General features: G+C 41.3%; 3 protein-coding genes across 7 annotated transcripts in view; 1 reads left to right on the top strand and 2 right to left on the bottom strand.

Annotated features, from left to right (window-relative positions):
- Nucleotides 1–1450: 1450 nt before the first annotated feature.
- On the bottom strand, nt 1451–33328 carry stk11ip (serine/threonine kinase 11 interacting protein). 4 transcript variants are annotated; one of them, XM_032557061.1, is made up of 26 exons: nt 33142–33328; nt 32811–32878; nt 31845–32047; nt 31030–31104; nt 29861–29956; nt 29566–29673; nt 29408–29479; nt 29197–29326; nt 28898–29001; nt 28736–28825; nt 28618–28659; nt 27955–28125; nt 27799–27880; nt 27277–27720; nt 26854–27065; nt 26120–26230; nt 25699–25933; nt 24069–24229; nt 23766–24000; nt 16221–16330; nt 15558–15655; nt 12717–12916; nt 5952–6036; nt 4862–4944; nt 2098–2318; nt 1451–1856 (listed from the first exon to the last, which is right to left on the bottom strand). In XM_032557061.1, the coding sequence occupies exons 2-26, from the start codon at nt 32875–32877 to the stop codon at nt 1716–1718; spliced, it is 3576 nt and encodes a 1191-aa protein (XP_032412952.1). In that variant the 5' UTR covers nt 32878; nt 33142–33328; the 3' UTR covers nt 1451–1715. The 4 variants fall into 4 exon arrangements, with proteins under 4 accessions (XP_032412952.1, XP_032412954.1, XP_032412955.1 ...); XM_032557063.1 differs by having other exon boundaries at nt 12717–12898; XM_032557064.1 differs by having other exon boundaries at nt 12717–12895.
- Nucleotides 33329–39420: 6092 nt separating this feature from the next.
- On the top strand, nt 39421–53442 carry igfbp2a (insulin-like growth factor binding protein 2a). Of its 2 annotated transcripts, none has more exons than XM_032557069.1 (4): nt 39421–39948; nt 49549–49706; nt 51325–51465; nt 52842–53442. In XM_032557069.1, the coding sequence occupies exons 1-4, from the start codon at nt 39582–39584 to the stop codon at nt 52992–52994; spliced, it is 819 nt and encodes a 272-aa protein (XP_032412960.1). In that variant the 5' UTR covers nt 39421–39581; the 3' UTR covers nt 52995–53442. The 2 variants fall into 2 exon arrangements, with proteins under 2 accessions (XP_032412960.1, XP_032412959.1); XM_032557068.1 differs by having other exon boundaries at nt 39425–39948; nt 49549–49730.
- A 738-nt stretch (nt 53443–54180) lies between these two features.
- igfbp5a (insulin-like growth factor binding protein 5a) overlaps nt 54181–60948 on the bottom strand; it is a 7506-nt gene continuing 738 nt past the window's right edge. The window contains exons 1-4 of the mRNA XM_032557070.1: nt 60791–60948; nt 56742–56905; nt 56416–56526; nt 54181–56325 (exon numbers count right to left, since the gene is read on the bottom strand). The exon at nt 60791–60948 is cut by the window's right edge and continues 738 nt beyond it. Coding sequence (XP_032412961.1) covers nt 56188–56325; nt 56416–56526; nt 56742–56905; nt 60791–60948 — 571 coding nt within the window. The 3' untranslated portion in view covers nt 54181–56187. The remainder of the gene's footprint in view (nt 56326–56415; nt 56527–56741; nt 56906–60790) is intronic.

The following is a 60948-nucleotide window of genomic DNA, read 5'->3' as shown; positions in this document are numbered from 1 at the left end:
CTAGCGTCACATGCAAACTCGCTACATTCACACAGAAGACAAATGCAATCGAAATCCAATTCATTTTTTGCCTGAAGTCGCCCGTATCAGACATTTTCATTACGATGTTTTCACCCAAAAACAATCCGATTTCTGCCACTTCCACATTTACCAAATAAAATACGCATCAGTTTCCTTTCACAGCAGTCATGTCGCTTTTGTCCCGAGTTTTACATCATTGACGTGCGATATGCGCTATAATTCTGATAATTGTGAAGAAAGTACGTCACTGAAGCGCAGTCTCACCACTTCTGGTTCAGACTACACACCCAAAGGGTCCAGTCAGTGTTCCGCAAAGTACCACTGCTGTTAGCTGCACTTTCATTTTTCCTAAACTTCCTTCGCCTTATGATCACATGGCGACACTGTCAAACTTTTAAAATCGATCCATAGACGACGGCATCTATTATCACTTGTTCTTCACCTCTGGGGTCACTCAGGGGTCATAAATCGTTCACATCGAGACCTGCCGTCTTAGCAACGTAGTCTTCCTACCCCCAATTTGTCCCAAACCTTGGCGGAAACGCAACAACTGAAGGCTGAATCAAATATGAGGAAAATGGCTAAACAAAAGTCCTTGTCTGCGTCTCTCTTCAATGTTTTAGTATCATCAACCAGGCAAAAGTAGCTCCACCTTTACAAGTTGCATCAGGCGAAGACAAGGATTCCAGTTTGGAATTTGGCTTCCTTAATATTTTGAGACGCCGCAGCAAGCAGGAGCAGGCATGCAAATAACGAAGAGTAAACCTATTAGAATGTAAAACGTGTGATGATTTATCTGCGGTTGAAGGAGGATAAAAGGAACTTAATTTTGGAGAAATTTTGGCTTCGGGTATCTTTTTTTTTTCTTCCTTTTTTCCAATCTCGCCATCATCAGCAGGATCCATCAATGAATAAAACGCGTCCGTTTTGTAAATTTGCAACAGGAACTCGGCAGAATTGTTCAAGGCCACGCGACGACAGAAACAAAGACGACTTTTTCTTCTTTTTTTTTTATATCCAAGTAAACACATTGATGATACATTTATACAAAAATAAAAGTGGGCATTCTGCATCGACAACATAAATTAAGTTAGATTCTTCCTGACGATCTATTTTATATAAACTCTTAATTCACACCTGTGGATTACATTTTAAACAGTACACAAGAACATTTATGCTTAGACCAACTATAAGACCCCAACTGGGGTCAAAGGTTTCCCTTGATGAGAGCCTCAGCCGTTCCTCGTGTTGAGCGCGTGACGGCTGGGCACATTTAAAGCCTTGCTGCCATTCCCCCCAGTCGGAGGAAACCTGCCCTACATTGGCGAAGCGCTTCCAGGCGATCCAGAAAACACGACGTGCATTTAGGTGCATCGCCGAACGAGGACGTCTCATCTTCACAAAGAAACAAGGCACACTTCATTTCAGCTGTAGAAAAATCCACTGGGGATGTTGTTTGTTTGTTTGTTTTTTCCTGGAGGAAAAAGGATGCAAGCAGAGCTTTTTTTTTTTTACAGGCTTGTGTACCACATGAATGAGTGCAATCGTTTCCCAGCTCTTGGCTTGAAGCAACAAGCATAAAGGGAGCAAAAACTTGAGTGCAGAGAAAACAAAAGATGCAGACTCGCTCGATAACCCGGCACAGGACTAAAGCCTAAAACTCCGGCTTTTGTCGTTTTGTTTGCTTGGACCCATTACGACGGCTCGTCTCGCAGACTGGTGTGCAGCTTGACTCCGAACATGGCCTCCCACTGCGCCCTGACCCAGGACAGCAGACCCTGGAGGAGCTCGGCGCTCTCCGTGCGCACGCACCACGTCTTCTCCTGTTTCACGGTCTGCAGAAAAACACGTGAGAACACAACACAGACTTTTGAGCTTTCAGAACATCCAGAACTCAAGAAAATTACCAACCGAATCGGAAAGATGACCCAAAAAAAAAAAAAAAAAGAGAGAAAGAATAGAGAGTTAAAGCGAGGATGCTCCTGCGACCTCGGCCGACCTTGCTCTTCATCGTTTCTCTCCGCTGAAGCGGAAGAGTCCGAGCGGCCGGCCGTCGTCTTCTCAGGACGGACTAACCTCGTCGTAAAGCTCGAAGTCCATCCTGAGCGGGTCCGAGGCCCACAGCAGAACCGAGCTCACGCAGCTGATCGGAAGCGTTTCCAGGACGGCGATGCTCCCGCTGCGCGCCCGGCTGTCCTCGGGCGCCACCGAGACGCTTTTCCTCCATTGGTGATCTTCGTCCAGCAGGTAGAGGGTTTCTCTGGTGGCCAGCACAGTCTGAGGCAGCCACAGCTCCCCTACGGAAAACAGTTTTAAACAGAGTAGGAGTGACGCTTTAATGTAATTGTACATTTATGGTGGTACCCAGCATGCTACTATGGGAATGTTTGGTTTTTTTTGTCAAGTCTGAATAGCGTTAAGCAAAGATTTTCCATTCCTGTACCTTTTGTTCAGTTGTTTTAACTGATTATTAAAAATAGATAAAAAAAAAGACTTATTTTACCATCAGTCTTCATGTGAAATAGAAAAAAATGTGCTTACAGAATTTTGCACTAGATGCTACAAAACATATCAAGGTCAAATAAGGTTGTGAAGCGATTTCTATTTTTAGATTTTTGACGTCTGAATAAAGTCAAGAATACAAAAAAAATAGACATATTCTATTACCTAAAAATTAACTAAAGAATTCTTTTTTTATTTTCTGAATATCAATTAAACAACTGAACAAAAGTTCACAGACCTTCCAGATTCAATATTTCATCGGTACGTCACGAAGCATTCATGTAGTCAGGTTTTATTACGTTTTAAATCCAGCAGAAAGTTAAAAGGCTTTCAAACAGATATTCCAAACAATCAGATTTTTATTCAACCTTAAAGTGCATTAAAGTCCATGGATGAACTTACAGATCTATGTTAGTGTGAGATTTAGCATTTGCTGCATTTAAAAGAGAAAGGAAATTAGATTTTTCAGTATTTGAGCTGGAGGAAAGGGAAAATTGCGAATCTTTATAGCTAATAAATAATGTGTAAAATTGACTATTGAGGGTTTCTTTCTAATCAAAATGGCCAAATACCAATGGAAAAATATGAGAATTTACAATTTTCAATTCTAATAAATTGTGTTTTACTCTTAAGTAGGAATTAGAGCATCTAACTGTGCATATTTATTAAAGTAAATATGTAAATCTATAATTTTTTTCCTTCGGTTTGAGTTATTAATCTTACTGTAAAACCCAACTACCCTTCTGCTTGCTGTCATATTTTGAGCGTCAAGACGCAAAAGAAATTGTAAGTTTGAATACCTGAACCTCTTAGAAGTAACAGTTACGGGTCAAATGACGTTAAGAGCTTCCTCTCGTAGCTTTAGCGTTGCATGTCAGAGCTGGGAAGAGGTGGGGGTAAGAGGCAGGTCGGGATGTGTTCAGGAGCCAGCTGAAATTCCTTGGACAGGCAGAGTGCGCCGGGCTGCCGTGCACCCTGCAGCCCCGACACATTTGGTCCCTAACCACATGCATGCAAATACAGTCATCTGTCAAGCCGCTGAGTCTAAACAGTATATTTCTGCCTCATTTATTGGCAAAGGTCAGCGGGGCTCGCTGACAGGCGGCTCACGTCAGCGGCTGGCCACAAATCACCTCCTGTTTTCCATATTTTTTGGCTCCGTCTGCAATAAGTTGGAGGGAAATAAAATAATGTACCCTTTCTTTGTTCGTGAGCCTCTTTATTGAGTCAATTTCAGGATTACGAAGGATCACCGCAGCGTCCATCCAGCTGGTCTTTTTTCCTCCGTGTTCCTTTGGGTTCCCACACATTTTTCATGACAACGTTCCACACGTTTCCACTCCCAGGTTTCCAGAGTTCTAATGAGTTTTGAGGCCGAGTTCAAAACGTGAAATAGAAAAGTTCACTCTGAGTTTATGGTAGGGATTTCTGCAGTGGGCAGGATTCAAATATGGAACCTGGGAAAACTGGAGACTGGAAGGAGGGAGAGAAGGAATGATGGAGGGATGAGAGGGGTGTGTTGGTGGGCAGCTGGATGGTTGGATGGATCCATCACACCCACACATTATCCATCCAACCATCCAACAAAACCATTCATCTATTATTCTACCAACCAACCATCCATTCATCCATCCTCCATCCAACAAATCTTCCATCCATTCCAACCAACCATCCATCCATCCTGCATCTAACAAATCTTCCATCCATTCATTCATCCTGCGACCGACCGACCGACCCACCGACCGACCCACCCAACCCAACCTTTTCAGTTTTTATACTTTATGTCATTTGAAGTTCTGTGAAGTTCTAGTACTATTTAAATGGATGCTAAATATAAAAGTATTAAAAAACACACAAGCTTTCACATGTCGTCATGGTTTGTGACTTCACTGTAAGCCTGTACATTAAATTTTGCCTCCATTGGAGGAAATCAGCAATAAATGTCACAGTTTTATGTCATATAATTGTTGCAACGTGGAAAAAGAACAGTTCAAATAAATCACTAAGAGCCCAAAATGCATATATGTATGCCTGTGATGGTTGAGGGTAAACCTACTGGCCAGAACTGTGCACTCGTCTGCAGTTAATTCAACGGGGTTTACCCAGAGGCAAACCTTGCATGTCGATGCACTTGACGTGCGTCCTGAAATCTCGCTGTTCCCATAACAAACCAACATCTTGCAAATGGGCCTCAGAAACAGAAAAAGTAAAAAAAAAAAAAAGCCACTGATGAAAGCAGATTTCTCTGAGTGATAACAGAGGAGATATCTGGCAGAGCCAGAGCGCTTTGTCTGAAGATCGTTAAAGGTTTGAGGGGGAAGGAGGGGAGAGAAGTCACCTCGGCGGACAAAAGCCAGGATGTAGAAGAACTGCAGCTGTCCGTCCTCCACATCTGCCTGGATGTCTTCGCACACAAGCGGCCTGACAGATCAAAAGAAGTGCATCATAAATATTCAGACACATCCCACAGATTCCTGTTCTAAGATGAGGAGCTGGCAGGTGCTGCTACGTCAGAAAGATGTCGGCACCAAAGCGGTGCGGCACGAATTCCGCATTAACTGCAGAACAGAGGGGATAATTGACATAATAACGGCTGACGGGACGTGTGTTGCGCAAACACTGGGAAGTGTGTTTTCAGACTGTGCTTTGCTGCCCGGGTACACATGAAGGAGCCGCTTGGGTTGGGCTTATTTTTTATTTTTGTTTTTTCGCCTTTTGACGATTGAGCCGAGGAGCTAAAACCAGATGAGACGCTGAAAAAATGTCCGGCATCCGTTGTGTGTTTGTACGCAGACGCTCCAACGGGCTCCTCGGGACGCGGGGCTGGAATTCATCTGTCAGAAACTCTAGAGAGGTCAGGGGGGTGTTCAAATCAAATGAAATACCTTTCCGTCAAGCCTGCTTTGTGAGTATACGCAATCTGTCAGCAGGAATAAAACCTTCGATTGTCACGAGATGTTGAACTTTTCTTCCCTGAAATCATACTTTTATGATTAAAAATCCTTTCCCCCCATCTCGGAAAAACAGGAACGGCAAAAAAAAGCTACAGAGGGAAAAAACAAACCCACAATTAAAAGGTGTAAAAAAAATTATTGGTGGCGATTACAAACTACTCAGAGGGGGGGGGGGGGGGGGGGGGGGGGAAGCAAATGCTGCACAATTTGCTAGGGGAGGCACATGTTACCAATTAAGATGTGGTTTACCAGCTAATTTAGTGAGCCTGTTTTACCAAACGAAGTCTGAGAAAAGCTGATTGTAATCAAGTAAAGATGTGTCAGAAATGCGCAGCTTTGGAACTTCTCCCCTTAACCTTCATGGCTTGACCGCATACAAATGTGCGCAACACTGTTCACACCACATCTTTCAGCGTTGACACAAATAAGAGTCGAGAGACGGCGGCGGGGCAGGCGGCGCTGGCAAACGCATACCAGAGGTGGTGCTGGGCGGACAGCCTGGTGGTGGAGATGGACTGCAGCCTGCTCTCAGATTTGTGGGCCATCTCACGGACCATTCCTGGAGGAAAGAACGAGAGAAAGTTGTTATGGTCCTGAAAAAAATCCAGACTTTTCTTCAGACCTTAACTATTTTAACCAGTTCATGGAACGTTGAAGACGTTCCTCCTGGTCCTGTCTTGGGACGTCTTCTTGTCCCATTGAAGAAAAGCATCAGGACAGTGACTTGGCTTATGGAAAACCACGAGCCAGACTTCATATTTCACTTGTTGCGACAACGGGTTTCTTCAGAGGACAGATTTATGGAGTGTTAGACTACTGGTGTCTTGACAGGACCAGTAGCTGTCAAGAAGTTCTCTGTCCAGACTAGCCGCCATTTCCTGTTGGACTATGGGAAGATATGGGAGTACCCAGAGAGAACGACAACATGCAAGTCCACGTAAGGGTTAGAGTTAGAACCTTGGTCTGACCCCACACCAAGATTCATATTCAGGACTTTCTCCCACAGAGCAACTTATGAACTTGTATCTGCAACACCTCCTGTTTAGATACACTTAAATTAATCTTAATTTAAGTGCCAATGCCTACACAGACCACCCATTCATCCCAACCAACCAACCTTCTCTATTAATCATAATTATGTTTTTTAGGCTGTCTATTCCTTTACTATTTGCATATTGTGCTTCAAGAACAACACGGCTTTGGTTCTGAGGATTTGACGTTTTGAGAAAAACAAAGCGACAGTCATACACTCGAACATACAGTACGTCTCGTTATCGTGACATAACAAAGTTCTGTCTCAGAGATGTGCAGACATGTATATTTGCATTTCTGTGACATCGTTTTCTGTCCAGAATTCCAAAGAAATCCCAGATTTTCCTTTCCAACTCATTCGGCTGCCTGAACTCAGATGTCCGGATTTGGTAGCCTTCTGAAGCCAATCGGGTTTGTTGTTGTGCGATCAGCCACTATCTGGATATCATTTCATTTTCCATCCTCTGTAATGAACTGCAGCCCTAAATCAAACTTACATTCTTTTCTAAATATTGTGGAAAAGCGGAGTGTGTGCTTTTGTGTCTTCAATGGAGCATTCATCACTCAACCAAATATTCCAAAACAATTCCAAAACCAAAGAATGGAAGGCCTGAAGTATGAGATCTCCGAGGACGCATCTAGAAACCAAAAGATTTATTAAATAACCACAGGACATTTAAAGAAAATGCCCCACATTCCTTTTGGAAAACATCTAAAGGTTCATGGATTTGCCAGAAAAGTGAGCAGCTCAAACAAGAGATGTCACACACACCCGTCTACTAACTTTCACGAGACATTCGGGTTAAGGTGAGACATTTCAGCGCTGTTTACATTCACCAACCCGGCAAAAGGGAACAAGCCAAGAAAACGAAACCAGAGTGTGAAAGCAGATCAAGGAACATCATACCCCATCATTCAGGGGGCGGGGGGAGCCGGCAGACAGAAGCGGCACTCCCGACTGACAGACCTTCTGCTATTGTAACTCCAACAAGAAAGCCAACTCCAGTTGCAGGTGTAGGGTTTCAGCTCCATTGAGTCCGTGGGTGGGGAAAAAAATGCGGCGGTGAATAGGATCCGCTGGGTGACGCCGAGCAGGCGTCAAATGTTGGTGTGAGATTAAGGGTGACAACAATACAGGGTGGAGGAGATATCAATGGACATGAAGGAGGAGCGACGGGGAGTGGGACGGTGGCAAAGTTTGGTCTGCTTTAATCTTCTGACGACGATCTGAAGGAAAGAATCATTTTTGTAGTAGAAAAGGACATTTAAAAAAAAAATATATATATATATATGTTTGTATACTCATAATGTGGTTAAGAAAGGCAGAGTTCATTCCCAGGACATTGACTCTTTTATTGGCTTGGATCTTTAAATTAAGGCTACAAGTGATTCTGGTAATGCTTGGTTTACCAAAAGGAAGGAACATGCAAACAAGTGTTTGAGTAATAATGAACATGTGTGAACTGTTTCAAAAATTGTTCTCAGTGTAAGCATCTCAAGCTAGAAACAGCTGTTTTTTATTTAAAAAAAAAAGTTAACATGTAGTTTTAAAAAAAGGCCAAAGACTGAACCAAATGAATAAAATCCTAATGAAGTTTTGATCTTTTTTTTTTTAACTGAACAGTACACTACAGCATTTGTACTGTGAAATACGGATAACAGTACAATAAATGTTACTGCACTAGAAGAGAACCAATAGGACTGTACTGTCATTTGTTCTGTGCTGCAACAAATGCAGAAAGAAGAACCACCAGAATTGTGGTTTTAAAGTCCAGGAAGGAGATTAGATATACAAGTCATAAGAATATTCATCAGAATGTCAAAGATGGGAATTATTCATACATTCAAATAAATATGCTTTCCTTGCTGAATAAGCTATTTTGGGTTTCTGCAAAATGCTATTTTAGTTAAGGCTTTCCTTATGAAGGCACCTATTCGAATTCCAAATAGGGGCCTTTCTTCAAAATATGTTTCTATTTTTTAATATTACTGTTTCATATTGTAAAACAGTAATATAATACTGTTTTGTCAAACCATAACATTTTGTATAGTATTTAATTATGTCATGTGTACCATACAGTATCACTTTGCATCATATTGTTTGGAATAATATTGTATAACATTGCAACATACTGTACTATACAACATTATACTAAACAGTATATTGATCATGCTGTCATAATGTATCATACAACATGATACTGTATTATACTGTACAACACATATCAACTTTATTATACTGAAAAGTATTGTAGTATACATATACTGAATCACAGAATCGTGTTACTTTTGTATATTAGTATAATTTATCTTACTGTATTGTATTGTACCACAATAATATGTTGCATAATTATGTTGTGTAATACTATATCATACTGTACTATTATATCATATTATATTTTAGCAAAATGTAGCATAGATGCTATATGTTCTATTTTGTATCACATATTTACCTGTGTTTTTGTGGTCTATTATAGTGTATAGTGTATGTACTCTTACATTTTTATGATTGTAAAAATGAAAAAAAGGACAGAAGAAAGGAGAGCTGATGCAAACGAGGCAGCTGAAAATGTAAATTCAATATTTGGAAGCGTAGCAAACAGGGACTTCACTTCCTCCACAGCCTTTGCTAAAACTAAGGCGACTACAATTCTAAAACAGTGCAGAAAATCAACGTCACCATTCACAACTTCTCTTTCTGTTCAGTGATTGGCCAGGTCAAAATTAATGGGAGACAATCCGAGTCAATGGGAGAAAGACCAGACTGTGCTGGAAGAGATAACTTTTTTTCAAGAGGCATCTCACAGGGAAGGCAGTGGACAGGCTAAATATAATCATTTGTGGGGTTTTTTAAAAAAAAAATAGAAACCAACCAGAAAAGGTCACTGAGGCTGATTACTCTCAGTCCCCTACCTCACGACATTATCTGGTAGCTGGTTTTACAGACGCAGTAATAAATCTGTCATCTAAGAATGAACCTCCCCCCAAAAAACTCATCTAGTAAGATGTTTAACCCTACATCAAAGACTAGGACAGTGATTCCCAAAGATTGTTTTCTGGGCCACTGGACTAGGACATGCAGCTAAAGAGTGCGTAGAAAGTATTCCAGGTTCAGTAATTAGTTCTCTGACATGTATGAGTGGTTAATAACTCCAGCGACACTTTAGTTATAAACGAACCCCCTGTGATGGGCCCTAGAAACAGATGCTCCATAGTAAGTTTTCACCCTGAACCAGCTATGGTAGCTTGGTAGGTTAGCTAAATAAAAAAAATAAAACACAAACTATATCAATAAAGCAAAGTTTTTTACCAAAACAATTCCAACTTGAAGAGTCTCCCACACTGCTGACATGACGCAGCGAGACATGATGGACTGACGAGAAGATTAAATAACATGTTCACGCAGACAGTTAGCGAGGTGCCATCCAAGACTGGGATCACGCATAAGCAAAGGCGACAGGCGGACAAAGTGTTTAGAAGCAAGCTGGCAACAACTGGAGTCTGGATGGGAGTCTGGCGAGCGTCACGCTGCAGACTCCCTCGCTGCCTCCAGCATCAACACCAACACCCCTGATGGGTTTTCACACGAAAGCAAACACCACATCGCCACTCTGTACGTCAGCTGGCCTCCGAAAGCCCGTTGCTGATGGGACGAATCCATCAAATCTGGGAAGACAAACTCGACTGAAAAGCAATAAACTGTCCCAAATGAGAGAAAAATAAACGGTAATGAGCCGCTCTCTGGGCAGCAGCTCCCATGTGCCACGTGTTATCGCTCAGGTTTCAGCTGAAGCTGCGTCAGAGCTGCCAGCTCCAGAAAGACGGCCTGGTTGCGACCACATCCTTTCCGTCCTCTCTAGCCAGCGAGTCCACCGTCATTCCAGTTGTGGTTTCAAACTTTTGCCCGCTGATTTAGGCGACGGGACAGGGGGCTTGTTTTGGTTAAGCGTTGCTGTGCTTCCTCTGGCGAAATCTTTCACCAGCTGTATTTCGGGTCCGTTTGGCTGACAGAACAGAGAGTCGTCGCCGTAACGACAACTCGGCTATCTCAGAAACCAACATATAGCTGACGCTTGAACCGGAAACATCTGATTTTTTTTGTCAATCTCTTAGGGATTTTTTTTTTTTTTTAAACCAAGAATTCAACAAGAGCCTCTGCGGTCTTGTTGAAGGCAATCTGGAAGCATTTTCAGCCACAATGAAATACAAGAAACTAAATGAGCTGTTTATGGATTTAGACTCTCACAGCAGAGAGGGAGCTTACACAAAGAGGGAGGGGAAGAAAAGAAAAGTTAGTTTTGTTGGAAGTGGGAAGCAAAACTGGATAGGCTTGCAGACTTAATGTTACCTTCATTTAGGCCACGCTCTACCTTCTCAGTGACACTCATCACGTTCAGCCTGATAGTAATCAGCCTCAGTGACAGAGACTTCTGGTCTCTGCTGGGGCAGAGAGGCAGCATATTAAAAAGTTTTCAAACAGACAGACAGACAGACAGACCCCTGCACAGAAAACAATGTTTTAAAGGCCAGAAACTGATAGCATCAGCTGGTTTTAAAAAGCTACAGTCGGTGCTATTTCGGAGTTATAGGCTGATATAGAATCGAGCGAAAAATACAAACAATATTAATGTGAGCGGTGGGAGCCGCAAACTGAAAAGTTGCACTTATCCAAAAGTACTAATCATAAACATTAGTTGTGCAAACACTAAACCGCGATACCAACACGGTATTTAGTAGAAGGTAATGCTAAAGTGGAAAATACAACCATGTCGATGCCCACCATGTGTCAGTGATTCATCGTGGCTACAATATAGTATATTGCCTTCAACAGGGTCAAGTTTGTTATTGCGCTTCAGGAAGTGATCCTTTAGAGAAAACTGAACTGCTGTGTAAATCGTCTTCACTCATTTCAAAATAAGAGCCGGAACACAAACGACTAACTACTCGAAGAATTCATTAGTTCAAAGCTACAATACAGATGTCGAACTTCATTCAACTAAAAGATTATAAAACAGTCAAGTGCGCTAAACATTTACACAGCTAAAGTGCTAAGTGAAAAATTAGCGCAAAATAACAGATTAGCTGATTAGGAGAAGTATGTCCAACATTGATTAATAATAGAAATGAACAATAAAAATTAAGACGTTTTACAATGTTCCTCTAACTATTTAATTTCTGGGGAGGAATATATTTCAACACCCTCATATTTATCAATACTTAAAACGGCTTAAAGAGCCTAATAAAGTGACTGTTTGATGTTTACCTGGAATTCAATCATTTTTCAGGGTATTTATATAAAAAGATTAACATTCAGTTTTTTGAACAGTGTTTCATTAAAAATGTTTAATTTAAATACATTTTTCATCTGGATGTAAAATAAGGTTGCCAAAAAATGTTGATTTTTAAAAATTTAATTAACTGGTTTTCTCCATTTTTTGCATCTTTGGTATATTAAGTTTCAGAGTAATGTAATCATAATTATTAAAGAGTTGTTTTTTTTTGTCCCCCAAATGCATTTTACATTTTTTAGAAAGAATGTGTAAAATATATTTTGCAACGTTTTGTACTCTATACAGCAACTTATCAAGGAAAGCAATCAAGTTGGTAAAAATACTGTATAATATTGCATCAATATTATACAGGACATTATAATTTTCAGGTCATTTTCAGGTTGACCTGAAAGTGACCTCTAACCTGTGCACCTCAACTTAAGTTTACTGACTCCTATTTAACACAAGTTTTACATTTGGTGACAACTTTCTTCTTAGAAATGTTTTCCATTCTTGGACGGAATTTTATTTTATTTTACATTTAAGGTGAAAAAAAGTTCTATAGTGAGCAAAGAACACTTTTGAAAACCACAGTATATTTGTGTTTTCCATGTTTGCTTCGTTCAGAAACAATCAGATGACTTTTCCATACAGTCCAGAGATTTCCTGTTTTGTTCCCAACCTTCACATTAATTTTCCATATTTCCACAGGCATTCCAAGTCCGAGCCCTTCCCCCCTACTGTCTAATAAAACGTTTTCCTCCCTCTCCAGACAATCCAGTCTGGGCAGGATGTGCTCAGTCTGAGTGATGCCACTGCTGCAGTCTGCCGTCGGAGCAGGTTGGGTTCCTGCAGCGGGAACAAGCTGTTCTAACCGCTGACGGCAGCATTCCCTCCTAACCAGAACACAGGTTCTGGAATTAGCGTTTGGTTTTACCTGTTAGGAGGCCAAAGAAACGCTTGCAGCGCACGCTGTCCCTGACGAGGAGAGTATAGGCCACGCCTCCATCTGCAAACTCCATGTGGATGCTCTGGGAGCCCAGGCCCACCTCCAGGTAGCTGAGCTCCATGATTGGGTAGCTGTCCTTCTTCTGCAGCCAATCGGTGAGCGGACCTCTGCTGGGAGGAAACACCGCGCTTCAGAAAGGGCAAGAAACAAACCGAGGAGCCGGTTAAAAAGCCTTATGTAATATCCGACACTTTAAGGTGTGAATTTGTTGTTAAAGAACACGGAAGGCTAATTCTGAGAAAATCCTGAAAAGGCATCAGATCAAGTGTTTAAATCTGAGGGATTCATTTCTTATTGTTATGATGCAGAAGAAAAGAAAAGACAGGAGAGGGAGAGACAGCTTTAAGATCAATGTGTTTTCAAGATGTGGCCCAGAAACCTGGCCAGACTGTGCTGTGTTCATCCTGAATGGAGGGTGGGAAGTAAACTGCAGTGTGGCGCCCCCTTTTGAAAGATTGGTCATTTTTGAATAGATTTTGTCTTTATGAGACAAAATCATCTCTAAACGTGGACCCCTTATTCTCGCAGGGGTTCAGGTTAGCGACAAACTGTGAATATATGAGACCGCCTGTAAAAAAATGTGCTTCTTTTCATTAGGGGTGCACCGATTGCACTTTTGTGGCCGATTGCCAATATTTGGAAAACCCAACTGGCCCATTTTGATTTTGGCCAAAACCTATTTGCTCATTTTCAGACATTTGCAGAAGTAGACAAGATCTGCTTCTCATGTGAGAATCAACCGATCGCCGATTTCTCAATATTAAGGAAGTTGAGCCAATTCATCGATTGGCGAATTTATCGGTGCACCCATAAGTACAACAGTTCAAACAACAAATATACCTTAACATCCATTGAAACACCACACTGAAAAATTGTAGTGCTATTGCAGATCAGTCACAGTTTTCCTTATGCCTGCTCTTGGTGGGTCAGCCAAACAGCGCCAAGGGAAATAAATGATGTTTCTGGACTGGTTTGCAAAAAACAGCCAATAACATGTTGGGTACCATCGTTCCTCAACATTTCAGATTTGCGACCTACAATTATTATTTTTTTTTTCTGATACTGATATGTTCTATCAATAAATCCACAAACAAGTTGGAGTTACGTTCCACAAAAAGTTAGAAATGAAAAACGTGAATTAATAAACTTCAACTTTGCTAATGACTACAAAAAAAAAAAAAGTGTTTTCTCTGCAATTTACAAATCAAATATTTACCCAAATATTAGTGGGCATATCGAAAGTTTGACAACCTTTGCAACAGAGCTGAAAAATATGCGACTTTAATTCGTACCATGGTGGCATTGTTGTGTGTATAACCTGCTTTTTTTTTTTCAACTAAGCAAAAATGTAAATAGTTTTTGCTTTTAGTCAAAGTAAAATGGGAGAATTGTTTAGCTTTTGCCTCAAGAGCCCCTAATGCCTCCAGTACTCTTACTGTTACAGAAATATTCAGTGGAATAATATTTCTCATTATTCCACTGAATGTCTCTTGCAATATCTTAAACTATAAACTGATATTCTAAAGGTCAGAAAGTTCATTTTTGTTGACAGAGACCGTTTTATTTGGTGTATGTTTGCAGTGACTGAAGCTGTGACTACAAGAACTTGGACGGCAAATGGGAGAATTTGCCATCCAAGTGGCAAAAGGGCAGAGCGTGCCTGATTAGCAGATGGTTCTTGTTGTTGTCAAATAGCTTTATTTTGTGAGAAAAGTCTGACAATCAAAGACATAAAAGCAATCTAATGAAAGAACAGCTAGCGGCAAAGGCTTTGGGGCTTTTTGAAAATGTATTTGCATGTTTAGAAAGTATGAATACAGTGGACCCTGCTAATTCATGGTTGAGTTTCGCCTATTTGTGTTTTTGCATAGATCACATTTATGATATTTGAAAGAAAATGAAACACGGGAAGCTGTGTACCTACGCTACTTGAAACGCTACTTGAAATTGGCTGGCATTAGCAAAACAGCCAATCTAGGAGTGCCTCTCAATTTCCTCAACCATGACTGGCTGTACCGTCAAGAGCAGAGGTGAGAAACATTGTAAACGTTAGCTTCTGTGGTAGCACTAAGATGGTTTCTCCTGTGTGTATTGGTGCTTGAACTATTAAAATAGGCAGTTCTAAGCATATTCATGGATTTTAGCTACTGGTGGGTGGTTGTGGTTCCTAACACCCACGAATATGAGGTGTGCCGTTGAAAAGTATGTTTGACCTGATTCACAAAGCTCTGTATTGACCTTTTTTCCAGAGTTCTTTTGCTGAGGATCACTTTTTTTTCCCCAGTTTGTTTGAACATTTTCCATATTTGACATCCTTCCTTTAATCCGGAACAATCTTCAAGTTTTCACATGATGATCCCCTAAATGTCCACCGCATGACGCCACCACCGTGCTTTTCTGTGCGGGTGTTTTCAGTGTTTCTTATGGCTGTTTCTATCTGAAACGCAAATATCCTTCAAAATCTTTGGCATGCATTTGTTGTTTTTTTTTAAAATATGCTTTCGTGCCACCAACAGATTCTTTCGTTTCTGCAATTCTTTTGGTTTGAAGGTATGGTTCATACCAGCGAGAAGTTATTACTAGTTTCTCCTGATTTTTTTTAGGCACAAAGTTTGGAATATTTTGTATAGAACACAAATCTCCAAAACATAGAAATTTGAATCAGCAGAACGAGCATAAAAATTCCCAGTGGGGTGAATATTTTGAATAACAGAGCTCTAGTCATTTCATGTTTTAAGAAGAACAAAGCAGAAACTTTGCTTTACTTACTGCACGTCTGATGTCATTTCCAGAAAGTATAACCGCTGGTTGGAAACAACCAACAGCGAGGGAACCTCCCCCGGTTCTCCATATTTTACAGCCGACATCTGTGGATCCAAAGAAATGAAAGAGGAACATGATGTTATTCGATATTTGAGGGAAAAAAAAGGCAATAAATGACAGCTGTTTTCTTGGGTGAATATTGTTTTTCTAATAGCATCATAATAAGGCTCATTGAGCCATAATTTCAACACTAAACTATTAACATCTGTATTTTCGGATGACACCACTTTCTCAGTGGGGGTGTAAAAAACAATTTCGTCCGTTCCCCCCCCCAAATAACACAAACCGCAATCGCTGTCAGAGGCCATATCTGCTGATTTGTTCCTCGTCGCTTTAAAGAGGCTGTCTGACTGGCAGAACAAACCGCAGCTGAACTTTAGGAAATTGCCACCAGGCTTTATAACCGAACCTTTGAGCTATTTGAGAGATAATTAATAGGACTTTTCAAAGTCAGAGATGCCATATTTCTGCTTCAGATGTCTGGAAGTAGTTTGGTTTCTGTGGCGAGGGTTTAAAAATCTTTGAGACAATGTCTTACGACTCTTCTTTTTCATAAAAACGTCTTTTCAAAGAGGAAACCATCCCCCATCTGTGTGTTCTCCCACAGACCTTGAGAAAAGAGTGAAGCTCCTCTTCCTCTTCAAAGACCTCCACATCCAAGAAAAGCTTCAGCCGATGGTCCACGGACTCGTAGTCCTCGGACAACAGATCCAAGTCATCTGCAGACACGACAGGAGATAAGTAAATATCTGATCATGTTTTATTTTTATTTATTCCCAATAAACACATATTAGACTCATCAGTAGTGGGCACACTTCGGCTAATCAAATCATTTTTCCACTTCGCACCTCTTGGCTTACCCTGAATTAAATTTTCCAGCTACATTTCAGAACATTAATTTACTTTTTTTTTTTTTTTAAGTTTCAGTTGAATGACGTTTTACATCTGTGCCATCTACTGAAGCCCTGTGTGCTTTCTTAAGACTTATTTGTTATCCTATCTTATTTCCAAGCGAACCTATACTGTGGTCAATCAGGCAAAATCAGCAATAGAGTTAGCACTACCCTGAGAGGAATATTTAGGTTTTTATTTTGAAATTCTTTTACAAAACTTAACGCGGTGTCACTGTTGCTCCCCGTGATTAAACTCATAATTACAATCCTCTGTACTGAATAGCTCTCTGATAGCAGACGGTGTCCATAAACAAGTTTACTAAATATTGTACAATAACTGAAAACAGAGATGTAACTTCTATCATGAATATAGATTAGCCAAAAACCCTCCAAATTACAATGAAATACTTCTACTTCTGGTGGGCGACGGAAGTAACACCCTTAATCGTTTCCCCAGTAAGCCTCCCAGGAATAAGGTTGATAGAATGTTCAATTCCAATGGTATCAGTGACATCAGCGGTTATGACGTCACTCTATGATACCACAAAGGAGTCTCTCTCTTGAATGTAGCTCACAGACAGAGTTTTCTCAGACCTGTTCCACAGTTCTATCGCGACAGATCACTCTTCAGAGCAAGTTCGAAATTAATTGAAACAAGCGGGATATCGATTCCAGATATTACACGCCTTTCAGAGAAGCAAGAATTTACCAGAACATCGACATGAAGCAACAACAGATTGTTTGTGAACATGAAGCTTTTCCAGCTGAGCTTTCATGGGTCGACATGATGGACCTCAACATCCAAGTCGACTTCGACGAAGTCATTTCTTTTGAAGATGACAGCGACAGCCCCATTAAGCCGGAAGATGAATCAGCAGAGATTCAGGGGGAATCAGGTCCTTCTGGCAACTTTGAGAGTCCAACATCATTGGAAGTCAAGCAGGAAACAACTCCCTCTGCTGGCTTCGAGATCACCCCCTCAGTGGAAGTCGTGGAAGAAACAAGCCAACACGTCATCGATCTCGCAAACCAGGTAGACGATCTTAAAAAAGAGTTGCAGAGTAAGATTTTTGATCTCCATGAGGAAAGAGACCGAAGGATTGCATATCAGGCTGAAGTCAAATCACATCAGGAGGAGATTCAAAAACTGCAAAATATGGTAGTAAAAGAACATCACCTGCGAGTCCAACGTGAACATGAAAGAAACGTGCCAGAGATTAAAGATGTGTCAAAGGTTTCTTGCTCTTCCAAAGTTACAGCCGACAAGAGCATCCTTCAACAGCTGGAGTACTTCAAGAGGGAGGCTGAAAAATATGCCTCCCGCAACAAAGGTCTGATAGAAGTCATGGTTGAAGAATACAGAGTGAGACTTAAATACGAGGAGCAGCTCAAAAGTCACACAGAGCAAGCTTCCAAATTCAAAGCCCAGGAGGAAACGGTAAAATCTCTTCAGGGTCAGGTTGCAGACCTGAAGGTGAAGTTAAAACTTGCTCTGGAAAACAACCGTCCTAGAGTCTCCACCCAACCAGAGGTCCCCCTGCAAATAGAAGGCTCCCTACGACCAGAGGAGTCCAAGGAAAGACAGACCTCCAATCAATCAGTGAGGTACGAGGAAAGACAGACCTCCCATCAATCAGGGAGGTCTAACGAAAGACAGACCTCCCATCAACCAGGGAGGGACGAGGAAAGACAGACCTCCAATCTATCAGGGAGGTCTAATGAAAGACAGACCTCCAATCTATCAGTGAGGTACGAGGAAAGACAGACCTCCAATCTATCAGTGAGGTATGAGGAAAGACAGACCTCCAATCTATCAGGGAGGTACGAGGAAAGACAGACCTCCAATCTATCAGGGAGGTACGAGGAAAGACAGACCTCCAATCTATCAGGGAGGTACGAGGAAAGACAGACCTCCAATCTATCAGGGAGGTACGAGGAAAGACAGACCTCCAATCAACCAGGGAGGTACGAGGAAAGACAGACCTCCAATCTATCAGGGAGGTCTAACGAAATACAGACCTCCAATCAATCAGGGGTCTCCATGCATAGCGTGGCTCGGCCTTTGCACCGACCCACACCCAGGTTGCAATCACAGGAGTCCACGCAAAGCCAAACCTCCACACAAACATGGAGGTCCGAGGAAAGACAGACGTCCATGCGACCAACCTCCACTGGTTGCATGAAGGGGCTTCATGTTGGCGTTGGCGTGAAGGCCAATCTATGCCCGGCTCGGCCTTTACGCCGACCCACCCCCAGGTGGCACTAACCTAGGTCACTATCCAAACCTAGGTTTTGCTAACACTCGGCATTAATTGCTTGATTAATTGATCTCTCTAAATTGTCCTACGGTGTGAATGTGTGTGTGCAAGGATAAGTGTGTTAGATGATGGATGGATGAATATTTGTTAAAAGTGTCTGACAGTAGAATATGAAACAGAGAATCTGCGAAAATGCATCTAGCTCTGCTACTGTCCAGAAACATCCAATCAGAACCAAAAGGCAAACCTTTGGTTCTGATTGGTTTCTAATGTGTTGAATGTGTCTCAGCACATTCAACACATTACACTACTAGTGTACTGCAGCTACACAACTGGCAGAAAAACACCCTAATATTATATCATCATTGTTTATAATGATTTAGAAAACAAAATGCTGTACAGGTTTGTCAAAACTATTTCGACCCATATTAGAACTTTGCATTGATTTCCTTCATTTTAGTAGCTGCGATTTTGCCTAATCCACACATTTTCAATAACCCTACACAATACTAGCCTATTCCTAACCCTAACCCTATCTAAAACTTAATTAGCATCTTACCTCTAAATGTTACCCCTGACCCAAAGCAATGAGTCCATCATATTAGGACCAAAGCCTGGTCCTAATATGATGGAACTAATGCAGTGTTTCTCAGTTCTGGTCCTCAGGCCCCCCTGCCCTGCATGTTTTAGGTGTTCCCCTTCTGCCACACACCTTTTGAACGTCAGGCGCAGCTGCTTTGCATTCAAAGTCTATGTGGAGGCGCGTCGAGGGCCGTTGCGTCGCGCTTCAAGCCTCTAGAGTGGCGCAATTTGAACCATTTGGAGCGTTTGACACATCTAGCGCATCCAACGCTTCACATAGACTTTGAATATAAACCAGACTCGCCTGACGCTCAAAACGTGTTAATGCACCATTAAAATGTTCAGTTCTACTGGTAACAATAACATCAGCAGTGATGACATCACTCTTTGATGCATCAAATGAATCTCTCTCTTGAGTGTAGCACACAGGCTGTTTTTCAGACCTGTTCCTGTTTCAGAGTTATAAGTTATAAGTTATGAATCTTCTCCAGGAGCATTGTTAAAATGATTTGAAGGCACAGAATCAGCCCAGTACAGGTTCACATTCTCAGGTTAGAGAGACTCACCTGGTATAAAGTTAATTTTTTGGTACTGGAATCACACCGAAGATAAATTAGTTTAATCAAAGTATGTCATAAATATGTGTGCATGTACTCCATCTTAAGTCCAGAGCACACTAGATTTTTGTTGCTTTTGCCACCACTAGATGATATGCATATAAGATATAACATAAACAGCACCATTCAGAGATGAAATGAGTTTATAGCAGTTCTTCCACCAGGTCTGTAGTTCTGACGTTCTGCCATCACTGTGGTTCTAAAGAGCAGCTCAGAGAGGCAGACTAAATTCTGTCTATTTTGTGTCAGTTAGACTTTTGTTTTGAGTTAAATTTGACTCGTTTTTTGTTAATTATGTCGCCACAGTTACTCAAAATGCCAACAAAAGTAATAGCTCTCCTCACGGGATTGAGCCGCACGTTTTGATATATATATTGTGAGGGGCCACGCAGCGGTACGAGCCGCATTAACTGTAGTAGGAAGCAGCAGTTATTTTGAGGTGTAGAACAATAGGGGCCTGCCATGCAATGCATAGGGATTGCTATGGGCAGGCCCCAATAATAAATTTGGTCCAGCTGACGGCAATATACTGCACATAATGTGTCACTGACACATGGTGGATGTCAGCATTGATAAAATTTAGCACTTTAGCATTAGTTGAACTAGCGCTTTACGGTTACCACAACTAACTTTTTAGCTAGCAGTTCCCACGTATGAAAGTAATGTCAAATTCTTCTAATTAAGGGTTAAATGGAAGGATGGAGCTCCACAGGGTTCTGGGTTAGGCCCAGTCATTGTTTTCTTCCTATGCACATTTGCTTTGTTCTTTACCAACAAATCAAGAAGTTAATCACACACCTAAACGATAGGCTTATCTGAGACATAAAAAACTAATTAGGCTGTTGTAAGCTGTAGTAAAGCCTGGTCATTTTCTGTTGTGTTACCCTCTCACTGCCATCCTCAAAACATGGTCACGCCTGTCGGGAATGGGTCGCTCTCTGCGAATTTGGTTTGGCAAAACTTAACTGGCCTCCACAGAGTCCTGATCTCAATCTAATTTAACACCGTTGGGATGAATTAGACCCGAGACTGCAAACCAGCTCAGTTTGTCCCACGCCGGTGTCTAACCTCGCAAATGAACATCTGAAAGAACGGATCTAAATATGGGCGCTCTCCTACAGTAGAGCAATAGAAGACATTTTGATTTCTAAACCTTAGCTGAGGTAGCTACGATCGGCTTCACATGGAAGTATCGACTGATCACTGATCTCCCAAAAATTAAGGAAATTGGGCCCAATTGATCAGTGCACCCTTAGATCTAAACCTTGTTGAAAAGAAGCTGTTCCAGCTGCACAGAATGCGTTGACACCATTTAAACCACGCAGATTCATAACAGCCAATTCCATAGTGATACTGGTCAAAATGTTTTATTTCTATATCAAACTAGGCACAGTTTTAGTTTTCTGTGATACAGGTGAATTATTTTTGCTTCTTGCCAAAAGAAATAGAGCTTATATTTTTATAATCATCTTCAATTTCCATCAAAAATACAAAAGAAATCCTAAAATTTTTATTAAAAACTGCTGTCTGGTCTGTATTTTTAGCCAAACATAAACTAGAAGACTAATGACTGAGCAGACTTTTGCCTCTTTTTCTTCAATCCCTCAAATGATATCTTCCACTAATAGTTGAGGCAGAGGTTTGTGGCAGCAGTTTGGGAGCACTTACTTCCATATTTCATTTTTTGTGTGTGTGTGTGTGTGTGAAACTGTAGCCAGATTTTACTGCAGCGGACCGCCGCATTAGCCAGACGCATATAAATCGGCAACAGAAGTTATCCGAGCGGTGATGAATGAGTCCAGCTGATCAGAAATGACAGGGCAGGGACCCGCAGAGGCCAAAATAAGCCAGCAGTCTTTGACTCAAACAGCACAGGAAGGTCAGACTTTAAAGGTCTTTGAACCTGGAGAGGACTGTTCCTCTAAAGGTGGAGGAGCAAACCTGCGTGCGATAAAGAGCATGAAAAAGAAAAAAAAAAGAGAAAAAAATCAGGCTTTTCTGAGTCACGAAAAAACAGTTCATTCAGGCTGCGGGATGAGTCGTCTTCAGAGTGACTCTGCGGCTTCACAAGGACAGATTATACGGTACTGCCTGTACTACAGCACTACAAATTAAAAACAAAAAAAAAGATAAAGAAGCTATCATTAGGACTCCTCGGCTTTCATCCCGCCCCACCCCCCATCACTTTCAGTAATGACTCCAATCTGTCTTGTTGCGAATTTACCATGTGGTTCATCCCAGAAATGGCAGACAGATGTCAGGGAGTCCGACGCGGAGGAACCCTCTGAGGATTCCTATGCGGTCCCCGCTTGCCGCCGGCGTCGTTTGGATCCGTAAAAAAAAAAAAAGCTGAGGTGAGCAGGTAGGAGCCTGTCCTCCAGGGTTCAGGAGGAACAGCAGCGCTTGCCCCTCGCCCCCAATAAAAACCCCTGGCAGGAATTTGATCCACCAAGCAACAATTACCTGCTTTGTTTGTTTCTCCGAGCCTCAGAAATGTGGGGATTTTTACATCTGTGTCGTTCCTGATAGAAGCCATTTGCTCGTCGAGACACTTCTTTGTCTGAAGTCTAATTGCCTTTCGTTTTGCGAGATAAGACGGACTGCTCCGGGAGTTTGGCACTCTGGCTTTATCGAGTTTAATTTGAAGCTTTAATTGCTTTTTTTTTTTTTTATTGGGATAATTAAAGTTGGCAAAACTTACACGGCTTCCTTAACAGCTCTAGCAGCGCTGAGAGCCGCAATAAAACAAACAACCGAACTACAGCTGGACATTCTGGTTCTCTAAATCCTCAAACAAACACCTAAATAACCATCATACTGCTGTTTCTTAAGAACAAATATAAAAGTTGTAAAAAGAGTAATGCTGAGGAGCAGAATATGAAATCATGTAATGTTTAGGGGACAAAATAATTGAAATTAAAAGAAAAAAAAATCTGTAATCACGTAAAACAAAAAAAAAAAGGATAAATGAAATGATTAAAAAAATATTGTTGAGGAAAACATGGAATCATTTAATATTGAAGAAAATATGAAGTCACGCAATTTTCAGGAAAAAAATATTCTGGAATCAGAAAATCAGAGTCATTGATTGAGGAGTATCTGGAATTGCTTAATATTGGAAAAAAAAAATGTTACAGAATCAGTTCATGTTGTGGAACAACATTAGGTATCACCTAAACTGAAAGGACAAAACAAAAAAGTTAATATACCAATTTTTATGTCTGAAGTTTTGATAAGTACATATACTAAAGTTATTATGGATGTTTCAGAATAATCCTTATTCAACTTATTTTCAGAAAGTGAATGATGGGTTTCGAATTTTATAAAACTGTATTTTAAAAGTCAATTATGAGAGTTTTGAAAAAGAGCATAGAATGACGGGATAAAGAGAAAAGTTTTAGACACTTAATGTGGAAGAAACACAAATGATCTAAAACTAATAGGAATCAATGATGAAAATGAAAGATTATGGAATTACTGAATTTAAAGGAAAAATATGAATGTAAAACATAAAAAAAAAGACATTATTTGTCAGGTCCGTCTGTTCATCAGGCAGAGATTATTCCTTAGAGAATTTGTTCCATTAGAGACGAAAGGAATGCTACAACATACTAACTCGTGATTCCAGATGTTTCCAGATGTTTTCTCCAACATCAAAGTGATTCCATGCTTAACAGATGAAAAAAAAAAAAAAAAAAAAGAAAGCACCATAACTTCCTGCAAAAGAATTTCATTTTTGAAGCGAAATGGATAAAGCAGGGTTCCTTATCTGCACAGGGATTAAAAGGTGAAATCAGGGCTAACCCTTTGGGATGGATGGAGGAGCAGGTTCGGCAGGAGGCCGGGCTTGCGGGGGCGTAGCGCCGCTGACGGAGTAGTGGTAGCTTCCTGCCAGCTCCTCCTTTCCCTGGCTGTCGGTGCGGTCCGGGGCGTCGCCGATGAAAAAGGAGGTACCCTGGGCCGTGACGAAGCTCTGCTCCGGCGAGGCGGCGGCGGACTGCAGGAGGAGGCTGCCGCCGACCCGCTGCACTTCATCAAGCTGCAGAAACAAAAACCGAGATCAGAGCAGGAACTGGAACAAGAGAGCAGCGTGTTAGAGAGGAGGACCTGCTCCGCACTGCCGCCGCTCTGTGGGAAAAAATCCAGAGGCTGTAGTTCATGTTCGAGCCGCGGCGAGCCGCTGATGGGCGTACTGCTGCAGGGCGCCGCCTGATGGGCCACCTGGACCACATGGTCACTACCACACTCTGGACAAACGCACACTGCTCCTGCACACACACAGCAGAGCAACCCGCTGGAGACATGGCAAACACGAAGAAAAAACCCAGCAGAGCCCCACTGAGAAGTGGAAGTGAAATGTATACTGAGCAACATTTCAGACAAAAAAATTGGTATCAGCCAAAATCGCAATTGGCAGGTCAGGCTTTTTAAAGATCGGTAATCGGCGAACGGCCCAGAAAACTACAACCGGTGCACGCTTAGTTATTATTGTTCCGTTCAGTAGATTTGTTTGCAGTGTTTTTGCCCATTAGATTGAATAAAATATTATACAACAATAAGAATCCAGCTTTTGTAAGAGAAATATGGAATTCAGCCAGTAGAAGGCTTCTCATAAAAAAACAGCTGTAGCAGGTGTTGTGGTGGTGCAGGGGTTAAGCACAGCCCTCATAAGGAGGCATTAGTCCTCGACAAGGCCATCGCAGGTTTGATTCCTGGTATGGTGAAGTTTGCTGCATGTCTTCCCTCTCTCACTTTACCTACTTTCCTGTCTTAGAACTTTCAAAAAAAGGTCTCTAGGGTCAAAAAACTCTTTGATAAAAAAAAAAGTTACATAGAAAGTACCTCCAGCCCCCAGCTTGTGTCTCTTAGATGGAGTCACTAACAGAGCTGCTGTTGCTTTTCACCTTTTCTCAGTACTTCCTGTGAGTACACCTGCTTGTTGCTTTATTTTTAATGAAGCTATCGTCATTAAGCATCAACATTCTCTTTCTTTACGTGTCTTTTTTTTTCCCCGCTGCGATGCGGAGTGGCGTTCTTCTCTCCAACGCTTTTTGTTTAGCGGAGCTGTGGCGCAGCCCGCCACGTGCTGACCTTGTCCTCGGCTTTATCTCTAGCTGGAACCACAAAGCTTGCTGTCAGGGATTGAAACAGACAGGAAGCTGAAGCGAGAGAAGAGCCCAACACGGTTTCCCATGATGCTTCTGGGCCAGGGGGGAAACATGAAAACCTGGCTGTTTCTGACACATTTAGAGACGTTCAAGAGCAACAGTTGACATGTCCAGATTCATGATGAACTTGGACGACAACTTGCTGATAAGTTTTTTCTCAGATCTGGCAACCTTTGATCAACTACTTTAATTTCTGGAAGACTTTTACGCCAGTTCAAATATAAGTGTCATGTTTTTTTTTCTGTTTTGGCCTGACCTCGGGATAGGGACTGGCTATAGGTTGTTGTTTCAAACCAATGGCTCGAATTGTGCTCATTTGTTGCTTCTTTTTCATACCACTTGTATCTGTGGAGCCTGACATGCCAAACTGCATATCAAGATTTAGAAATAAAGATACAAAAAGAAATTGGATTTGGCTAAAAGCTAAATGGGCTGGTCAGATCATACGATGCTAAAAGAATCATCACAGAACCGTTTTAAAAGAGAATTTGGGCCTAGTCAAAGTCCAGATTTTGCTCAGATCATGTGGTGTGACTTGACGTTCCAGAGCCGATCTCTACAGCCCTCACCTGAACTGCCATTGTTATAATCTGCCTCCGTTTGCTCCTCCCTGTTCCGTCCTTCCTCACCGTCCCGCAGCATCACTCCCACTCTACTCCCACCGTCCTCCTCTTCACCAGCTGCCAGGTGAGAGCTGAACTCTGACCTGCAGCGGAGGCACTGCAGGCGGGAGGAGGCAGGACCGGATTTAGAGTCCCGCCGCTGGTTCTCCTCCAGCACAGCGGACAGGATGTCGCTCAAAACCTGCAGGGGACATAATTCATCATGGTGGACTCGGGCCAAAACTCCAGCCTGTACACCTGCATGCTGGAGCGCAAGTCTTGAGCTGCTTTTAAGTTGTAAATGGCTCATATTTTCTCTTCTGGAACATGTGGTCATAAACACGAGTCAGAGAAACAAATCCAGATCACGTGAGTAAGGAGAGTTAACCTGTGCAGCCTGATGGGGGTCGTCATCTAGCAGGACGTAGGACCGCCTCCGTTTGGACTTGGCAATATAGTCGAAGTGAAGCTCCACAGCAGGAAATGGCTCCGTGGCGTCCTGAGGAGGAGAAAGCAGAGCCATGTTGGGACCATGCCGGGTAGGAAAGACAACAGACGTTCGCAGAGTGTGGAGTGTGGTTGTTTCAGTTGAACATCCTGATTCATTGAATATTACACACAAATATTAACCATCAGGTCTTTCTAAAGGTGAGGGTTTCCTGAAGGGAGAGAGGGAGGAGAAAAGGAAGAAAGGAAGGTAGATAGATAGAAAGAAAAGAAAACAGGAAGGAATCAAGGAAGGAAGAAAACAAAGAAACTAGGAAGAATCAAGGAAAGGAAAAGTATAGAAGACCTATAGAAAGCAAGAAAAGACAAAAGAGGAAATAAAAAAACAAAATGAAAAGAAGGAAACTGACAGCTGGAACATAACATCTGGTTATCAGGAAAGTGTGTAGAACCAAATGTTCTTCTGTTTTCTGTTTTCATATTTCTCCACATGTAGAAAGTAGTAATGATCTGGGATGACATTCCCAGATCATCCCAGACTTCAGACAGTTGTAGAACAGAGAGAGTCGAAGTGTTTTGTCATAATGGAGGAAACCAAAGCAACGTGCGGCACGGCGTTGGAGGGAAGCAGAGGTTCAGGATGGATTGGCAGAGTGGGACGGGTGGTGGGCTCACCTGTGGGGTCCAGATGGCCTGTGTGGTCTGGACCCGGGCCAGGCTGTCCAGCTCCAGCCGGGACATCTCCACGCCGCGCTGCGGGTCCACCTCCACCAGGACGCCGTGCTTCACCCGCAGAAACACTTCCATCCTCTTCCCCTCCTGACCTTCTCCGTCAGCCTCCTCTCCGGTGGGGAGGATGCCGACCAACAGGGGGCGACACAGGTCAACTGGAGAGACGATGGAAAGAACCAGACAGCGGTTGAATATTAAGACTTTCTGTCAAATTAGAATAAAGCTGGGAGGATGCTGTTCTCCAACATTGGGGAACCTGTACAGACCACTGCTGGAAGAAGACTTTTACTCTCAAAAAGTACAAAGAAATCGGAGACAAACCCCAGTGGAAAGTGGAAGAGATTCTGGATGAGTTTCTCTCCTTACCTCCGATTTCATCTTCTTCTTCTGGGTTGGTACCGCCACTCGACACCCTGGCAGACCTTTGGGAGTCGGGGCTGGACTGGTGAGAGTCGGCCACCTCCTGCTTCCCCACCGGGCCATCCACGGTGCTGGCCTCCAGAGTGGAATCGGTTTGCTGGCCGCTCGGACTCAGCCACTGCAGCGTGGAGTCTGTCTCCGGATCGTTTGACTCCGGGGACAGCAGTGGCGGCGGTGGGAGAACCTCTGAGACCTCCACAGCAGGCCCAGGATGGCTGGGTGTTATGGAGGTGCTGACGCCGTTGGTTAGAGTCTGAGGGATGTATGGGCTGCTGATGGTGGTGGGAGCCCCTCCATCTAGATGGTGCTGGTATCTCAGCCAGTCTTCCCCAAGCTGGTCTCTGAAGCTGGACATGCGTTCGATCTCCTGTTGGTGAGGAAGAATAATGTCTGGTGGAGAGACGTTGGAGAACAGTCAGTGTGTTAGATATTTCTCCAGTAGCTGCTGAAAAGACGGTAGTTACCAACCCTGTGCAGAGGAGAAGGGTCTGGGCTTGTGATCAGTATCACTTGGTTCTGATATGCTGGCTCTCCGAACTTTGACCTTACTCTGAAACACCAAACACAGTTTCAATCGTCGTTGGGTTTGTTTCTTTACAAAATGGCTCCTGGATTCACTCTTACTCTGGACTTCTTCTTCCTAAACCGGGACATCCCAACTTCGGCGGCGGTCAGGCTGTCACTCAAATCCCCCGCCCCACTTGACGGCTCCTGATTGCTGCATTCAGGTGGATTGCTGGTTGGAGCCACAGACGTCTGAACCTGGATGATCAGCTGACCTGCTTTGGGTAGAACCTGGAGAACAGAGAACCGTTGCTCATAAACACACTGAACTCTCACTCTCTTCTACACAATGCCTTTTGCTCCGTTCATTTGGACATATCTATTCCGTCTTGTCTCTAATGTCTTCCGTCCCACTGTTCTCCAGAGAAAACCTCCAAATCTTTACACGCTCTGCCATGTTCGCTGAACTTTCAAGACAAATCCCGATGTCATCTGAGAAACTCTGCAGTTCAACAGAACCTATGCATTTTTCCTATCAAACCTCCTAGAGTCCTTTTTGGCCAACGGTTAACTGTAAATGTTAAACTTCATGATGATTATATCAGATTTTTACAGATATTTCTTTCCATGATGAATGGATGACTGGACAGACAATTGGATGGAAGGATGAACTGATCCTAGCCTGTCTCTGACACATGAAGACTGACTTCAGAGTCAGAATCCTTCCCTGATCCCCGGGGGGAAGCTCACATGTTGCGGCTGCAGCCAAACACCCAGACTTACGGATAATTCAGAGGAGGACAGTGGGGTTCCATCCAGCCTCATCTAGAAACAGACACAAAAATGAGTTTTTATGATGGAGCAAAAAATAAAAACGGTTCGGTTTCAGGCAGCGTCTCACTCTGAGGCTGGCGGCCTTCGGGGACAGGTGTGGCACGGTGCAGGTGCGGTGGCTCTTCTGGAAGTACAGCGGGTTTCCCTCCAGGTTTAGCTGCAACAACACATCATCACATGATCCGACGTGGAGCTGGATGAGGCTGTGGGGATAAAAGTAGCGCCTTACGCTGGTGAGGCCATGCAGCAGGGAGAGAGGGGCGAGCTGGGCGTGCTCCAGCAGCAGGTTGTAGGCCAGGTCTAAATGCTGGAGCGAGGACAACTGCTCCACACCTGCACGAAAACAGGGAACAGAAACAAAACTTAAGAGCTGAACACTGGTTCTGGTGGTTTATTTTTATTTCTCGGATGACATCACCGCCCTAAATGGGCTCTGTGACCTCATCAGCCAGCCTCTCAGTCTGGCCGGAGCCGCTTGAGTTTCAGGGCTAGATAAGAGACTCCACGAGTAATGCCAGCACTCTTTACCGTTAATGGTTTCCAGTTCGTTGTTCCTGAGGATGAGCGTGTGCAGCTTGGCCCTGGCGCTGGGCCCGAGTGTTGGCGCCCTCTGCAGGCAGTTGTATCCCAAGTTTAAGTGTTCCAGTTCACTCAGAGGCTAAAAAAGACAAAAGAAAAAAACCTATGTATTCGCTTCTAAAAAGCAATGGAGAAATGCTAAAATGAAAAAACATTCTACCTTTAGGAATTCTCCGCACTCTTGAATCTTGTTATGGCTCAGATCCAAGGATTTCAGGACGTTTAGTAAACTCTACGAGACAAAGCGGCAACAGTTGGAGTGTGACAGAGGATGCTGACAGTAGTAAGGGTTGAGACATGAGGGTGGCTTGCTCTCACTAGTGACTGGTCGAGGCAGACGATGGAGTTGTAGCTGAAGTTGAGGGTGTGGAGCTCCAGCCAGGTCAGCGCAGAGCTCAGGTCACCTCCACACAGAGAGAGCAGCTCCTGGGAAAAGGCAAAAACACACAGTTGGGGCGTGCTGTGGACCTCTCCTCACCCTTCTTTCCTGTCTGCCTACTGTCGCAAAAAATACGAGCCACTAGCACCGCAAAAACTCTTCAGAGATGGAAAAAAAAACAGACAGTTGCTATGGAGACGGACACGGGAAGCTGACAACCCAAACTACACGTACCTCCAGGGAGTTGAGGCTCTTTGAGCAGGTGAAGACCTCAAGCTGGGAATAAACTCCTCGGAGTCCCTCAAGGAGGTGCGCTGGGATTCTCTTCAGCTGGAGGAGAACAAGAAAAAAAAATACATCTACAACTTTAAAGAGTTCTACTTAAATTCTTAGGGTTTATACATCGGACTATAAATTAAATTGGGTCCGTTGCCTCCTACTATAGACAACAGTTTGCTGGAGTTCTGTTCCATTCCTCCTAACAGAACTGGTTCTAAAACATTAACTTTGTTGCCTTTAAGGTACTTTATAATTTATTTAGCTGTTTAATGAAAGTCACTGTAAGTCTGGAAGCTTTGATCTAACTTCAACAATTTCACATAATGTTCAATCCTCGTGTAAATCGCCAATGGGGAACTATGACAACTTGATGCTGCCACCCTCGTAGCTCACTGTTGGGATGGTGTTCTCAAGTTCAAGCTCTTTTTTTTTTTTTTTTTACATCAAAACCTGAAAGTGGTTATTTAATAAACTCTTCCAATTTTTACTTCATGTATCCACATAGGAAGGCGTTTCTCCCTGAGTTACAAATTGCAATCTGGATATTTTGGTTTGCTTATTGTAGAAGCAGATTCATCCTCTCTGAGCGGTTTTTCAGGACATATAAGACTGACTTCGTAATGGATGGTATTTGTATTTGTTCTGGGGTTGATACTTGGAACCAAAACACATCTAGGGATAGAACAATATAAAGAAGATCTGTTATTGGAGTATTTTTGTTGCATAATGTGGTGACGAGGTCTGTGATCAGGATACAGTAAACCCAAAGCGGCTAGGAACCGTAGCAACCTGCGCATAGTTGAAATATGAGGATACTTGAGACCCACTCTAATATAAAAACTTATAACTGCCTATTTCGATAGTTTAAACACCAAATATACCTCAATATGCATTAATACACACAGTAGCTCATAGTTCTACCGCAGACGCTTTCTTGTATCTGCTTTCGGAGGTTCAGCCAATCGGCACCAAGGGAAAATAATGCTGCTCCTGCCAAAACCACAATCTTAAATATTTATGAACTACTAATTGAAAGTCTAAAATGATTTTAATATTCATATTAAGTGTGTGTAAACTTTGCACAAGAACTACGTGTAAGTGTAAAATTAAAGCTCAGATTTTACCTCTAAACACTTGAGAGACTTGAAAGGGAAGATTTTGACTGCTGACTCCAGCCTGACTCCAGGCAGACGGATGAGCTGCAAGAACACAAACATAAGGTGAGCAACAGGGTAATATTTACATCTTAATGTCAGACTTTTGCTCTAGTTGGATGATGGACACGTGCTGTTCTGTGCAGAGCAATAATTTGGTGTTTTTTTTTTTTACAATGTGGGAGTCAGAATTTAGACAAAAATTAAAAGAATCTATTTCTTCAACCACATGAGCAAGAGAAGAGGTGAATGTTTCCTTTACTTGCAGGAAATAAAATGGAGAAACTATCTGCTCGTTTATGTTCTTATACTTTCAATAAAGCAAACGCTTGAAATCGTCACATTTTAATGAACACCAGGGGGCAGCATAGCACTGACTCACCCATGTCTATTGATGGACTGTGCTTTGACCCAACCAGATGAAGTAAGATTAGTCAGGATTAACTCACTTCATTAGTTTAAAAGAGATACAACACCTTTATCTGACAAATAGCTGCAAACAGTAATTTGCATACTATAAAAAAAAGAACATTTTCAACTGTAAAAAGTCAAACAAAATTCCCAAAATTTAATTTCAACCCTTAAATATCAATAAACACCATTAATATGTAATTGGCCCACAGCATGACAGACTAGGGAGCTTTTCCTCATACTGATCCTTAAAATCACGCCAGCTGTCGTCAGTCTCATAGAAACTTGGTCCAGTCAAAGCCCAAGTTAAAGATAGAGTTTATAGAAGCTGGGTGGCCTCAGAGATGCTGTGCTTGTGCAGCAGGCTTCTTCACCTTGAGCGAGAGCGTCTTCTGCAACACATCGAACAGGAACTGCAGCTGCAACAGCGAGGACGTGTCGGCCGGATGGGAAGGAAGTGCCAGGAAGCCATGCTGCTGGCTCCTGGACAACAAATACTGCTCAAAGAGCCTGGTGAGCTGCTGCAGGGTGCAGGCGGGGAGGGTCAGCGTGCTGCTGCCGTCCAGGACTACGTCACCTGCAGAGGAAAAGTGATTCACATGAGGAACAGAGAGAGAGATCGTCACACCTTCACGACAAGCGTCGACTAAAGCGTAAAGAAATCGACAGTCGGCATCATCAATCTTCAGCCATCTCTGTAGCTGTAGGGTTCAGGATTGAAAGTACACCCAGCCCAAGGGCTTCTATAGTTGCACTGGAGTCTCTTTCCTGAATGGAGCCATAGATGGCAGCTAGTTCTGTTAAGAACTTTGCATGTTGTCCTTGTTCTTCATCGCTGTAGAAAGTACTCCTGACTCAGAGCTACTTAGTGTTTTTATTGTTGCTGTTAACAATGTCTGCTCTGTTTTGCTCTTCAGTAGAAAGTAGTCCTGATACTATAATAGCTGTTAAACGTTTCTTTTTTTTTGTTTGTTCTTTTCCACAGAAAGGACCCCTTATCAAGTGTTGTGTTTAGCTTTGTCTCAACTCTCCTTGTTTTTTCCCCTCAGAAAGGACTACTTGTTCTTTGCTTTGCTTTTGTTTGTCTGCCCTTTTCTTGGGCGAAGCCATTGACTTGAGCTAGTTTTGTTCCCAACTTTGAATTCTTTCTCATAGAAAGCAAAAGGTTTCGACGTCCCTTTTAAACCGAGCTGGTCACGGCAGGAAGTTTCTTACAACAGCTGGTTTTGATTGGACTCACAGCCTGAACTGAGTCCATTTAAATAACTTCAGCTGAAGTGAAATTATTTCATCTCTGCTTTGTAAAAAAAAAAATAATTTAATTGAATATTTGAACATACCATTATTGCGAAGAAGTGTGGCCAAGCTGTGCACAAGTGAGGACTGGCCCGAGGGAGCCACAGCCATCCTGTAAAAAATGTTAAAACAAGCATTTTAAATCAGGACTACAACTCCCAGACACGAACAAAGCCAGCTGTTTGTTTCAATGTAACTGCTTAATACCGTTTTAACGGTAAATATACATACTTCCAACGCTATCTCTCTCTCTTTTTTTTTTTTAAACTGTAACCTTCAATCTTCTATATTGAACAATTCATACTTCTTCAGGAGCTAGCACCATGTTAGCTCCGTTTATTTATTTTCTCCGGAAGACAAGCTAAAACAGCTCACCTGCGCAGTGACACCGGAAAAACAAAGAGCTAACATCCGGTTGTTACTTAGTATTGTGGACGCTAATTAATAATATTTCACGTAAACGCCGCACAAAGCCAGGCCACCGCTGTTAATGCTCGGTTTCACACACAGAGCTCAGTGATGTTGATATTTTTCTCCCTACATCACATGACTAGGAGGCAGACAGTTTCTACGGTGGCCCCGACGTATCAAAAGTCTCGCCATATATTTTCGTTTATTTACTAAATGCCACGATTTTAAAAGTTTACGCGAGAATCTGGTGGGAGCTGGAAGTTGTTTTTTGGTGCCGGTTTCTGTGGCCAAGACCAAAGCACATTTGCTCTGGATTATTATTTACAAATGATTTCAACTTTTGAATAAGATAAGTAGCAATTTGGAAAAACAAAGTACAGTACATAAAAATGTCTGTTTATTAGTGATTTAATTAACTTCTTTATAATGTTGGACAATCTGAAACTACTCTGAGTCGACAAAACAGATTCTGCAAATTTTGCAAAGCATTACGGTTGCAATTGTTAAAAAATATATTTTTTTTAAAAACAGAAAAAAAAAGACTTTTTGACATTTCTTATCATGATCACTGCTGATAATGATCTATTTCACAGCGTCTATCCAGGAATAGTCTTAGACACGATGTAATAATGTCAACGGAGAGCATGAAGCATGAAATGAATGTGTACACTCTTCTGAATGATTTAAAAAATAATGGTGAATAAATGTGAATGTTTTCATGTCATAAATGAAAGTATATTCTTCCAGCGAATATGAAAAAAGGCTTTCCAAAACTGACCGTTTGGGGGCGCTCTCTAGTGACGAACTTTCAACACAACTTGCTAATACAAATTCTCAAATTCAGTGGGTCTTTTTAAACAGCAAGGCTTAATAATAATAATAATAATAATAATAATAATAATATATTTTATTTACAATGCTCTTTTACGTCTTTATAATCTCAGAGGGCAAAAATAAAAACAAAACAGGCAAATGCAATGGATAAAAATATTTAAATAAATGAGATTAAAACCAATACAAGAAACTGAACCAAAAATGTTGCTGAAACGAAATGTCTTAAGACCTTTTTTAAAAACAGTCAGTGGATTGTGGTGCCCTCAGAGTGTCAGGGAGGGGATTCCATAGATGTGGAGCGACAGCGAGAAGACCCCCAGGTCCTTTTTTTTTTTTTTTACAGCCATCCAGTACACCATCTGAAGCTAAACCAAGGTTTGTCTTGTCTAGATGTAAGAAGAACAACATTCTAGTTGAATTTTGATGCTAAATAAGTTTACATCATAAAAAAACATACATTGGTATCTCATTTTTGTCCAATAATTATATCAGTTATTAACAGTGGGCTGTGGTCATCTTTAATTGCAAAAGCAAAACGTCACACCAAAATGTGAACACAATAAAATAAACTGTTTACTTCGTGGGGAAAGAAAACCTATGAAAGAATAATTGTTTTAAACAAAATCCCCCAAAGAGAAACAGGATCACAAGTCCTCCACTATATTTAACAATGGATATGCTCTCCTTTATCCACATATCTGTTTTTAGTCTTAGTCCTCATCCATCCAAAGAGCAAAGAAGCTAAATCATTACTCATATGCCAGGATTTAAATCTGAACAACCTAAGCCAATGATGACTGATTTAAGGGCTTCAAAAATGTAACATAAGGTCTTTTTTTTTTTACCAGAGGGATGTCATTAATTCTTGCTAAAACAATTATCCTAACAATTTACAACCATTCCTTGCCTTTTTCCCCCTCGTTGGACTGAAAAATTGAAATTTGGGTTCTCTACCATTTTCAGCATGGGTAATAGTAATTGGGGGAATAAAATCTGGAATTCGCCGCATTTCAAACGTCTGCGCTCCAAATCTGCAGACTTACGCATTAAGCCAACTCATTAAGAGAGTTGTTTCCACAGGCCTTCGTTCACTTTTTATTGGCTGAAACGTAACAATGTGGTTTCATAACAGACACCTCACAGTGATCAACATCAGCGAGACAAAAAAAAAAAAAAACAACAACAGCTAAATAAAGTTTTCTGCTCTGCACATGCATCCGTTGCTTGGCAGCAAACAAACACTTTGCGTATATACACATGCGTTTCCATTTGGGGCTTGTGAAGTGAACATTTCCATGTAAGGATTTATGCGCTGCAATTTGGTAAACATTTCCATCCAGTGAGATGCAGCACAATGAAGTCACTCGAGGGACTCGGGTTTTGCCGGTTCAGCTTGCAAGTGTGAAAACTTGCTTTGACAGCAACTTAGTCGCAAAACAGTCAGACAGTCCAGCTGCGTCTGTAACTTTGTTTTCATCATGTCCCACTAATCAAATAATATTCATAACCTTGACTCTGCCTACAAAACCCAACACGTATTCTTTGGCAGTCTCTGGCCACGAGTGTTTGTTGGAACCAAGCTCGTTTGATAAGAACTAGCAATGTTTGTATTATATTTGATTTTATTGGCTCATATGCATCTTAAATCACGACAACGCTGCTATGTCCATGCAGCATAGCAAATCCATGTCAGCTTTGCTTGATAATAAAGTCTATTTTTGACCCTTGGAATGCCCGCTGAGAGGGCAAGGGCTAAAGAGAAGTCAAAAAATAATTGTGGTTTGGATTGCACCCAGAGGAATTCAGCTGAGAGGATATTTTTGGCTGAGAAGTGTCAAAAGCAATTTATTTATGTCAAATAGCTGTTTTACCTTATAGCAAAGCATTCATTAGATGCTAATTAGTGTGTTGTTGGTGTAATAAGTCCTTATAAAGCACTTATTAAATAGAGTATTAAATAGAAATACTCTTGTTTTAACTACAGTATGATTTTTTTTAAAAGTCATATAAACCTTCTAGTGGACGCCTGGTGTGCAAATGACAGGGACCAAACCTTGGGTAAGCTGAAATCTGCTAATACTGCAGACCCCCCACTACCGAGGGTTGCAATACCTATTTTAATAGTTCAAATACCAAATATGTCCGAATATGGATTAATACACACAATGGAAACCATAATAGACAGTGGTCCACTTTTAAAATAAAACGTATTTGATATTCAGACTAACCTGTACTGTTGCTGACCAAATGAAAAAAATGCTAATTTAAAACCTTCAACAAAAAAAAAGTAAATACAACTGAAACCGAGTTTTAACATCTATTTCATATTTACATAAGCCAGCATTACTGTTGGAGTACAGCCAGCTGTTACAGAAAGCAGCCGGTTAAAGCTACTATAACTCATTTAAATTGTTCATAAATCCCTCCTGGTTTATCTTTCTCACGCACAGAATAATTGTAACATTTCAATATGAACATTAATAAACACACTGATAAAGTATTAATGCTATTAAAGACAAATGTTATGGCAACACTGAATACCAGAGTCAGTCTGTTCTCCCTGTTAGTATTCAGCAATTGGCTGACAACTTGCCATCAACTGAAGACGGATTAATATGGGAAAACAAGGAAGATACTCATCAAATACAGAGTTGTGGGTTTCTATGGCGACTCAGATCTTTTCTAAGAAGAGCGGGGAGAAAATCTAAAGACAACAACTCCAGCTTTTGACAACAGGCCCTGCGTGAATGCAAAAGTTATGTCAAAAAGATCTGTGGGTTTTTTTTTTAGGTGTACTGTGAATTACAACTCGCATTGAAGGTTTTCAATGCGAGTTGTAAAGGAATATTTGACAATTGGAGTAACCTCGTTTTGACATCCTAACAAAGTGCAACCAGCCTTTTTTATTATTATTAAAATCAATTTAAAAAAAATGCTAGATTTAATCATTTTCAAAAATATTTTTTTCTTTAGTTCTGTCTTGTAGACTACATGTCAAATTATTAAAATCAACAGGAAAAGATGCCCACTTTGCTAATATGTAAAAAGGATAAACCATTAGCTACAGATGTTTAGCCTAGCATGACTTTAGCCAAGCTTAATTGAATTTAAATGTAGCTATTACTTAGTTTATTGCCACCTACCGTTTGAGCATATATATATTGCAAGGGTAATTTTTTTAAATTCTTAGATCTGGACATTGATTTTCTTCAAAAATGGAAAAAAAACATATCCACCAAAAAACATCCATCTTAAGAAGATTCCTCCATCAGTGGCAACCCAATGTCTCCACACTCCAAGACAGGGGTGGGCAATCCTGGTCCTCGAGGGCCGGTGTCCTGCAACTCTTAGATGTCTCCCTGGTCCAACACACCTGAATCCAACAGCTGAATCACCTCCTAAATGCAGTCAAGTTCTCCAGAGTCCTGCTAACGACCTCATTATTTGACTCAGGTGTGTTGAAGTAGAGATGCATCTAAAAGTTGCAGGACACCGGCCCTCGAGGACCAGGAGTGCCCACCCCTGCTCCAAGACGTAAGTACTAGGAGGGGAACGGGAAGAACGGCCGTTTGTCTAAACCTTACCATTGACGAGCATTAAAAAATGTTACAACTATTTGTGTCCATCGCACAAATGATACATTGTGATCTAGAAGACTGAAAATATCTTGCGTATAAAAAGCTTCCTTTATGAATGATGAGGGAGCCATGCCGTGAGTGTTCTCCATTCATCACCAATCCTCCGGTCTTCCTCTATCAATGAGGAGTTTATCCAGAGTTTGTGTTTGTTCAACAATTCCACTGGGAGGAATTTAAGTAAATGACCTTGGTGGGAATTACTCTGCACACACTGGCAGGCCCCCGCGACCTGTTGGGTCTAATTAGCCGGTGACCAACCTGGACACAAATCCTCACCCCCCTGGCTCACACTTATAAAACAGCAGGCCTTCTCTCCTGCATCTTTTCCATCCACGGTTTCACAAAATGACCTATGAGGTTCTAATAGCAAACAGCCCTCCAGGCATCCTCCTGACTCACACCTTTTTCCCCTCTCCAAGCCCCCAAGGTGAGCTGCAGATGTGAGTTGGGCCAAATAACGTGAACTCAGGGTGCAGCCACGACACAAAATAATCAGCATTTATACCTGCGGTGTTAGGTTTCACATACCAGAGCTATTCCTGGGTCCCACGGATAAACACCTATTAGTATGCAGCACTGGACGGGGTTAACACGGGCTTGTTTTGTGGCCAGGGACGACACCTCGAGGCTTGGCCCCGCCGATCGATAGGAAAAGTGACTGTGGACGTCCACAGTGGCATCACTGTACAAAGGTGTGCGGAAGCTGGCAACTTTTAATTGAATGTGAATGGACATTTGAGCCTCCTTGGGTTCTTTCCACGCAGGGACTGCTCCAGACACCAGTCTTTTTGTTTAGTTTGTTAGTATGCTTATGCATTCTCAGCGCCGGCGCAGGCGGGCGGTGCTGATTGAAACAAACAGGCCGCGCCGTGCGAGCTGCACGGTTTAAGTTTCGGGCTGTCCCAGAGCAACTTTGCACCTCTCTTTTTTTTTTTTTTTAGTTTAAAATATGCAGGAAGGAATCCTAGGATATTTACAACAGTGGCAGAAAATTCATATCTTTCACCAAATGGAATGTCACTAGATACTTACTGTTATGTATAATACTTTTTTTTTTTTTAACAATTATTGTTAGTTTTACTCTAGTCCAGCTATTCGTGGTGCAAAAATAGGAACTGAAAGAAAATGTGCAACTTTTTTTACAAATAAAAACCTGAAATGTGCGGTGTGTTCATATGTAGAGAACACAGCTAACAGTTGACCAGATGAGACCGACACGGTAGAGGTAGCATCATTTAACCCACGAATCTGCGGCAAATAGAATTGAAAGAAAGTCATATTTGCAGTTTCCCCCCCCAAGCTGCGTGGAAGTGGCAGCATCATGCTGTCGAAGCTGATGGGAAGATTGCTGGAGATGCTAAAGGCTTGATGATGGGAACACCAAAGCTGAAAGCTAGAGTGGTGTAAGTTGTGTGATGCAATGGTCTAGTCAAAGTCAAGATCTTGAGGAGCAGGTAAAGATTTCAGTCCGTATATGTTCGACTGGAACCTTAAACTGTTGACTCAGAGCAGATGAATGCTAAGGTATGCAACTCTTGAAAAATCTGTGAATCATCCATCAGTTTCCTTCAACTGTATAACTGGCCACCATTTCCTGTAGGTGCATCAGATGAATCCCCCTCACTGCAGTTCAAGTTCAAATAGTTTGCTCTAGAGGGAGTACTTTTTTTTATAACTATATTAAACAAAATTAAAAAAAAAAACACAACACCATTTTATCCATCATCCCAACTATAAAGAGACATGTTCCCTCTAATAACATCCCAAACAGATGCAGATCCCAAACCTGGGAACTTGTAGGACCCAGCAGCCCTCCCATTCACGGCTTCACCTGTTCGCGTTCACATTTCTCGCCTCTTTTTTTTTTTTTTCCAGTCGGGATTGTCTCCGATCAGCCCCGACACCAGGACCAAAGCCCGCACGCCTCCAACCATGCTGTGGTTCACCGGCTGCAGCCTGCTGCTCCTCTCCGCGCCCTTCGCCGGCGCCTCCCTGTCCGAGATGGTGTTCCGCTGCCCGGGCTGCACCGCGGAGCGCCAGGCGCTCTGCCCGCAGCTCGCCGAGCCGTGCGCGGAGATGGTGCGGGAGCCGGGGTGCGGGTGCTGCCCCGTGTGCGCCCGGCAGGAGGGCGAGGCGTGCGGCGTCTACACCCCGAGGTGCTCCACCGGTCTGCGGTGCTACCCGACGCCCGACTCGGAGCTTCCCCTGGAGCAACTGGTGCAAGGCCAGGGCCAGTGTCGGCGCAAAGTGGACACGGAGACGGTCACTTACAGCCCGGAGCAGCGGGAGCACAGCAGCGGTCAGTCAGTTCACTGAAAACCTCAATCAATTTTTAATGACACTGTCTAGACTGCAGCCTATAGACAGATTGCACTGTCATAAACCGTCCAATAATAAGGTACAGTGGCCATGCTCGTGCCTGTTAGTGCATAATAACTCATAAATGTGCAACATTGTAAATAAAAACACGGTTTTATGACTAAAATGATGAATTAAGAACTGTTTTGGAGAGCTACTTCTATTTATTCTCATGCATTTTGTTTGTGGAACCATGTACCAGATGCTATTATGTGTTGAGTTCACTTCAGCCAGTTCATCTCAGCTGCTCTTCAAAAACAGCTGGATCTCCAGCCTTCCCCCTCCCAACAACAGAGAACAAGTCGCCTGCTAAAGAAATAAAGAAAGGAAGAAAAAAAAACCTCTCTGAAGTTGTACTTGGATCGAAACAGAAAACATTGAAATATTGATGTTTCCACAGGGGAGAACAGGGAGGGGCCAGCAACAGGAATGCAGCAAGGCTTTTGCAAAGCTGGACCTTAAAGCTTTGGCGGGATGAAGCCGTTGACAGTGACTGCATTAATCTGTAGCTGCTGGTCTAAACCTGAAAAAACTACCTTGGAACACAATCACAGTTTTCTACCACAATACAAAAACACCAAAGTGTCATTTATTACAATTTTTGTGATAGAAAAACAACATTTACTGTGACGCAACGAAATAAAAAAAACTTTTGGAACTACAGTTTGAACCATTCAAGTTGGTTGTGAACGACAACCTGGCCTGCGATTATGGATAAAAAAGAAAATATGTTGATAAGGAATCATTCTCAGATTTTTCAGTGGAATCTGACCCCAAATTAGTTGCAGAAAAAATATGCTAATTCGCAGATTTTGTTTTGGTCCAGCATATCTAAAATATTTGAAGAAAATGCAGCTCAAACAGCTAGCTGCAATGCTACTTGATGCTGGCCGGCGTTTGCAAAGCAGCCAATCCAAGAGCGGCGTTTATTTTTCTTGCTGCTGATTGGCTGAGAGAAGGGAGACCATAAATATTAGCTTCTGCTAATGTTCGATTAATCTATGCAATTCGCAGTGGCTATCAAATGAAAGAGGAACGCAAACAGAAAGTATCGGAAATGTATTCCTTGACTTTCATATTGCTGCATTTTAGCAAAGGCGAAAGTCTCCACACCGCTTAAACGTTTTAGACATTTTGTAATGCAACTAAGAGAATTTTCAGTGCACCACAGTTTATTCTAGACCAACTCTAAATAAGGCAGGAAAGAAAAAAGTATATATGATTAAAAATATTAAAATGACTGAGGCTAATTTAGTCTGATGCCACAAAATAAAATCCAGCTGCCTGATCAGCCAGTGTGGCGGTTTTTAGCTTCTGCCGCCCTACCGCTCTACCAAAACACAGAAATCATCAAGCCGTTAGGGCAGGGTAAAATGCAGCACTGTCCCATAGAATGCACTTAAAATAGTCTTCATATTCTCAGTTGTAAGATTAACTGCAGATGCGAATGCCATAAAAGCAACAGAAAACTATAATCAGTCATCTTCCCCTTCTAATGATCCCCAAACAGGAACAAATAAGTGGTTAGCGGATGTTTGGATCAACTGTGATACAGTGTAGTATTTTCCTTGAAGAAAGAAGTCAACGTACGAATTTATGAATTTCCCTGATCCTGGACTGATCATGCTCAAAATAAATAAATAAAAAAAAAATAAGATCAAAGTGATAGATTAATCCATATATTTAGGCAACGTGAGGAATTTCTGCAAAATATCATGCGTCCGCTTACCATGCTGCAAATAAACATGCAAAGTTTTCAAATGACAGTTGTATTTATCAAAGGGGGGGGGGCTCCTGAAACTTAATAACTGGTTCTGTCGTTTGCAGGAACGGCCATCAAGCCTTTGCAATGATAAGTAATGAGTCTCTGGAGGAACATTACTGAATCGCTTCCTGGCAGAAATGTTTTATCCAGCCACACCGGGGGGATTTTTCAGCAGGGACAGCCTGTTTTAAAAAAGGCTACTGCCGACCTTTCATTTTTGATTTTATTGTCATCCAGAGGCTGCTCTGCTTTCCCAAACACGTCCTGTCTGGTGGCGTGGCACTCAAAATTGTTGCCAGAGAGTCAAGGTGAGGCCTATTAGATTTACTTTCACAAGCGGAGCGTTACAGCGTTCACCATGACTGATACATACGCAACTTTATTAGAAATTGCTTTGGGTTTGCTGCTTTGCTGAGATCTTTTAGCCTGCTTCGTGTTGTCAGACAGGTTCTATTTGGTTTCTAAAAGACTAAACCAAACAGAGAGCAACTACTTTTTCACCAAGTGAAAGCAAATACAGAGCACTATATTTAGAGTTCTAGGAAGTAAAGAACTTTGTGTTTCAAACTGAAGCAGCTAAATAATTTATCTTTTCATTAATCCCTTTTACATAATAGGTTTTGTATCGACTTATTTCTTTTAGCAGCCATAGACCATCGTTCTTCTTAGTTTTGTATTGATCCAAAGTTATTCCCTGTGAGTAATCTCTATTGCGTAATACGCGTTAGGAAAGGATGACGACCTTTAAAACAAAAGTTCCAGTTGATTCAATTGAAAATAGCTTATTGATCCCTAAAGGTACATGAGTGTTGTCGTAACACATTTTCCAGGTTCTCTTAAAGAGCTGCTGTAGTGACGTGCCATCAATTTAATAAAGTCAACTGGACAAGAGGGAAAATCTCTAATCTTTTCTCCTGTTGTACAGCACATCTGACACTTTAAAGGAACCGCACTACCTGCCTCAATGCTGTGGGTTTTGATACCACGCTTGTCAGATTTTTGTGGATTTAGTATTGACTTTGCTTTGAGCTGTTACTCGATAAGGCATGTTACGACGTTCCACTGATTCATATGCATATCTGTGATCAATTAGAGATTACAGTTTAAAAGCTCATGTTTACCACATCAGTCATTGTAAGAGTTGAAGGCCAGAGTTTCTGAGGTTTATATTTCTGTACCTCTTTGAATATTTCCCCACAGTTTTGCCAAAAAAATTAATTCAAAAATGCTAGGCCGTTTTTATATAGTCTCCATTTTGTTTGAATAAACTGCAGGATAGATTAGGCTCTTTACAAATGACTGTTCAGATTTATGGGAGGTCTTTATATTTAAGGTGAGGAAATAGATGTTTTCTTTTATGGTTTTGATACCTCAGTTTGCCTAAACCCATTTCGATAAAAAAAAAAAAAAGTCTGTTTGTTATAACAAACATCCTTCTTTACAAAGAAAGACACGTCTCACACCCGCTTTTTGCCTTTATACAAAAGATTGTTTGATATTAGGTTTCCAAGGAAATCCACATCCGAGTCGGGTTAGCTTTATCAGATCCAACTGTTGTTTTGACTAGAACTTTACCAAGACTTCAGAAGAGATTACATCAACTTAAAAAGACTGAAATACTCCATGGTCTTTATTAGATGAATCACAAAAAAGGCTCAAAGCTCAAGTGTAGTTGATGTTGACTGCTGATGTCAGAGTTCATTTTCACCCAGCTGCTATTAGAGTCCGTTGGAGTTGATGGTAATGAGAAAGAAAAACACGATGTTTTGCTGTTATGGAGAGGGTTGTCATGGAGAAGGAAAACTGGAGGAACAAAAAGGGGAGCTAAAAACAACCCGCGCCCGGAGCGACTGGTATCACATTCAGTGAGATGTGGCATTCCTGTGTACCTGCAGGGTGTCCAGACAGATCTGGCCCTGAAATAGCAGCAGGATAATCCCCCCTGACCCATCCCCAAAAATCCCATCTAAAAACGGCTATTTGCTCCGTCTCCCCGAGGCGTCGACTCCGTGCCAGGAATCTCCTCGGTCCTATTGAGAACCAAAATAACTTCCCGCCGTCCATTTTGCTTAATGGTTCCTTAAAACCGAATAAGCAGAGTCTGACATGAAGGGTCGGCCGACAACTTCGAAAATGTTAGACTAGATTCAAAAATGCTAATGATAATGTTTTAGTTGTTGATATTGACTTGGTTGCAACAGGTTGCTAGGTGAGCTGATATGACCTACATGAGCAGACATTTCAATCAATCAAGTTTATTTGAATAGCATATTTCAGCAGTAAGGCAGCGAGGTAACGTAACAAAACCACAAAATTACAGAGTTTTAAAGAAACATCGTACAGTCAACAATTGAACAAACATAACCAAAATCATGCACGTCAAATATGTTGGTGAATATTTCATTTATTATGGTTCAAAAGCATCTCTAAACAGCTGGGTTTTTAGTCTTAATTTAAAGGAACTCAGTGTTTCAGCTGTTTTTCAGTTTCCTGGAAGTTCGTTCCAGATTTGTGGCGCATCGAAGCCGAACGCTGCTTCTCCACGTTTGGTCCTGGTTCTGACTACAGACCAGAGCCAGAACACCTGAAAGGTTCGGAAGGCTGATATAACAGCAGCAGGACTTTAATCTTTAATTCAGGGATTTCTGAACTGCCAACAGTATTTTAAAGTCTATTCTCTCAGTGAAGGATGTTAGAACTGGACCTCATGATTCCTGTTTTTAGTCAGGACTCCAGCAGCAGCGTTCTGGATCAGCTGCAGCTGGAGGATTATTTTTTTAAGGCAGAATTACTGTGAATTATTGTAGTAAAAAGAAGCATTTTTGATGTTTTTTTCCTTTTTGCTATACAACCAGCTTAGAGTTAGACAACAAAATTAAATAAATAGACTAGTCAACCCTTTGCTGAGTTATGCTACTTAGAAAGAGGACCTCTTTAAATAAGTAATTATTTTGTTTTTAAAGAAAAATACAAATCTATTATTAGTTTTTTCATTAAAAAGATCATTTTTTCCCTATTTTTATTGAGAAAAGAGTTTTAAACATGTTTGTTTTAGAACATAATATTCCATTATGTTGAAAACAAAATTTTTATTTAAATATCAGTTTCACCTGTTGGTTTTGTGTCATTTTTCATTTTGGAGACATTTTTTATTATTTTTACACACTTGGACCAATTTCATTTGTTCAGTGTCGCCTGTTTGTTTCCTCATGTTGTAGAAATGCCATATAGTATTTTAATCAATGTGTACGAATAGTTATGACTTAGTTCCATGTTCTCTTTAGGGTTCTGTTTTAACACACAACTAAAATATTTCCCCTCTGCGTCTAAAACTAGCTTTGGCTTCAAATCTAACGTAAGCAATATTTGACATTTGTTCGTGAACCATTTCAGTAATTATAGAGTTAAAAGTCTGCATTTAATCACATGCAGCGCAATCAAATTTTCTATGCATATAAGTAGTTTACGAAAGTATAAAATCACATCCATAGAAAACAGAAAGGTACATGCTAAAACGACTACTTGACACTCTGGCCAAGTCAGTTGGTGGATGGATGGAAACCAGCAAACATTAGAGAATCATCTAACTCCTGTTTTTAAGCACCTCTGAGGCGTTAAACAGGTCACGTGTCATTGCAAGGCACGGCTGCCTTGATTTGTTGTGGTTTCAAACGTTTTACAAGGCCTATTGGCAGTTATTTCAAGAGACAGAAGCCCAGCAGAGTCCTAATATGTTTACCTCCAAGGCTTTTTGGCCCACAAACGTCGTCTAAAAGCAGGCTTTGGCACGCATCTATGTAGCTGCTTCCAAGACTGGGCTGAGCTACCTCTGCAGGCACCGCTAGATGAACTCTGGGGCAATTGTATAGGACATAATTTAGCATAGGATTTGCAGCAAGCTCAAACACGCCAAAACATGACCTGCCATCCACTTTTAACTCTCAACTGCAAAGGAAAAGAGATCAAATCTTATAGAATATTCCAATATTTTTGTCGCGGTCGAGCTGCATTTGTTCCTTTTTAGTTGAAAATGTAAAAACAGTCAGACGGATCGAACCTAAACAGGATGATTCGTTTTCAAATAAATTCAACCTTCATTTTATTGGTTGGACTGCCTTAGAATTAAACACACTTTCATGGACCTTTCTTGTACAGCCACTGCAGGTTCTATAAAAGACAATTTGTGATCTAGGAAAACTGTGAACAACCAAAAATTTGGATTCGGGTTTTATTCTCATCGCGTGCTCATAAGCTGGAGGAATTGTGACATTTTTGAAAATGAAGTATGCAGGTATATAAAGGTTTTTAGGCAGATTTTATTGAGAATGCTAGTTATTTGCTTCCTTATAGATTTATTTTTTACTTATTTTAGCAAATTAGCATTAGCAACGCTAAGACTAGTAAGCTACTTATTTGCGACATATAAATATTTCAGATCCAAGAGCAAATTCCAGTGTTAGACAAAGATAACCCAATTAAACAAAAAACATAATAATTATAGAATTAGAATAGAATTCAACTTTATTGTCATTGCACATGTCACAAGTACAAAGCAACAAAAGGGAGTTTGCGTCCATCCAGAAGTGCTTACAAGAGAAAGAAAATATATATACATATATACAGTATTACAAATGTACATTTAAGTATGTTTCACAAACAGGAGTAGATGATCTATACAGTATATACAATAGTGACTATAAATGAAATTACGATTTCATTTATTAGGGAAAATCCACATCAAGGTCTTATTGCTGCCAGAGCTGAAGAGTGAAGTTGTCGCTTGCACTGGACCTGTTTGACAACATGAAGTTGCCTGAAAGATCTCAAAAAGCAAAACCTCATGACTTAATGTAAAGAAATTCAGTAGCGCGTGCGAATCAAAGCAGTTGACATCTATCTGGAAACCGTTATAGAGACATTTCTGCAGTTTTTGCAGTTCCCCAGTGTTGATAATAGAGAGCCATTATCCGCAAATGCAAAATACATGGAGCAGTGGTGGACCCTCCCAAAGCTGGCCCACTAAAATCACTATAAGAACTCATCAATAACCCATCCCGGAGATCACGAAAGAATCCAGAATGACATCCAGAGCACTGCAAACCTCACTTGTCTAAGTCAGTCAAGGTCAATGTTCATGATTCAAGAAAAAGACTTGGGGTGAAGAAATGGGAGAGTTCTGAAGCCAGTCCCTCTGCTTTCAAAAAGAAGGCAAAGGACCTGGAAATCTAACTGATGGAGCCATGAACTCTCGACTCTAACAGGCCATTCTAAAGCAAAATGTTCTGCAAGCCATTTCTATGTTGTCATGGGCAGACGCAAAGACTTAGACACTGAATACCAACGTTCGCATTGTCTAGAGAAAAAAGAAAGTCTGCCATTTGCTAAGTTGACCAGAATCTGGACAGTCAGACTGTGTCACCTCTGGCCTACGTGCCACCTGGGAATTCGACATGGATCAGATACAGAAAGGAAGTCTCTCCGGGCCTTTGTGTGAGGATTAAGTCAAGCAGTAGACTGGACAGTAGGCCTGCTGCTATGTTGACTCTGCTGATCCTCAGCCCACTGCTGTGAAGCAGCTTGTTCTGCAGAGGCCTTACGCCCCCTGAAAGTGGGGTCCTGACCCTCTGTGTTTGTGTGTCGTTTGCGTAGAATCACCCAGGATGATCGCTAGTTGCTGTTCGGCACCAAGCGTTCATGTGAGCCTGTCTGGGAAGTGCGCACTTGACTGAACGTCTCGGGTTTCCTCAGAAAAGACGGGTCGAAGGTTGTGCACTTTGTGACTCTGAGGATTACATAAGCCAGCAAAACAAAAGGCGCCCCAGCTTGAGCGTGCTTTGTGTTTATCTGCTCGAAACGTGGATCTAGGCACATGTGCAAGTCAAGACACACTCGGTTTAAATTGACCTTTGACCCCGCTTTTCTTCGTTTTGCAAGATGTCTTCAAAAAATCCCGGATGGAGCACAGTGGAGAGAACTCAAGTCCAGCAACTCCCGATCAAGTTGATGGTGGAAGGCGCCAGCACCTTGTTATTGCTTAGTTTGGAATTTTCTTTTTCCCATTACCACTTAGACGCTTTGTAATCCTAATCCCAAACCGGACATCACATTTACCTCTTGCAGGGCTCGGAGATTGGCTCCTCAGTCTACCGTTTCTGCTAAAACACACACTTGTTTTCATTCACTCTCCTCTAGTCTGCATGTTAGAACCTGACGTACATAGCTTTGAACGATCCACTTCATGGCCCGGCGTTTGACCTTCTCTACTGTCCCGGCTTTCCTCCCGCCTTTAGTTTGTGCGGCCAGGAAAACCCTGCGTAGGCGAAAGCGCGTGCTCTCCTGCAAAGATTCAGCAAAAACAAAGTGGTGTCCTGGCACATTTATTTGCTTTTTGAAATATTATTCCTCGCAGCTAAAGTGAGCTGAAATGGGTTATGTGAAGAATTCGTGTCAACTGGGATTTTTTTTTTCTTTCTTGATGAAATCAGCTGGTTTACGGAGACACTCCTCTTCCACTCCTTTTTCTGTGAACGCCACAGTCTGCCTGGTTGTCAGAAACAACAAACTGGATCTGACCTGACGACCTTTAACTTAGTTTTGCAACTTCTGCCTGAAAAGACAAAAAAAAAAACACACATCTGGAGAAGCTTGGAACAGATACAGTTCTACAGAATCACAAGAGATTAGTGAAAGATTGGCTAACGCCAACATTAGCATGCTAACACTAACATCCACCGCTGATTACTATGAAAGGGGCGATGGCTTAATCAATTAAAATCAATTTATGATTATTTACTCTTCTTTGCATGCATAGGCATATTTTCATTGTAAGAGCTTATTTTTAGTTCTGCGTTTCAAACTAAAATTGTCACTTGTTTGAGCTCTAAAAGTAAGTACATCCTCATTGGCAGGTGCCATACCGTTCCACGCCACTACCTGCGTTTTCTGTAAAACATTCTTTTAATGTAATTAGAAAAGAGAGCAGAATTTAGTTAGTTGAGCTGATGAAGCCCCCTAATGCTAACGTGATCATGCCAACACTAAGAAAACTAGTGCTAACGAAGGATGCTATTGCACTGAATTTCTGAATATTCCAATGCCAACACTTATTTTCCCTCCAAATGTACCTTCATATTTATCAATAAAACAGTGGAATTTGTCTTCTGGTACTGCAGAAGTTGATATCTACAGTCGTCCTTATTTCCGCTCTTGGGGGGGTTCAGTCAATCAGCCAATCAATTCAGTTTCCGGCACAGAAAATCCCACTTCTTTTCAGCTTACTGTCAACACTTTCTCATGTTTCTTTGTTACAGGTTGCCTCTAAACCCGGGGTTTATATTCAGAGCAGGAAAAAAAAAAAAAAACCAAGATTGTGATCTGATTTTCCCAGAGGAGTTCTTGCTTTGGAGATATGCAAGACATTTGCATAAAGCAAATACAACGTCTTGTTTTCTCTGAGCTGAGAAACTGTTGAAACGCTGGAAGTATAGCAGAGAGTGAGGCATAATTAGAATCATCAGGTATTGCTACAAAGGCATTGGGGGTAGCTTAGCAACTGAACAGATGAGGATGGATTGTAAGCAGTAAACTTCTGAAATTGATGAAAGTTCAACCTTTCAGTAAAAAGGACATTTGCATCGGATTTAATGTCACACAGTGAGAAGAAAGGGTTATGCATCTCTTATTACAATGTGTGCAAATGTTGAAAATTGTAGTAAAGATGGGAAAAAAAACCCTCAGATTCAAAATGTGCTCGTGTTCTGATGTGTCGGATCAAAGGTGAGGCTTTGGAGCTGCAGCCCGACCTGGACGCGAGCGAGATCCCGGCCGCCCGAAAGCCCAGCAAAGACGCCGCCTGGCTCGGACCCAAAGAGAGCGCCGTACGCCAGCACAGGCAGGAGATGAAGACAAAAATGAAGACCAACAAGGTGGAAGAGGTGAGACCTACTCGTCCGAAACAGGTGAGTGTCTGCTGAGGAGGATGACTCTGGGATGAGCTACGTTTACCTTTCTGTCTGCAATATCAAAAAGTGATTGTTTCCAAGTCTTTCTGCTCTTGAACATTTCCTTTTACTGAAGTACTAGTAATCATTTGATCACAATTATTTAAGTAACTTGAAATGATAGATCATTTTGACATCATTTTTCATGTGTGTGTACATTTGCACCCAAAACCGTTGAAGCCTGGCAAAAATTTAGGCTTACTGGCAAAATATAGGATTATATAAGAGTACTCACTGTAAAGTTAACAAATTAGTATCTGTTTATTTATATGTTTTTCTTTCAATAACACTTCTTGTTCGTAGGAAATGTGTTAATTTTCCCTTAAACGGTGGTATGTTTGTGGATATACACTATAGTTAAATAAAACTAACATTAGGATTTTGTCACAATTTAACAATAAATCTCACTTTTAATACTCCAGTGTCAAAATTCTTCATAAGAGCACACATTTACAAACGAGATGCGGTCTCAGGCACAGACGACGAGCCGATCACCGATTCTTTTATGGGTGTGCTTGAGATTGAGGTAACGTTCAAAGTTAGAAACATGCCTACGCCAAGAAAACCCGTCACAAGAGTTCAATAAAGCCAGCATACGCCCTCGAGGTTTCCAAATATACAGCTGGAAGCGCAGTTCACGAGTTTGAAGTTAAAGGAAACAGGCTTACGCCACCTGGTGGTCGAATGAGGAAGCTGCGGATGCAGCAACACATGATTCATCTGGCTTTAGAAGCAATGAACTGGAAAATATTACAAAGGAGAAGATTGTGGGGAAAAAACTTGTTTTTCACTGATCCATGTAAAAAGGATTTTTTTATATATATGCTTTAACTTTTAGGACTCATATTGCATTCGTGCTAATTCGCCAGCATTTCATACAAACGACTTCCTTTTAATTTAAACGCAGCCATTTGCTGATTATAAAACACAGCCTACCTGCTCTGGAATCAACTCTTTAAATCTTCCACCCAGCTATGTTTCATTTTTCAACCATCACAAAGTAATTCAGAGGGCAAATCTCGAACAGAACAAGTCTTTGGCAGGGGAGCGGGAGGTAAAGCAGAGGTCTTTGGCGAGGTTTTATACGATTTCTGGCAAGAACTGAGGCTAATTTGCACAAACCAGGAAACCATTTAGCAATATCGTGTGGATGTGTGTTTAAGATGGGGTTTTATAGTCAAAAGTGTTCAGATTGCTTGGCAAACCTGAGCTGGTGTTGATGTGTCCTGGAATAAGCTTTGTTTTGAATGTGGATGGATTTATTTTAATGAGGTTTTCTATTTTAATTTTTAAAAAAAGTTATTATTATTATTATTATTATTATTATTATTATTATTATTATTATTATTATTATTATTATTATTTAAAAGTAAACCAGAATATACCACAGAGGTTAGGGCTGACTGAACATTTTGTTCTGCACATTTCATTCTGCAGGCACACCTTTCATAACCCCCACCCCCGACGCAGAAAGCTGGTTTCACCAACAAACCCGCACGCCTCTGTTTGGGCTTGAAACTCTTGCTTTGTTCTGTTCTTGTTTATCCCTAAGACTCAGTGTCAGCAGGAGCTCGACCAGGTCCTGGAGAGGATATCCAAGATGCCTTTCAGAGATAACCGAGGCCCTCTGGAGGACCTCTATGCACTGCACATCCCCAACTGTGACAAGAGGGGGCAGTATAACCCAAAACAGGTGACTAATGTTTTGGGTTGCACATATAAGAGGGGGCTAACAATAAAAAATAATAAAAAAACCTATGCGGATGGGATTCCCGATTTAAAAAAAAAACCCAACAGAAATAAAAAAGATAATAAATAAAAATAATAAATATTATTAAATATTGTTTATAGTAAAAAGAAAACTGGAGGTCCACCATTATGTTTCCTTAAACAAGCCAAGAAAGATTGAACAAAAGAAAAGCAACAAGAATACCCTCCATGGATGCATTTCTGTTAGCATATGCGCAAATTAGCTGATGGTATGGATCATACCTCTGGAACAGATCATGCAGTGACGCTGCTGAGCAACAATACAAAACACACAATAATGTACTTAAGCTACATTATCTGGACATTTATGACGAACATTAGGGACGCAACCTTTCTTCAGTCAAAGTATTTTGGTAAATCTTGCCGTGTTTTGTTGGCCGTTTCCAAAGGAACCCTTCCGAAACTGATTTGTGCAAACTACAACTTTCTTTGGCAATGTTGCAAGAATATTGTATGCAATAATAAGATGAGGCAACACTGTTCTGTTCTGTGTGACTGGGGGGGGGGGAAATCGATGGACAGCAGGATGTTTTTCTGTTCCAGCAGCCATTATGTAGCGGTGAATTCAGCAGAATAAACTTAATGAAGTGGGCAACCCGTCACTTGGGTTGCCAGGTGATGGGGTGGCCTTGGGGTTGCTAGGTAACAAAATTGTGATGCAACAATTTTTAGAGGTTTTTGAAACAGGCTGTTTGGCAGATTTACTTTTTTATATTTTGCTCTTGGACTCTTTCTAGGGGAAAAAAAAATGAATTTTGTATAACAGTGGACATTTAGTAACTCATAATAATTGAAATGTGTAATTTTCTCATTTAAATTCATATTATTTTTAGAGAGTATTTCATATTTCTTTTTCCTGCTGCAGGCCGTCCAGTAGTTTAAAATTACACGATGTAACTAAATCCATGTTCTGTATTTTTACTAAAATGGATTATGACTTGAAATAATTTACTTCAATAATGTAATTAAAAATGTGCATCGTTTAATTTCATAAATCTATATGCGTCACCTCTTGCATTCAATTGGGGACATAAAACAACTTTTTAGTATTTTAATTCACTTGGTAATGCTACAATGGTTTCAGATGAGATTTTCAAATAATATTAGGATATTCAGAAACTTTTTAGATATATATTGTATTTTCCCCCCATTTATTTAACCTCCTAACTGTCACCTCAAAAACAATTTGTCAATGGATTTGTGAGAACATGGTGTCGGCATGGCTTTTAACAGGTTCATTAAATGACTAATAATAATAGAAAAAGGCAAAAAACAACTGAATAAATAATTCTGTTTCAGTGCAAGATGTCGCTCCACGGTCAGCGGGGCGAGTGCTGGTGCGTGGACCCCCACACCGGCCAGCGCATCCTGTCAGCTCCGGCTGTGAGGGGTGACCCCAACTGCAGCCAGTACCTGAGCGAGCTGGAGCTGCCCGACGCCACCCAGATTTAACGTGGCCAAGAGTTCAAAAACAAACTAAACTGTAAAGTGTTCGGGAACAACCCGAGTAAGCTATAAGCTATATGTGTGTGTGTGTGTGTCTGCAGCCTGTTGATTGGCAAGTCTCAAATCTTAACTTCCTACAAAAAGGTTTGGATGATAGTCGCCAACTTGTTGCTGCAGACTACAGTAAATTTGTCACGTTCTTTTTTTTGTGTGTGTTTTAGAGTCAGTGATTATGCTTTACTAACTGTAACAACGCTTCGTTGTCAGGGTTTTGTACTGTTTGAAAGAATGGAGAAGCATTCAGTGCGGTGAATGTTTTTAGGCGTCTTTCTGTGCTCTCGCTTGCAGACTATAGGTTTTTTTTTTGGGTATGCCTCATTTGTGTTGCACAGTAAGTAGTAAGGAAATGACATGATAAAGTGCTAATGCAAAAATAAAGTAGAAACCTGTTGAATCTGTAATTCTCTGCTGTTGAAGTTTGAAGAGTGAAAGAAAGTGCTTAAGTTTCTGGCTTGAAGTTGTTTGAAATTCGGCACTACCCCCTTATGGGTGATCCTGTAACACCCAGAAAAAGTCACCACTTTTCTTTGTTTTTGTTTGGTTTTTGGGGCTTTTTCAGCGGAAACTGGACACCACCCGCATGGAAAATTACATTTTTGTTGTCACGAAACACCAAACACCCGACTTGACATTTTGCCATCTAAATCCAGTTTCCCCACAGAAGGAGCAACGAGGCGTTTTTTTTTTTTTTTTTTAGTGAGTAAAAGAAGTTTATTAAATAGTGATTTAACTTTAAAAAAAGGAAGAAAAAAAGGAGTACATCAACTATAGGTGTGTTAAATATTCCATCAGAAAATTCACATTAATTTTTAGTTTCTGTGGTATTCATAAAGACACCGTTTTGCGTTTAAATGAACCAACGGCAAAAGAGAAGAGTTTGATCAGGAAAAAAAAAATAGGCTGATGTGCCACTGTCAGTTTTCTACACAGCTGAAACTATGTTAAACATTGCAATTTGAACAACAAAAGAAAGATCTTGAATAAAACTGGACCCACAGAACACAATCCTGTCCTTTGTCATTACATATTTAGCAGCACTCGACTGGAAGATCATAAAATTTGTCAGCAAATCACATCCACACATTAAAGTGATTTCCTTTTTTTTAATTATTATTATTTTCTTTTTTGGAAGTTTTGCTCAGGCCGCCCTCATTCAACCACACAATGGCTCCGCATGCAAAATCCAGATTCAAAGCAGTCTGGGGCAGAAGGCACTTCATTTACGTAAAAACTCTGCGACCTTGCTCTCTGTGGGATGAAGGACCCGGTGAACCCTGGGAGCGAGTCGCCTGCGGATTTGCATGTGGGGGCCCTCCACATGGACGGGGCCTTTGCATAAAATTTGTGTGCGAGCTCTAATGGGAAATGCACTCTGAGCGAGCGTGCTTTTTTTTTTTTTTTTTTTTGTTCCTAACGTTGAGAAGTACACACAAACACACTCGTGGGTCATGCAAACGTTCTGTACATACATTTAGAAACGGCGAATGCAGCTCTGAGAACTTGAAATAGAAAGAATTCTAAGTTTAACAGTACAGTGAGCTTTTTTTTTTTTATGACTGAGGTTTTGTCTGTTTTGCTTATTTCCAAAAAAAGAAAAAAAAAAAAAAAAAACCTTTTCCCTGATTGTGGCACAGAACATCTAGTGACCGCCTAAAGAGCAGAAGGTCCCAGAGTGTGTTAGAAATGATCCATCAGCTAAAATTTAGGAGAAATTGGGATTAGTGAAGGTTTAGTGAGAGTCTAAATATTGCTTTAACCAGCTACATTTTACCAAGATTGCTAAAAAAAACAAACATATTATGATAACCTGGGAATCAAACTAGTGACCTATTGTGTAACAATCAAAGCCTTTTAACTCACTTTGCACGAATGCAACATAATAGCTTCAGAAAAAAGGTGTTTGCATCATATATAGTTGGACATTAATGCTCAAAATTACAAATATAAAACCAACTCTGTCTCTCGATCCCTGAGGGAGACAGTTTATATAGTCGGTGACGTAGCTACTCTATCATGGTATTGATGAGGTGAGCACATGGCTTCCCAATCCGCAGCTTCAAATCAAGCCCTACAGGACTTCTTCAGCTTCCTGTCACCAGCAAGTGTCAACTCTTATGACTATTTGCTCTTCTTTATTTTTTGGTGAGTTCTTATCTAAGAGTTATTAGTGAAAGTAGTGATTCGTGCAGTACGACTGCCGTGGTTTTTCTTCTTTTCAAGCTCAGTCCTGGCCTCCCTGATATCATGTGAGCGTGTCGATCTGTGCAGCTCCAGTCGTGAAACGAACGGTTGTAGCGGTGTCCTTGGGTTTTTACCACCGAGTCGAACTGAAAGACTGAACTGACTAATATTAGAATCACGACATTACAAGTAAAATTAGCCAAATAAATGTATCCAGACAATGGGCTAATGCAAACTACATTTTGCCTTGGTTTGCACAAATTCTTTCATTGATGCATGCCTTGAATTAAATATATATAAAAAACATCTTAGCTAACAAATTACGGGTATGTTCAGAAGCACTGTTCCTATAATGGTTAATATCAAGAAGAGTTTAAGTGATAAGTTTGGTATCTTTTTAGGGAAACTAATATCTAACCACAGCTTGAACCACTCCAGAGAAGCCATATATATATATACATATATATATATATAAACGGAAGTATGCATGTTTTATGTTTAAATGTTTTTCTGCCCTCGTTTAAAACTGGATTGTGTGACTCCCAAATATCCATCATATTGCACCTGGAAAAGCTGCTAATCATAACAAAACTCATTCAATTTCAGCAGATGTCTCCTACTTTCGGTGGCCACGCTCCCTTCTCAACAATATCAGGAAAATCAACTGAAAAATATTGATAGTTAGCCACATTTAGGATATGTGTTGTCACCTTTTTCATAATAATAATAAAAAAAAAACTGCAACAGACTTTATAAATGAAAGAAAAACTCTCTATATATATTTCTCTTTGATATAAGATATAAAGTTTGCCTCCTCTCTACAACAGACAATGCAGTCCATCACAATCAACAAAAAGTAAAAGTGTTTGTGCCATATTCTCCTGATTGTCAGTCATAAAGTGTGCTAGCTTGTTTGGCAGGGTTTAAGAAGAAGCTGGGCTCTGGAGGCGGTTTGCTCTCATTCGTTGCTGTTGTTGATGCTGTCGAGATCCTTGCACTGCAGTTCTCCGTGGGCAGAGTTGCTACCTGGGATTTTTTTGCCAAAGCGGTCCACGCACCAGCAGACGCCCCGTTTCCGGCCGCGAGACGGCTTGCACTGCAAGACAAAAAAGGAGGTCCAACTGGGTTGGTTGCACACTTCTGTGTCACTGAATGACATTGGGAGCATTAAGAGATGCATCCAAACCTGCTTGCGCTTGAAGAATCCCTTCTTGTCACAGTTGGGTACGTACAAAGAAACGCTCAGGACCCGAGAAGGGCCATGAATGAGATTACCAAGTTCTCTTTTGCAAGGCCCCTGCACACAAAGAACGTTTTTTTTTAGGTTAAAACCAAACACTGCATTTAAATTCCTCAAAATCTGACTTTTGCAACTCAATTTGAACCTGGCATTTCATTGAAAGTGGGCTGCTAAGGCCAATGTGCACTACTAATTTTGCTAGCCTTGTTTGTTTTAACCCTGAGTTCAAGTTTGCAACTACAGATAATATTTTGCATCGTCACACCACTTACAGATTCCGGCTCCGCCTTGTCCAGGCCAGACGGCGGGAGCTCTCGGTTGTTGCTTGATCCAGGCCTGGCTAAATACTTCTTACGGTCCTTGGCTAGCCTCATGGCGTGAATCTTCCGACTGCTGATGTGATCTCCATATAGGGGCACCTTGGTTTCTACTGGGTCTGTATCACATCACGGTGATATTGTGTTTGGAAAGAAAGACACACAAGAGACGGGGAGTCATTCATCAACTTAGAAGCTAAGCTTACAATGAAATCCGTTGTCACTTTTAAAATATGTCACAGTCTCACACTGAAACAGAAGTTGCTTAAAAATTCCTGCTGTTGTAGTTTTGTGAACACAATACGAAATAGAATATTAGCTAAAAGCTTCGCTTCAGTCTTGCTGACGGTTCATTTACTCAGAATTACTGGTATCGACAAAGAAACGCGTTTTCTCCAAAAATGGCAGGTATTTTGTCATGGGACTTCACGAAGATTAAAAGACCCATCACCAATTGTCCCCCAGAGGTGTAATATTAGTCATTAGCCAGGGCTTCAAAGCATTCTTTAGGTCATAAGACGACCTGAAGACGGATGAAAATCAAGAGCCCTGCTATCTGGAGCTACACCTCTTCAGAAAGACTAAAATTAAAAAGCAAAACGTCATGCATGCGACCACGAGTCAGGAGTGTACCCATCTCGAAACGTCACAACACAAGGTGATGATTTCACTGCAGCAGCTAAATGCTTATTTAGCACAGTTAGTGGCTACAAGCTAGCTTCAGATTGAATGTGTTGACATAAGAGAGGACAGAGGCTACATTTATGGCAAGTCAGGCTGCCAGTCTGGAGTATATGTAGACCAGGGCTTTTAAAACTTTTATAGCAAGTGACCTAAATTAGACATTTAGTCTCAGACTGGCACCCAGGCCTGTGCAAACAAACGATTACCCCTGTCATGTGGCAAACCACCAGAAGCAACCACAACCCATTTTTGGGTCCCACAACCCCCATAGAAACCTTTGCATACGTTGCCTCTTTCATCCCTCTTGCAAAATGTTGGGGTGTCGAACACAGACCTCAGCACTCGCCCCATTCCCTTATTGTCCCCACCCTCTATTCAGGCGACCGCGGCTTCTTTGCCGACCACAGACGGAGTGGATGTGGCTTTCTGTCCCGGAGACTTTTTAAAAACTGACACATCACTTGATTTGCAGCCCTGGACATCAGCATTATCTGGGAACGGTGACCTAAGCTCTGGCTGGCCCACTTCCACTGCTGTGTCACGCTCTCGCTTCCGTTTCAATGTGGCAACCTCTGACGTTATCGCTAATCTACTAAGCCAACAGAGTGATGAAACAAGGCCACGGCCTCCTTGAATACGTGCCTCTTAAAACCTACCAAGCCCCCTCCACCAATGACAATGGCCGATGATGTCATTCATCCCGTTGCTGTGATGATTCCCATTTTTTCCTTCACTTGGGAAATTGCTGAGGCAGGTCATCAGCAATTTCCAATCAAGTCTTCACTTGCTAATCCTCACGCTGCTTTAATCTGACCTGTGCGGGCTGATCTGTCATTCTTCCCTCTCTTTTTGCGGTAAAACCTCCTTTTTTTGGCCATTTCTGGCTCAGGTTTTTTTGTTTAACATCTGGAAAATAGGAAGGAACCCATCCAACTAAAAGATGCAACTAAATATTCATGTTTGAAGCAATAAAGGACAGCTGGTGTCTGATCTGAATTTCAAACATGCACTCTGGTACACGCATATGCTCTCGGGCTCAGTTTCTATTTCTCCTCAAGTGCCTCTAGTTTGAAGAAGTATTCCTCAGTCTTCATTTGGGTCCGGTTCAGTTTTTTTTATTTTTTTTTAGCAACAGTCCTGCACTGCAGCAGCTAATGGAAAGCTGGCTTACAGGCAGACGGCGGATATGTAAACCCACGCTCAGCCTGCGTTCTGCTGAATCACTGCACAGCCTGATATGAAGAGGGGCGGAGGGACGGAGAAGAGTGGGATGGCAGAGGAAGAGGAGTAACAAAAGAGCAGTGAGAGGAAGGGAAGAAGGATTGTGTGGGAAAGGCAGCAAAGAGGAAAGAAAAACAAAAAAAAGTCAACCTGTTGCTTTTGTTTAGGGACGGAATTCATTTTTAATCTGACGTTTATATGAAAACATTGTAGTGATTTTTATTTTACTCTAAAAACTCTTGTTACTGTACCCTAAATTCTATCACACAGAGGTTAATTAAGTCTATCAGACTATTTATGTTCCCACTGTGCACTATCAAAATTATTTTTGGAGGTTGTTTAATATGAATGGGGTTTTTTTTGTTTGTTTTTAAATCCAATCAAGAATATTACATTTTAGATTTTATGTGACATGTTGGTAACTAATTCTTCGCAAGCATCCTTATAATTGAAGATGCTGGTTTAGTCAAAATGTTGAACATGTCCAGCAAAGAACATTAAGGCCAAAATGTTTTTTCAGGTATATTAAGAATGAAAACCTGAAAAGAAAAGTTGATAGCTTAAGCTAGTTTAACGATGGTTTTAATGCTAATGTTTAACTTGCAATCAAGCTGGATTTATTTTGATAGCAAATCCTTGGTAAATATTTAGAGTAGCAGAAAACTGAAGATGTTGGTTTAATCAACAATGAACAGAATGTCATGAAATATTGTTTTTGTTTAAGCAGCCTGTTTTATGAATAAACTTACAACGGCTGCCTCAGAGTTAATAGGCTTCGCTTGTTACCAAGTTTGACTTTAGACCTTAGCATTGTTGCTAAACTGGTTCAAGCTCAATACAAACTTTTAAAAATCTATTCTGACCTGACAACTAAAGTTAAGATGTGCCGTTTAAGGACTTACCCCGGAGCTAACGAGGTTTAGCCTGCTAGCGAGTTTGACAATAGCGTTAGCCCTGTCGCAAAACTAGGTAAAGTTCAATCAAAATGTTATATATGTGCTTTATAAAAGGTGGAAAATTAATATTTTTACTGACAACAGCAGCAAATATGTGCCATTTATTGGTGATTGCCTCAGGGCTAAGGTGCTCAGCTTGCTAGCAATGCCAATTTAACAAGAGCTTCGTCTCTCAGCTAATTAATGTCGTACATAATAGAAATTCTTGCTCCAAACCAGCCGTTAGCATTTCTAAACCTGTAATAACTTGACATATGAATTAATAATGAAACCAGTACAAATGTTTTAGATGCAACTACGGTTTCTAAATGAATTTAAATTGAACAAACGTTTCAGTGTTACAAAAATAAATGAGTTAATCTTGTTTGAAGTTAATAGGGATTAAATGTTGGATTTGCAAAATAATACCCTTGATTAAAACTGAGGTGATTTTATTGGCTATAACGTATTTAAAAAAAAAAAAAATTTAATTAGTTTTTTTTTACAGTGTAGAACCAGAATAAAATGTGCAGGAACAAAAACCATCAGCCAGAACAGAGATGGTTGACGTGGGAACGGAAAGATAATAAGACGGGGGGGGAGAGAGAGAATGAAGAGGGACCGTTGCCAGACAGGCGAAAGAGGAGACGATGCTCTGATGGCGAGAGAACAAAAAAGTTGGGGTCAGATGTGAGGAAAGGCACAGGTGGTGGGTGAGGAAAAGGTAGATGAAAGAGAGGACAGAACTGAAAAGAAGGGAGCTGAGTAAAGTATGACTTTACAGCATGAAATGCTGCACCCATCACTCCCCTGCAGACACAATGACTCTGCCATTGAGAAAGAGCCGCCACCTGTAATCTGCTCCCTTGTTTTAAGGCGTCCATGTTGCCCAGGGCGAGGGCCACTGTCATGTAAACCTTCTGTTGTACGGCTCGGAGCCCTATAAACTCCTTCAGACCAAGATGACGATCTGCACACTTTGCCAGATTGTTGAAAGAGTTCATGAGGTCGCATGAATAGAGACTTCTGGGTAATATGGCAGATGCCAGCCGTCCATCCCCAAATAGGACGTAATCGTGTTGTTAATTTAATTTCTCTGCAGTAAGTCCTCTATTTATTATTTTTTTTATGTTATACCGCAAAACGTGACTCGATGTCGCGTACCTTTGGGTGGATGCTGCAGCTTGTGCAGCTTCTCGTTGGCGCACACGCCCCGACCGTGCAGGAGCGCGTGCAGCGGCTTCTCCTCTCCGCTCTTCGGCAGGCAGCGGAGCCCGCGCGCGCACGGCCCCGTGTACACGCCGCACGCCTGGCCCTCCTCC

This window comes from Xiphophorus hellerii, chromosome 24 (assembly GCF_003331165.1).
Source record: "Xiphophorus hellerii strain 12219 chromosome 24, Xiphophorus_hellerii-4.1, whole genome shotgun sequence".
Classification (NCBI taxonomy): domain Eukaryota; kingdom Metazoa; phylum Chordata; class Actinopteri; order Cyprinodontiformes; family Poeciliidae; genus Xiphophorus; species Xiphophorus hellerii.
This window is presented reverse-complemented; position numbering and strand designations above follow the sequence as displayed.

Coding starts and splice junctions, on each gene's coding strand:
- stk11ip (XM_032557061.1), bottom strand. CDS start 32,877: ATGGCTGTGGCTCCCTCGGGCCAGTCCTCACTTGTGCACAGCTTGGCC. Junction 31,105..31,844: donor AGAAGACGCTCTCGCTCAAG/GTGAAGAAGCCT, acceptor GTGTTCTTGCAG/CTCATCCGTCTGCCTGGAGT. Junction 2,319..4,861: donor CCTGGCTTTTGTCCGCCGAG/GTGACTTCTCTC, acceptor TGTTTTCCGTAG/GGGAGCTGTGGCTGCCTCAG.
- igfbp2a (XM_032557068.1), top strand. CDS start 39,582: ATGCTGTGGTTCACCGGCTGCAGCCTGCTGCTCCTCTCCGCGCCCTTC. Junction 49,731..51,324: donor GACCTACTCGTCCGAAACAG/GTGAGTGTCTGC, acceptor TTTATCCCTAAG/ACTCAGTGTCAGCAGGAGCT. Junction 51,466..52,841: donor GGCAGTATAACCCAAAACAG/GTGACTAATGTT, acceptor ATTCTGTTTCAG/TGCAAGATGTCGCTCCACGG.